Source organism: Perna viridis, chromosome 14 (assembly GCF_037379345.1).
Source record: "Perna viridis isolate PV_CMFRI_1.1 ecotype Kerala chromosome 14, ASM3737934v1, whole genome shotgun sequence".
Taxonomy (NCBI): domain Eukaryota; kingdom Metazoa; phylum Mollusca; class Bivalvia; order Mytilida; family Mytilidae; genus Perna; species Perna viridis.
In genome coordinates this window covers 25,574,670-25,646,758 of record NC_142458.1, presented here as the reverse complement: position 1 = coordinate 25,646,758, position 72,089 = coordinate 25,574,670, and the positions used below count along the sequence as shown (strand labels likewise).

Genomic DNA, 72,089 nt, shown 5'->3' with positions numbered 1-72,089 from the left:
AGCTTGGACGATAGAGTTCGTAACTCATTCGTTGTGGAAAGTTTACGATTACAAACCAAAATAATATTAAAACCTGCAAAAATGGTGCAGGGTTTTGTCCTCTTTTTTATAGGTGGGGTAGAGATCTTTTTTTTTTTTTTGGGGGGGGGGGGTTGGGAGATAAAATGTTTCTACAATGTAAGCGGTTGGAATCCCGTTCCTACATACCCCAACCATTTTAGAAAATAGCTTGCTAGACAACCACTAGCACTGCTGGAGCAGGGGATCAAACAACGTTCGGTCACATTACAAGTTAAAACACATCAAACTTAATTATACTCAGAAATACTCCAGATGCTTCCTAAGTTGAATAGCTTATCCATCTGTTACAATACATTTTTCTATTTCAATAACCTTGTTCTGTAAGGGTTTGTGTATCGATTATGGTCTTGAATATCTGAGTCAATGATTGTACAGTTCAGCCGGACTAAACATTGACCTTTGATGCATGTCGAACTTTCAAGTCGAATGCATGAATCAGAAACTAGCACAACTCATACATTTCTAAGAAATACATGGTGTCAAATGTGAGAAATCTTTTGACTGAAAAAACTGGACGAACAACTGGAAAAACAGACAAGCACAAAGAACAAAGACATCCCCCGCCACACACACACACGCATTATGGCCCAATTTCATTAAACAGGAAGTAGAACCCTACAGGCCTGAAATCGGATCCCACGATATAGGACCGCACCTGATGCTGTATACCAAATATCAAGAGGCTGCGATTATTAGTTGATGAGAAAAGTATTACGTAAATACTTTTCCAGCCCGCGTTCCAATCACCATACTATAACCCGATTTCGGCCAAAAAGAGATATCTTTCATACTAATGAAACAAAATGAAGGTCTTTCTGGACCCAGTGCTTCAGCACTTTGATTGAACTGTACTCTGGGAACTTAAAAGACAATACATGTATATATTACAAATATTACAAATAAAATTTATCGATCAACTATACACTGTGATTTCTTTCCTTTTACTGTCAAAAAATATTATCGAGTTGAACTTTTTGAGATACATATATGTAAAAATACAATTTCAGATTTTGAAAAGTTGTATCTGTTAGAAAATCAAAATTTATAATTCGAACTCGGAACAGTACACTGTACCTTTGTCAAATACTCTTTAGAATTGAAATAAAGTCCTCTACAGTCAAAGAGTGAAAACTGATTAATTTCCACATTACACATGTCTTATTGTCTGTATTTTGTTGTGTATTTGTTTTTACTTGACCTGTAATGGGGTGGAATTTTCAAATACAGCTATTATGTGAATTCTTTTTATTTTGTTATTGTTTTGGAAATGCCGGGCGTCCGTTCATCCGTTCGTTTGTCCACCAGCGTTTTCCGCACTTTTTTGTTATACTTTTACCAAATAAATTTGTTTTTGGTATGTGGCCTTATTATGAAGAGTTACAGATTAAGTTCGACTTTGTTACGGTTGAATGATTTTTACGGAAGTTACGGTCCTTGGACTTAGAACATTTCAGTGAATTTCCAGTTTTCCGCATTTTTTGTAATGCTTTTACCAATTGATTTTATATTTTGTATGTAGTTAAATGAAAAATTACAGATTAAGATTGACTTTGGTTACGGTTGATTGATTTTATGGAAGTTATGGCTCTTGGACTTAGAAATTTTCAGTGAATTTAAAGTTTTCCGCATTTTTGTCCGCGCGGGACATAGGAACGCTGTTCTTTTATTGTCTTTGCTGGGCGGCTTGTTTTGTATAATTTTAACCATTTAATGTGCATTCTGAACACCTCTTACATTGGAGAAATATTTTTACTGAAAAGTACAAATAACTTTTGGAAAGTACATTTTAACTGAACATAAAAAGGGGGTAGTTGTGATCACCTTAAAGTACTTAAACTCCGCCGCATTTTTTTTTTTTGCGCCTGTCCCAAATCAGGAATGTATTCCCTCTGTATGTATCGTTTAGTTTTCACTTTCTGTTTACTTTTATGTTGTTGGAGTATATTTAACGCGTTTCACTGTCCGTGTACATGTATAGTGTTGTCTTGGTACCAACTACTGCTTGCCCTGTGATGTGAGGGTTTCCTTGCCGTTCAATGAGGACCCATGGCGCCTTGAGCTGACATTTTTCATCCCGGTGGAGTTGTCTCTTTGATATATTCAGTATAACAATTTTCGTGATGTAAAATGGTAAAAAAAATCTGTTAATATAACTCCACCTTAAAGTGTAAAGAAAAGATGTAAAAATATATTTCAGCAATGCGAAGTGAATTTTTCAAATAGTGTTTTTAGTGTTTCGTCCAACCTGCTTAATTGTTATTTACATGGATTTGTATTTATTTATACATTATATACATTATAATTAACTACCTAAAAAAGACTGATTGTAAGCTGTTGAGATGGTTGTATGACCAACCTGTGAATCTCTTTATTTTTATATTATAACTGATATATTCAAAAAAATGTAACAGCATGATCATTTCTACACATAAGAGTAATTTTCCATTTTACATAAACCAAATATGAAAATTACCATCATTGTAAAGTATTATAAAATTTCATAAAACAGAGGAACAGGTTACTAGGAGAAAGTATTACTAAATGATAACAGAGAAATTAAACAATTTTCATACATTACGAAGTGTAATGGTTTAGATACAACTTAAGGAAATTAACATTTTTGTACCAGAAGACATGCACTATCAGAATTCATTAACTCGACAAATTTCATGCCGTTTTGTTATACCGGTATAATATTTTGGTTCCAAAATTTCCTTTTCTCTTTTTGAAGATATTTGCAAGAAAATTGTATTCTAGTGTACAATATAGAATGCCGGTAGTAGTAGAATGCTACACATTATTTTATACTTGACTGTAAAGACTACTTACCACAAAGTCGTGTATGTATACGTGTGTGTGTGTGTGTGTGTTAGGAGTATTTTGAAGCTTGCTTCCACATTACATTTGTTGTCGGTCCTTTTGGAGCTTAAAGGTAAATTTAAGCCTGTTGAAACCTTTTGACGGTAACTGAAAGTATTTACTATTTTGTATTTAGGTTATATTTTGGTGTATTTGTTTTGTAAATCTTCATCAAATGGAGGAAATAAAGACAAACAATATAGTACACTTACCCAACCATTGCATATGGTTCATTGTTTCCATAGAATTGGTGGCCTATTGTTTTATGTGATTTGTTGCATGGATTTGTGTTGCATTGATTTTTTATGTCGTTATTTCTTTTATTGGTATTTGTCGTTTGACTCTGGAATCTCTGATTTTGCTTTTAGTGTGCTTGCCCTTGAACTGATCTTAATGTCATTATACATGTAGCATACCACACTGAGTAAGGGGTTTAAATAGCCCTTAAATGTTCAGAGAAGAGGTTAAGATACGATATGTTTAATGGCGTTTTAATCTCTTTAAAGGTTGATATTTTCCAAAGCAAAATTTACATGTATGATCCCCACTGTGACTTGTATAGCAATATGTACAAGTCCCAGATTGTACAATTATTCCTTTCTGAATGGCACGTTCCCAGGCTTTACCTACTGTCCTGAGGTATTCCCGATTCGATGTTGGGTCGACGTCGTCGATTACGACAATGTGATTGTCAGATGCTAGAAGTTGCATATTGCTTATGTCCTTATACGGCACTGTATCAAAATGTCCGCCGTCAATAGATATGAAGTCACATTTTTGGTTTGAGCGACGCTGGCTAAATTCTGGCACTTTTAAGGTAGAATCTCCTTTCACTATCTCTAATTTCAAATGTGGGAAAAGTTTCAAAATTTCATTCCGTCCAATTTCACAATTTCTACTTTTACACAAATCAAAAGATACAATACTTACGTTACCACCGAAAATACTGGAATACATTAGTGTAGAATGGCCTCCGTTAAATCCTATTTCACAAATTGTTTTGATTCTATTTTTATTGTTTTTAATATAGTAATAATAAGCACACAGCTGTGGCATGCGAAGAAACGTCTTTGAATTGAAGTTCCATATATGTCCTTCCAAAAAAGCGTTCGCATTCTTTTGCTTTGCGGTGAGACTTTCCATAAGAGGTACCACTCCGTGGAACCAATGATGAAAATCCGAAGTATCGATGTTTAAGTCTGCGCACAAGTTAGTTTGCTGTTTCGCAGTCACAGTTTCTTTGTCTAAAAAATCTCTCGCGAATGTTCCATCGTAATACTGGACACCAGCAAAACATAATATCAATGTAAATAAAATTCCAACTGCGTATGTTTTGATAGACGCCATCTTACCGAAACTGCTGCACTATTACCCCGTCTCAGAAGAAATGTAGTTTGCTGCGATTTCCTGTTGTAAAGTGATGTTTTCCTCTTATTCATATATTTTGGTTGTTACATCCCTGAAATAACACACAATTTGAATCAATAAACTATGTAAACCTGAGTAACTGACCCACCATTCGTCTGTACTTGTTCTACATCTGGTTAATAACAGTATCAGCGACGCATACATCAAATTTTCATTTAGCAGTGTAGGGGATGTGCAAATCGGCAAATTATATTGAGCGAAGAAACATCAACGTACCACTGGTATTGCTACATCCATATGAAATGTAAACGGAGTCATGCATGTGTATTATATTTATATACCGGTATCTGTGTGAGGATATGAGTTTCCTGGTTAAATTTTTTTGCTCTTTTCACACTATGAACAACGAATCAAGTCTGACATTATTCAATATATTGAATGATAGTCATTAAGAAGCACTCTATCTTATGACCACATATTTTTACTTCTTTAGAATTATTCTGAGTAACTTGATCATAAAATAATTTTATTTGTAGTGTTTGGAAACATTTTTAAGGGAGATAACTCTGATTTAGACAACACATTCTATTATAACTTATACCTCAAATATCTTTCCTAGAAATCTTCATACATGTATGTAATCATTATTCATTCTAAAATGAGATGTTTCAAGAAACATTACCGGTTCGGCACAAAAGATTTTAAAAGGGGTTCAAGGCTTTCATTTACTAATTTTGCAAAGATTGTGCAAGTAATTAACAAAATTATCCAATAATAGACACGCCAGAACTTTCCCTAGGATCGAACTGCCACTGCTCAGGTTACATTTAAAATAAAAATATGACATCTAGCTATTTCCGAATAATCATTCAATTCTTATTTTGCATGATTCTTAGATGGAACGCTTAATTCTTAAATATAGATATTGAGGAGGGATACATTCTGACACTGAACCAATTGCAGATCCAAGTGAAGGGTTTCTGGGTTGTAACACCCCCTTCTTTTTTTAATTTTTTTTTTTACAAATGAGCAAATGATAGAATCCCTTTCATAAATTATTGGGTTAAATGGACCACCTCACCACATACACTTTTTTTCCGACGCAGTCTGTATGGTTTCATTTTTACCCTTTGACCTTTAAGACGCTCTTCTATGGAAACGCAAGTCACCTGATCGCAAATCTGTTTCCCAATTGGCCAAATATTGATAACTAAGTGGCGTTCGAAAAAACTGGATCGAAAATTGAAATAGCGAGCCATGTGTTATTTTCTTGAATGAAATGTAGAAAACTTTAAGTAAAAAGATCAAAATTTTACTGCGTCGGCTATCTTTTTTTAATGATACATGTGGTACTTGTTATAACTTCCTGGACACATGCCTGCTTATATCCCGGGTTATATATCTAACATTTATAGCTCAGTTTTATTCAACACTTTTCGAATTTAAGAATAACAAAAAATTGATATCAACACAGTATAAACGTGTTCTTCGGCTAGTCGTTGCCGTGGCATCCTAGCTTTTGTAAGTTTCATTTTAGGAGTAATTTTTTGTAGGGATTCGGGCAAAACAGTCTTTTATAGCTGGTCTTTTGTAGGCCTTTATTGATTGAGACTGACACTTCAGTTCTTATGTTGGTAGTAGTTACATGATACAGGGACCATTAAAGAGATATAACGTACGATTTCTCTATTGTCCGATTTTAACACAACTATTTACAATGAAACCGCCTATAGACCCCAAGGCACGAGTATCCATTAAGTTCAACGTGCATTCAAAACGAACTCGTCTTTTCAAAAACTTGATTATACTTTTCAAATGTTGTATCATAATTAAGTGCTATCATTTCATATATACATATATCTTAGAGACTTTTCAAATTTTTAGAAAAGAGTGTAATGTTCATTTTTTTTTCTGGTTTATTTTTCGTTATTTATGATTTTTCTTTCCAGATTCGTCCCGTGCAGGTCCGGGTATCAAAAGAATAGACCTGCAGCAGCGCTAAGCTTGTCGTAAAAGGCGACTAAATAGTGCTTAGAAACCTAGCCGGGGGCTAGGCGCTCTGCTCACAGAGCAACTGGAATGTGTGCCCCTGGTGGTGGAATAGGGTACCCCTGGCGTGTCACATGCAGGGGTTGTCGGGCTATAATACGGAAAACCTGACTGCAATCCAAATAATTTTGGCATGGGAACTGAGTCCTTACTATTGCTGTACCGGTCTCTATTAAGGTCAATTCTAGACTACGGGTGTCAAGCATTTAATTCTGCCCTTCTAAATGTTAAAGAAAAACTAGACCGTATTCAATCTACGGGACTTAAAATTGTTCTAGGGGCAATCAAATCAACGCCTTTAGAAAAAGTTCTAGCAGAAGCAGGTGAACTCCCTTTACAGCTCAGAAGAGATCAAGTGAGTCTTAAATATTATGCTAGATGTAAACAAAATTCTTCAAATCCAACCAATAAGATAACCGAACAATGCTCGGAATATACTGAAAGATATTCACATAAGTGGGGGGAAAAATGATTGCTCATATGGTTTCAGAGTACGTCAATTTCTCTCAGAGAATGATTTAGACACAATAGATATCGTTCAAAACAAACAACCAAAACATGCCCCCTGGATAATTGGTACGGCTTACACATCCTAGTGTATTAAAAAACAGGTGGACAAAAAAGACAATCCGCATTTGATTAAATCAGCTGTTATGCAAATTATAGATGAAAAATATAGAAAGTTTTTAAAAATATATACAGATCGCTCCAAGGATCCTGCTTCTGGTAAAACATCAAATGCATTCTTTATCCCTGGTAAAAGAGAATCATTATCTACTCGGTTGGCTGATAATATTTCCGTTTATTCAACAGAAATGACTGCAATATCGCTTGCGTTAAAATGGATAATTGGTCAAAATTATCAAGACAAAAACATTGTCATCCTCACGGATTCTTTTAGTTCTCTTCAATCTATTAAAAATAATAAATCTAGCAGACCAGACTTGTAAAATTCTATTCAACTATACGCAACATTTCTCAAACAGAAATATATAAGTGTAATTATAGAATGGATTCCAGCACATGTCGGTATTCCGGGTAATGAAATAAGCGACAGACTGGCAAAACAAGCTCTACCAAACCCTCCTATTGGTGTCAAAATTGGGTTAAGTTCAAAAGAATTTATTTCTATTATTTCCAAAATCTTTAAACAAAAATGGCAGACAAGCTGGGAAAATTCGAATCACATTTGGCATAAACAGCTAAAACCCAATGTTAATGTAAAACCAGCATTTTACAGTGGCAAAAGGCATCACGCAAAAACAATTACTATACTCAGACTGGGCACAACCATGCTACCAGGTCAAACAGGAAAATATCTTAAAGATATATCGCCTTTATGCCAAAAATGTGGAGTTTCAGAGGACATTAAGCACGTCCTTATAGATTGTTTAGAACACCATCAAGCACGTTCGGAACTTAAAGAAAATATCCACAAATTGGGTCTCCACACTCTTTCGGAACTAAACCTTAACCCACCAAAATCAGTCCAGCAACAAGTCTGGTCAGCATTAGCGCAATTTATTTCAGTCATTGATTATCATAATAAAATATAGCATACTTTTGTTTAAACTACGGTAATTGTCATTAAGTAACTTAAAGCCCTATATATTTTTTTTCTTTTCATTTCAAGTTGGATAATCCACACCCTATATATCAAGTGTAGTTGCACTGATTTCAGCCGACCATTTTCAGGTGGTCGTGCGACACACTTATAAATATGTAGGGTCAATATCTAACGTAATAAAACCGTTATTCAGGCGCGTAGCTGAGGCCAAATTGAAGTGTATGCAAAATTACGGCAGGAAGCCCCTCCCCCAGGTCCGCGGAGATAGCGTTTTAGAGCATCATTTATGCCTCTCCTGGATGTATTTTATCTCTAAAAAAAAATGGCAAAATTAAGTGCAGGCAAAAGCTTTTTTGCCTAACGGCAGCTACGCGCCTGATAACCAACATATTCATACAGTACCATTTATTTCAAATAATATCATCTTTCATTTTTCAATAAAAAAAACCAAAACAATATACAATTGTATTAAAATAAATTTATACACATAGTCTCTCATTTTATTTTTTTAATTATTTACTATTATTATCTATTATTTTTTTGTTTACTTTTGTTAATCATGTACACATATGCTTATGAAACATATCTACCGCGCCGGTAGCTCCAGCCGTGTATAGTATAATGTCGAGTGCGTTCTTCTTAAAAAAAAAACTCCGGTTTATACATAGTCATAAAACTAAACTCCGAAATAAAAAAAATAAAAAAATATTTTTCTTATTTCATATCTTTTATCTTACTACTTTGGCTTATAAATACATTTTATTTGTTTCTTTGGCTAAACTTTTGGCTGTTCTTAAGTCCACGTGTAAACTTTGGATTTACATTTACACTTGTTAAATTCTAAAAGTTGACCAATCTAACCAATGATAAACAATCCAGTTTCAAACTTATTTAAAAAAAAATGGTCAACCCATTCACCAGAAGCATGAGCTGGAATGGTCTCGTAAGGCGTTAGTAAAACTGCGTACTATCGTCGTGTGCTAGCACGGTAAAATCCGGGAACTATGCCCGGCTAGAAAAGGCAGTCTAAATTTACATACATTTTTTGGCTCGGCATAAACTTTTCGGCATTCAAAAAAAGCATACAACTTTGGTAACTAAAACTCTAACATTATCGATTATTAAATTTGCACTTCACCTTTGAATATTCACCAAACCACACCCATTTGACTCTAAAACGCATACACTATTTGGCAAACTAAATCACACAGGTCTTCCGCCTTCTGGGTCCGACTGATTGTCCTTGGCTCTTCTCCATCCAATTTGGCATTTTCCTCCTTTATATGGTTCATTTTCAAATATCATTTTTACTATTTACTATTTAATTTCTAACATGTCAGCTATTCATAATTCTAGTATATTACCTTTTCCTTTTTTTTGAACTTTTTATTTAATTTTTGTTTAAAATACAATTTAAATAAATAGCAAAATTATTTAAAGCCCTCCAAATTGGGCCGTCCGTGCGAGACCCGACAGGGTAGTCAAGGACGTTAAAAACCCCCTTAGTTAGCAAAACATAGTGATGCACCATGTTGGGAAAGATGCCACGTTCCTCGCACGTTAAAGAACCCTGCTGTGGTACTCGATAGGAGTTGGAACCTTTGCGCTCCCCCACAGGAGGCTAAATTGCGCGACCCGATCCATCTCTCCCTTTTATCTTGTGGCAATCAAAATTTGTCGACCCTATTATACTTGTGTCCCATCCTTCTGTTTTCATTTCATCATCATCATTTCATGTTCATTTTATCATCACAATCATGTTCATCGCCTGAATATAGCTGAAATATTGCTGCTCGGGCGTTAAACCCCAACAATCAATCAATCAATCTTTCAAGATTCCATGCTCGCAGTGTCTTATTATTACAAATAAATTGCTCATTTTTTTTGCTGTTGTCTTTTGATTTGGTTTTTGTGTGGGGTGTTTTTCTTATTTATTGTCATTGACAAATTAGTATATACATGTATTATTGTTATTAGATTCCATATATCTAATTACATGTACTTCCTTTACAATTTGTTGGCGACAATAAAATGCTTTCATTAAATACACATATATGAAACAATGTCACATAATACGTATTTAATGAAAACATTTTTCATTATTCAAAACATGTTGTAGAAGATCTCATTACTAATTCTTTGCACTTCACAATTTCAAAATGAGAAATTTTTGCAGAATTCCTCATTTTCACATATTACATTTTGCGTTGTTTAATTACGCGAACGTTTTACTTGTAATCAGCACACAGATGCATGATTCAGCTTACTGGGCCCACGTGACTGGGCCCGAGATGTTACCACTCACAAATATTTTATCGTTTGACCATTTATTTATTGTTAGTGTTAACTCAAATATAGATACTTATAATGGATACACTAGTGTTTTGAATGAATTACTTGCTTAATTACAACAAAGGCATTCAATTCATCAGTAATTGCAAAAAATAATATCAATAATAATTTAATTACAAAAATTGTTATAAAAACGTAAACTAGACCCATAGTTGTTAAAATATTAGATTTCCTATGACTGGGTGGAGAAGAACAATATCGATTAGTCTGTGTTGTAGTAGTATTTCTTCGGTCATATTGTTATAGATTAATATGGAGAAACTTAAAATTTGGTTTCCATGGTAATGAAAACTAAGTTCGGAGCAATTGCAATCGATCAATATAGTTCCGCTAAATGTTATTTTTAAGTCGTCGGAATCAAAATTATTTGGGCTTCTTATTTCAATGTATTTGATTTGCATATCAAACCGGAGGATGATCAAACCAAACAGGATAAAAAAACATCCCATGTTTTATTGTCGAAATGTAAAAATTTGGTTGTAAAGTAACATTTCACTTTTGTTCTCCCCCCACCCTCCACCTTAATAAGAGAGTATGAGGTATGACATTTCCCGTTATCACTTACTAAGTTTTAAATGTCATTTTCGGAGGAAAACGCGACTTTCGTGTGTTCATCCCCGTCATTACTTACCGTCAACAGGTCAAGAGATCGCGAAAGGGAAACATTGGTGATCGTGAACCACTAATTATAGATGGGTCAAACGAAAGGTCAGTAATATTTTACTTATATTTGATTAGAATTTTTTTAAGAAGCAGGGTGCAGCTTGATACGACCGCAAAGGTAGAACCCTGAACAAGTATGGGCACACCATTCTAACTTTACACAGCTTTGAATTTTGGTTTCCCATTTATCCAACTTTTTGAAATTTCAAGTAATACAGGTAAAAAATAAAAGTTGGATAAATGAGACCAAAGGTAATTAAGAACAAAGTGTTCTTAATTAGAGCATGGGTTAAGTGACTAATGAAATATGACTACTCTAAAATAAAGCCTGGATATTTTTCAAGATAACTTTTTCTGTTCATAAAGTAACCATTGAGTGTGATTTTTTTCTTTTCTCAGATTTTTTTAGTATTTTTAAAACACGGGAGTACTAATTTTGTATGATGATATTAAACTGTTTTTATTTATATATTCCTTTTATGGTAAAGTTGTATTTTTTTCATTTGTTCAGGAAATTTTGACAGAGGGCCTATTCATACCACTGTTCCACAGGATGACACTTTGAGCACTTGAATATATTGGCTTGGATGCTTGTATGGCTTAATGCAATAATAAGGAAGTATAACGAAAGCTTAGATTTTTTATATGTGATTATTACACAGAATCATTAAAAATAATTGAAAGTCAACGTTTTTCACTTGAACTTTAATTTCAATAAAGATAATTAAGTTTAATTTGGCCCAATTCCTCATTTTATAATAAATTAGTTATCTGATTGACAATAACAACTAATTCATTGTTTATAAAATATTGTATAAATGTTTTATACTTTAATTTTCATAAAACACTTAGTTTTTATTCCATTTTTTTTTAAATCTCAAAAAGTTGAAAATTTTAATTAATTTTATTAAATTTATCAAATTCTTTTTTTATTACATATTATATAAATGTTTTATACTCCAATTTTCATAAAATATCTACTTTTTATTTCATTTTTTCTTTAAAAAAAAAACTCAAGAAGTTTGAAATTTTAATCAATTTTAGCATATTTTCATATTATGTTGGAATAACATACAAGAACTTATTTTTTTTTGTCGTTTTTATGAAGACACCTATTTAGTGCTAAACAAACATAACCCAAAACTAAACTTGGACAAATTGGAAGACACCGGATTTTGATTAGCACTACACATTTGACACATGATGAAAATTTCATTAGAATCGAAATGGTCAAATTTTAGCCCTTATTCCAGAATGGTTCAAGTCAAAACCTACAAATGCTAACCCAGACTTTCTGTGCGGATATGACTCCTTTTGGTACAATGTCAAAGCGATCCATTCCCTTTCACTCAAATCTGAAAATAAAATACTTGTTTCTGGCCCCTTTGTGGTTCCTTACTCTTACTTGGCTCAAGTCAACAATTAATCCTTGTCACTCTTTTGTGGTATGGCACCTCGTAGAAAATTGTGAGACCCTTTCACCTTTACTCAAGTTGTTATACAAATATAAGGAAAATGCATGTTTTTAGCCCCCTTTTTGCCCCTATTTTCTTAAAAGATCAAGTCTTTACCCCTAAAAGTTAAACAAGTCTTCCTTTGGTGGGATGGCACCTTATAATACAAAGAGATTCATTCACTAACAGTTAAGTTACTGTCTTGACACCTGGAAAATGCTTGTTTTTTTGCCCCTTTTTGGTTCCTAATTTATGGAAAGTTTAAGCTTTTATCTCTAAAGTCAATCCAAGTCGGACCATTGTGGTATAGAATATTGTGGAACAATATCACAGACATTCATATGTTTTTACTGGAGTTATATTTAAATTCTATTAAAAGCTTATTTTAAGCCAATTTTGGTCCCCTAATTCTAAACCGGTTTGGGCCCAAAGTCAATACCAGTCCCCCTTTGGTGGAATGGTACCCTGTAATACAATTTCCAAGATATTCATTCTCTAACAGTCAAGTATTTGTCTGGACATCAGGAAAATGCATGTATCTGGACCCCCTTTTGGCCCCTAATTTCTTGAAAAGTCGTCTTTACCCCAACGTCCATCCAAGTCATTGTTGTGTAGAAAATTGTGGAACAACAGCAAAGATATTCCTAGTTATATAGTTAAATTCTATGAAATGCTTGTTTTAGGCCCCCTTTTTAAAACGGTTTGGACCATAGACCTCAAAATCAAACTTTAACCTCCCTTAGATCAACCAACTAATATTTAAACGAATGAAAACCAGTGTCGGGCGACGACGACAGCGCCATACCAATATACGACCGGAAATACTAGTATTTTGCGGTCGTATAAAAAGATGAATGATGTTATGTGCACTTTTTTTACCTGTGATAACCAACGTTAGGTTACCAGTAATTTATATATTCATTCATGACTCTAATACTTCGGATTACAAGTTAGCAATGTTCATTCTATAAAGCCAATTTTCAGTAATAAAATGAAATAATGATCGTGGAGGAGGTGGCGAATAAAATTGTGCATCGTGAACATGACCTTGAACCCGTTTCAAAACATTTTAAGTACCCCAAGACACGTTTTGTTTATCTGCCTGCACTCATTTATGGAATTTAAGGATGGAAGACACAATGGAGAAACAAGAAAAAAAAAAAAAAAAAAAAAAAAAAAAATCCAACAAACAAACAAACAAACAATTTGAAATTTAACCCTAGCGAATGCTTATCCCATTAAGACTAGCAATCGCCAGACAGAGAATATGAAACAAAGCATCAACAATTCAATGACTCTGACACCGAAGTCCTGTTTGAAGTCTTGCCATCTGGCATTGCTGAAATGTTCGAAGCGGTTGAAGGGCGGTACTTCGCAGTACTGCATAATCTCCAACTTTTTTGTATGACACATCGTTCTGACCTCAACCCGACAAATTAATATCCAAATAGGAAAAGAGGAGGGTTGCAGAGTCAAAGGAAATTCGGATTATGATTGACTCAGTGGCTATAATGATACACCTTTGACAGAGAAAGGACAACAGTTTGTGTCAGCTATCACTTAAATTACGGATTTATATGACCGCTTAAAGAGCTTTGATAGTATAACAGTTCGCCAGCTTGAGGTGTCACTTGTCCTTGATTCCTTTTAAGTAGGACTCCAGCTAAGGATCATGCAAAATGTGATTCATGGGTAAAAAGCCTACATATTTTTATTTTTGATATTTTGTTTGAAATGTCATAGTAAAGAGAAATTAACATGTGGTTTTCCATATAACCCGTGCTCTTAGGAGATAAAAATTATATAGAATGCACTGTAGATTTTAAAATTAAGGGGGATAACTCTGTAAATGGCACTCAAAGACAATAGAATCTATTGGATTTTCAATGTTGATTATCTCCTAAGAGCAGGCAGATTTGAATGAATAATTACACATGTCATAGTATAGACACATAAAACAATTACAAAAATGAAAATATGTAGCCTTTTTTGGGGTGTATCACATTTTTCAGATTTTGCATGATTCTTACAAAGACTGCTACTTGATTTGTGTAAGCACAAATGAACAATACAGCAAAAGACATGTAACACGTGACAGCAAAATAAGTAACAGAAAGGAGGTGACAAAAGTGATAAACGAATATATCAAAAGTTAACTACTTTCATGGTTGAAGAGCTTTCTGACAAAAAAATAAATAAAACAAAACAAAAGAGGACGTCTCGACTATTTAAACGCCGACGTAACAGAGTTCTATTTTTTCTTATTTTTGTCATCCAACAAGGAATCAAATGGTCAACTTGTACAACCTTGGAAGATTTGGACTTTAACAAATGCTGATGATTCGGCTTTACTATCCTATACACACCAACATATTCACGAGAAAACCAACGAACTACAACATTATTCTGAACAAGTAGGATAAATGATTAATACAGAAAAGACAGAAATTATGGTTCTCAGTAGTACAAATACAAACCCTGTATAACTCAATGGAGATAATATAAAAAAAAAATCTGATACATTTACATACTTGGGAAGTACTGTTAAAACAGATTGAGGAGCCGAAACAGACATCAAACAAAGATTGGCCAAAAGTGGAACTGCCTTTAATAATCTTGATAGTCTGAAAATTTGGTCAATACACATGAAAAAAACAAGGGGTGCGAACCCCTTGCACCCCTTGGATCCGCCGGTGGTTTGTATTATATCTGTTTATATCTCATTGAATTTTGAGATGGACTTTATTTAACATAAAATATGAAGAAGTAAACTTGTGTCCAGAGATACTTAGAACCATTTGTGTGTATGTTTTTTGCGTTCTGTTAAGAAAAATACACCGTCTCAAAGCGCTTAAGATGGCTAGAAATGTGCTTGCAGGTGAACAAAAAAAAACATAAAGCATATCTGTATCCTTTACTTTAAAAACGATGCGTCATATTCATCTACGGCATTCTTGTCCTAAGGATAAATGTCACTTGGATACAGACATTCCCACATAACAAAACACGATATCCGTATTGCGAATCGATCGTTTGAATCTTGATTGAAAATGGGAAAAATTTACTTCCTCTACCTATGAGGTCTTTTTTTTTTTTAGGCGGAGACAAGACTTGTGACGATTTCCTGAGCGGAGACAAAGAAGTCTACTTCCGTGCAATGTAAAGTAAGGACACTGGTTATTTGCAATAAACGTCAAGCGCATATTTATTTGTGAATGGGTGCATTCTTTAGATACAAGAACGTAGTATTACAATATATAAATTTAAAAAAAAACAAAACAAAACAAAAAACAAAACAAAAAACAAAAAACAAAAACAAAGGAGTTCTAGTGTCAACCACGGAAAAGTACTAGTTCTCTGCCTAATAAAAATCACTTCATTTACAGAATTAGGAAATCGATAAAATCTTTATGGAAGCCTTGACGCACGTGGGGTCCGAAACCACTGCGGTGTCCACCTGGTGGTTATACGTAAGTCCAGCACCTTTAAAAACTTAGTCTTCCTGCCACCATCAGAAGTAAGTTCTGCTTCCTCCATATTACTAAGGACACATGTTCAGATGAATATGATAGAGGCACATTCCACAATGAAGAGTTAGGGAAATTTCAACTTTTGAATTTATACAAATTATTTGTAAATACCCGAAGGTTGTTGCCATGTTAACGAACGTCGATGAGTAAAAAACTAAATACTAGATATTCAAAAGTTAAAATAGAAAATCTCTCAAAATATGTACTTTTATTTGACGAGACACTCCGTCATATTTGTCAATCGAGAGAAATGATCGTGAACAGATCGATACGTAAACGTAACTAGTTCGTGAACACAAATTTTGTTAGTTTTCGACAATTTCAGAAAAACTGCAACTTTCACATACACACACATTTTGAAAAAATGATGTTTGTCAACATTGTAACGGATATTTAGTACCGGGTAATGTGTATTTTATTTTAATAAAACATCTTTCAGAAAATGCAAGTGTGACCGATTTTAAAGGTTATTGTATCTGTTCCGTTTTCCTTCTTTTTTTATCATATTCTTATAGGAATGAATAATATACATGCAGTTTCCATCTGGTTTACATCTAGATTATCTTTCCATGGAAACCAAGTAGTGTGTATTCTTCACCGTCTGCTACTGTTATGGGTTTGTTTTTGTTTCTATAGATATTCAAGGTTACACAATTAACAAACCATTTTGGTTTGTTTGTTGGGGTTTAACGTCCGAGCAGCAATATTTCAGCTATATTCAGACAATGAACATGAAATGAAAAAAAAGGGAAGGGTCACAAGGATAATAGGGTCGACAAATTTTGATTGCCACTGGAAAAAGGGGGATGGGTAAGGTCGGGCAATTTAGCCTCCTGTGGCGGAGCGCAAAGGTTCCTACTCCTATCGAATACCACAGCAGGGTTCTTTAACGTGCGAGGAACGTGGCATCTTTCCCAACACGGTGCACCACTATGGTTTGCGGTCAGGTTTTCCGTATTATAGCCTGACAACCCCAGCATGTAACACGCCAGGGGTACCCCATTCCACCACCTGGGGCACACATCCCAGTTGCTCTGTGGGCAGAGCGCCTAGCCCCCGGCTAGGTTTCTGAGCACTATTTAGTCGCCTTTTACGACAAGCTTAGCGCTGCTGCATGCCTATTCTTTTAACACCCGGACCTGCACGGGGCCAAACCAATTTGGTATATGAAGTCAAATGATAGAGATCAATTTTCAAAAAGATGATATTTATAATGCATTTAAACAAAGTATGATCAATGTTGCATTGCCTTTGGTGTCATTTTCAAAATATGAGTTGAAGTCGAAGTAAGATATAATATGCACGGTAATCATGGAAAACAAATTACATATACTAGTAATTTTTTTTTAAATTTCCGTCTTAACATCTCCGTGGCAACGGTTTATATCCGATCCTTTATCATCAAGGGCTGTCAGATAATGCTATAAATGGGTTTTTGATTCCTGTAAGGAAATTAGTCGTAATAGGCTTCAAACACTGTATCTTATACAAGGGGTTGCACGCAAAATCATCCGTATTCGTAGAAATACTCGACCAACTTAAAAACCATAACATAGAGCACCAAGCAAGGAAGTTGAGCTACGAACAATTCAGTTAACCCATGACCAGTGACAGATCCATAAATGCAGGAAGTGGAGATATAGACTTGGCTAACAGGGGAGAGATTTCTAGTGATTTTCTATATAAGCAACCAAAATTAACACACTGAGCAGTTGATCAGCCTCTGTTACCACACTGAAAGTTTGCATTAAATTACTACGGGCAATCAAAATTTATACATTTGATTTTTTTTGCATATCTTTATTCTAATGAATCAATTGATTTAAAGAACATAAACAATTGTCCTGTCATCGCTGATGATTTTAATTTCATTGGGAATTCACTCCTACGTAGGGTAGTTCGTCTTGGACCAATATTCAGAGAATCTATACACAACAACAAAACACAAGAGCATTTTATATGATTTGAAGCCTGTATTCAAATGTTCGGCATAGGCATTGATGTTATTTTTTTCATAGACAGAAAAAATAAAACCGTCTTTTTCTATAATTTAACTTAATGATTAAATAATTAAAAATCAAAGATTGAAGTCTTCAAAGTCGCTAATCGTCAAATATTCTCTGTGACAGTCACTGATTTTGGCTTACTTTCAACAACCGAAATGGCACGAATGCAATATGCTCTAAAATCGGTGACTTACGCTGACATTGTGTCATATGATTTCGTTATGGATATAAATAGTAGTGAGCTGAGCTTGGTGTTTTACCGTTAACTGTTGAATCTCTGTATTTTACATGTGCTTAACGTGTTTGAAAACGAGATTGAGTTGATAACACATGAGTAACAATCGTCGCAATGATTGGTCAATTCAGTAGGCATTTAGTATTTAAGCGAGTTCATCGGCGCGGTTTATCGGTACCGTCCGTGCAGGACCCGACAGTGTAGGCAAGGACGTTAAGAACCCCCTTAGTTAGCGGTTTATTGCTTCTTCTATATATAGCCATTCAGGTGTATAGCACACGGTCTCTACTCTGTAGGACTGTTACAGTCTGCGCGTTATTTCCTCTTAACTTATCTACGGTTATGCCATTTTCTCATAGGAATGTAACATTCCGAGAGAATACTTTGGTTTAGATTTATTCGGACCTTTCGGCTTCTTTATACGCTAATTTATCATGAAATTATTTATATTTCTGGTTTTCTGTCGAGCTACAATTATGGCGCAGTGAACAAACGTTCTGGGTGTTAGTCAGTCACTTCCAGTTGTATATTGTCATACCGGTTAATTTTGAAGTTATTAAGCGTTATGCATTTATAACTGATATGCACCATTGTTTTGTAGCAAAGTCTTTGTACTTGGTCAAATAAACTAAGTGTTTCTAAAAAGAGTTTTCATTTATAGTGTTACGGTTACAGACCCCAGTGCACGAACGTACCACACAACATGGTGTCTTAATAAGGTTATTTAGTCTGAATATAAGTAGTTGATAAAGACCCGTAAAATCTAGAAAGGCGAATACATTAGTGAATGTTCGAACATTTTCCATCATTTATTAAAAGAATAACACACTACTTATATGGTTAGATTGGTATTGCTATTTTCTAAGTCAGATTTCAAAGTGTTACATGTTTGTAACTGGCCATTATCACTGAGAAACTTGCACACACAGACTCCCGTTACACATGTAAACTTCCTGCTCTCATACAAGCAAGACACACACGTTAAAGTAAATACACGTGTTATTTAAGAGGTACATTTTTTTTATTTAGTATGAAGACGGAACTATGACGCTATGGCGGTAAACACGGCATAGATCTGCTGTATTACCTGGATTATAAATATATAATTATGCAAATTCATATGCGAATATAAGGTACTAAAATTATGAGTGCAAGAAGTCGCTTACAATATTAGTTACTTACAAAGTACTCAGTCTCATTACAAAATTTGGTGTATTTTGTGTTACTTCTGAAATCAAATTATAGAACATGGTCCAAAGCCATGGAATCACCAAGGTAAGAAAGTATGGCACCATGGTATTATGATGCCATAATGCTGTGTGGAGAACACTGATATTCTGGAGGTCATCAATGCTGTGTGGAGAACACTGATATCCTGGAGGTCATCAATGCTGTGTGGAGAACACCGATGTCCTGGAGATCATCAACCCTTTTGCACAGTATTAATTATAAGTAATGGATTCTGTTGTGAAATTATGTAAAAAAACATTTGTCTAATCTGAAATTACAGTTACTGTTGCATTTTTTTTTCACTTTTAATGTGCAAGAATTATTCTGTTATTCATATACATATTACATATGCAAATGTTATTAAAGACTTTGGTTTATTTTTATATTAATTGAGAGTCTCCAATAAAGATCAGACTTAATCTAAAACACATGTCGGATCCAACCATATAAAGAGAATGGATATGGTGAATATGTCAAAGAGACAATAACCCCACATGGATGTAAAATGTCAACTCAAGGTCACCTATGTTTGGTTACCAAAGGCATAAAATACAGAGCCAGATCAAGGGGAGGGGATCCATCTCCTCCTTTTCTTGGAAAACTGTGATTAGGTATTTTATACAGAATTTTAAAAAAGCAAGCAAATGATACTCTAGAACCCCCTTTTATACATCTCTTGATCTGCCCCTGTAAATATTGATAAAAATAACTTCATATAAAAGGATATAATTTTGTTTATTTTATCACACTCTAAAAACACATTCAATAAACTTTGGCACATACTCTACAATGATAACTCCCAAACATATTACATGAGTATAGAGTTTGATACAATGATAAATACGGCCATTCAAAATTAATTTCTTGCTTTTAGGACAAATTGCAGGTAAGCAAATTTGTCTCTACTGGTTGTTTCCTTCCCTCCAAACTGCCTATACTGATATCAGCTAAAATTTTGAAACTGTAGCAGCAATTTTCAATTTTTTTTCCATTCTTGAGATATTTAATAAGTGGGCTACCATTTATATAATTAAACTATAACCTCCTAAAATGATAAGTGGGAATGAGAATAGTAGTTTTCAAGAAATGTTACCCTTTTTTACAGAATTGGTTGAAAAAAAGTCAAAAATTTCGAATTGCCTAAAATACTGATTACAAAGAATACTTATTGGTTATTATTTCAACACATTCAGCTGACAGTGCTGACAAATTGACTGACTATACATGTGAATAAGCCTTTAATCATGACTTACCAAATACATAACAATAGTGAAACAGAAGTATTTTACTTTTACAGAGGCAGTAAAGGGATTTCAGGTTAAAACAATGAAAGGCAATGCATGAAATATTTTGGGGATAAAATTTGTCAAAGATCAAGATTTCATGTAAACTTCTTTTTCTTCATTTTATTGGTTGAGGTAGCCTAAGAATCCATGTCTGTTATACTTAGAAATGGCAATGCCTGAGATTCTAGTCTCCTTAAATAAACATTGTAAGTTTTTCGACTCTTCCTCATTTCCTGTCAGGATGCTTTATTAACCATTTAAATGACACTTTTTTCCTGTGACTGAGTTATGTAAAGCATCCCTGTAAATTTCTTGTTTCTTGGGACAATAAAAAGGTATACAGAAATTCCTCCTTCCCTCATTGCTTTTTATAAAAAATAGTATGAGAACCATGAAATTAACTTTGAATAGCCCATGATACCAGATATCATTTTAGATAAATTAGTAGTTATAATGTATAAAAGACACATGCACACACAAATGGCAAAACACACCAAAGGGACACTTTGTATCCTATAAATATTTCATTATTTGACATTTCTTCTTTTATAGAAAATGCTAATGATTTACAAAAAAATATGAAAAATGAAGAAAAATATACAATGAAACTTTGCTGTATCATCTGAGGACATATCAGTTTTAGGAAACCTTATTAAAATGAGACCTCTTCATTTTTCCATTCAGTCATAGCTGCATGAAGAATGTATCAACATGTCACTCTACTTTCTGTTTTGATTACCTTTTTCAGAATCATTGGATTTTCCTATTAAGTAGCAGTCTTCATGCATGTTAAAAACCCGCCAAATTTACTTTTATTTTTTGCTTAGAAACAACTGTATACCACACAACCAGTCTTAGTTTTTCATTTTGGTGTTGCACCTTTGAGATAAAATTTATAAAGATTGTACATGAAATTGGCACTTTGCAGGAGTTATTTGTTCTTGGTTTGGTTTGGTTTGGTTTGGTTGATTTTAGTGGGAGATTAAAGAGTAGTTTTCTCAAAAGTACAGATCTAAATACAGAAAAGACAATTGTCATATAAAAATATAGCATTCGTAGACAAAAAAGCTTTGTTTAATCCGTAGGGTTTTCAACACTATGAATTGCCTTACTATAGGCAGTGTCTGAATTGTATATGGATTGGTACTTAAATGATTTCACAAAACTGAAAGCTTTAATCTAATTGAATGATTACGACAGGTCATCCAAACAGAAAGTAGAATGGAGTGTTGTAAAATCCTACAAGCAGTTATTGAATGAAACAGTTGAACTTTAGACTGCAATTTTAGAACTCAATAAAATATTAGCATTTAGAGATTTCATGACGGATATGACTAAAATGGTTTCACTTAATGCTTGTGTGAATACAGAAAAAGCAAATATTCTGGAATCTGTGATGATCTAAAGCTTGTATTGTCAATGAAGTTATATACCTGCACATGAAAACATGAATACATTGTCACAGTCTAATTTGAATCAGTAAAATATGAAATGAAAATGCCAATAATAATGAGTAATTAACATAACGAAAAACAAACAATGATTAGCACTTTGTAAAAGTTTGAACATGTCACAAATTGATAAATATATTTGTATGTAAAGGCAAATTCAGGTTTCATCTCTTCTCCTATCTGTTCAAATACAAAATAATAATGAGTTCATAAAGACAACAAAAGTTTCTTATGCACCAAATACAACTTTATTCCAACTAATCTATTCTTAAATTTCAGTGAATTTTAAATCAAGGAAAAAATATTGACATTTAATTTATCAAAAATATTGATGTAAAAAAATTAATTGTCTTTTTGTCACATGGATTGTGGATTCAAAAAATAAAACGAAGTACCTTAGCTTTTATGATCTGAAATAACCTGTTTTTTTTCATCTGACATAACACAACAATAGACACAATTACATGATATGTAAAATGGATTGCTTATAACTAAACAGAATAAACCATATTTTGCATATAAAAGGAAGTTGAACAACAAACTCATTAAGTTCTTGCTGTATATAAGTTACAACCAACATGGCACTTAACACATTTATAAACCTGTAGGATTGATATAATAGGTGCAGTAAAAAATAACTTATGGCCTTATTGTTGGTATTGTGTTGAAGTAAAACATGTTTGCTGAGGTTTTATTGGCTATATAAATACCAAACTGGGATATTAAGACCATTATTGGTATTTATAGAATGTCATGGTTTATAATAGAATGGTTCAGTTGTATGCATGAAACATTGGGTTCAGATGCATGTACATGAAGTCCATGATTACTAATGCAAAAAAAAAAAATCAACATTGCAAGGACAATGAGATATTTCAGAAATACCCTCATTAATGTTTTAAGTATCACTAGTTTCATACTAAGAATAGTTTTTCAAAGCTTATTTCACATAATTATTCTCTGAAATTCCATAGCACCTAATTAACAAGCCATAAATTTTACTGCACATGATAAATTTATGATGAACGCTCATGGAGAATAATCCTAGGCTTTATCTTCCAGTATTCCTTATCAATCCAGGAAAGTCCGACCTATTTGTTAGGTTTGATAATTCCATACTCCTCTGCCTTTTTCAGACCCTCTTCACAAAGTTTCTTAGCCTGCTGTCTCTCAGGTTCTGTTAGGATGGACACTGCCATCAAAATCTCTAATAACTGTCCTTCCAACAATTTCTCGGCTATTTCTTTACTAGAGTTGATCATGTTACATATGATAAAGCAGCCTCGGTGCTGAAGTTCTGGGTTCTCGTTTACTAACAATGACTGCAGAATTTCCATATGGGGCCTGACCTAAAGTGAGAACCAAAGTAAAACACATTAATTTTTTTGTATTTATAATACATATGCCTGTATACAATTGTTACAATTTATTCAGGCAATTACCTTTTCAAGTATCTGGCAAAAATTATCTTGTTTCAAGCACTGCTCCCTTGATGCCCATTTATAAAAAAAATACATAAAAGTTTCATCAAATTCTGTTCAGTGATTGGAGAGGAGTTGAAGATAAGAAGAAGGGAAAGACAGTATGATCAAGCGGGAAATATAACAAAATGTAAATTTATATCATTTTTTTTTTAGACTTTCACAATGGTTATATACTCCCAAAGGAGAATAAATGGTTGCATCATCAACTGGGTCCACCATACTTATGTCCATAAATAGTATCAATATCCAAATGGCAATATCATTTAGGAGCTTTAAAATAGCATCATGGCAACTCTATTTCTGTATAATGTTAGGGATTACTGAAAATGTGATTGAGAACCAAACCAGTGGTCCTTTTCACAAAAATTCGTAAGAGTAAAATTAGTCGTAAGTTATGACATCATAGTATTGTGACGTCATAACTTACGACTAATTTTACCCTTACAATTTTTTGTGAAAAGGGCCACAGTCCTGGAAACATTCCCTAGCTTTGATTATTAAATACAAATTGAATTATACTTTTTTCCCAAGATAGGGATAGCCAAACAGTCAACATTATGTTTAAGAAAATTACGTTATCAGTCTTACCCATAATTTCTTACAAATGCTTGAAAATTAGGCCCACAGACATTTTGAACCATGAAAATTATTGGAGCAATTTTAACCATAATGGAAAGTTAAAAAAATAATATAATAGTGCTGACGATATAAAAGGCATTTTGAATTTGTTATTTCAAGAACATTTCAGGTTTCACCCATGTATAATTTTTTGTAACTGGAAATTCATTTTTTTACCTATCCCCCTTAATCATTCCTCTATTTTTTTCATAACATCCATACCTCTGTTATCTTTTGACAGATTTTCTCACTGTGTGATAGCATGGCGAGGGCACCAGCTGCAGCCCTAGCGACTAATGGATCATCATCCTCGTCACTAATTCCACTGTAGAGCGTCAATAACTTTACTCTATCATTTTCTCCTTCAAACATTGGTATCACCTGATTGAATTAAATATCAATTGCTTAGTTAATTTCTGTTTACCATACACATGTGGATCTGATTCAGTCAATGGTCACACTTAGTGCCTCCCAGGCACATGTAAATTGTTTTTCCTAATGTTTTAGTAGTTTTTTTAAAATTTTGATGAGAGATCAATGAACTCTCCTCGCCATCATTGATGTCTTCACAATAAAGTCATAGAATTCAAAAACACAACATAAAACACATAACTACATGAAATGCAGCTTTTCATATACTGAAAATAAATGTATAACTATTCACCTTTAACTTCAAAATAATAAAGTCATAACAAATTGTAATTGTATTCCTGAAGGATGATCACTGCCTATGTTCAACAATTTTTGTCATATTTTCAGACTCCTCTGGTTCTATTCATTTTATTTTAGAGCATTAATATTTTTTGCCTAGTGACCCCCACTTTTCTTTTCATAATTTCATTAAGCACACCTTAAAATGTTTTTCATGAAATTCTTACTATTTTTTCAGGGTTTCTAAAAGTTAAAACCTACTAAGACAAAACCTATGGAAAATCCAGAGAATCCTTTTCTTGCCAAAATCTTAAATACCTATACCTAAAAAACGACCAACCAACCCATCATTTTTTTTCCTTTCATATTGTTATAGCATGAAAGATTTTGAAAAATTTCAGAATCCTTTGAAATCATTGTTATTTTTAACAAACAGCTAACATCCTAAAGATCATTTCAGGAGTGGCAAGTTGACTTAGATCTCACCATCGTTTGCCTTGCAATAAATTCTTAATATAAGTTTTCTTTTGATGATGCATTTAAGGTTATACGATGGTGCATTTGTGGCATTTCACCATATCTGTTCCTATTGTACATAAGTATGACATTGACTATGTAATTTTAATTACAATTTTTCAGCCTGGTGTATTTTAAGGCCTTTTGTTTTCATCTTGCAGCTTCAAGCCAAATCCACCACACTGACACATGTGATATAATTACTTGTAAATATTTCATTTAGTAATTCTGCAAAATACTAACACAGACGACCTTAACCTTAAAATCACATCTTACATTCCAAACCTAAGGTATTTCTTGACAATGGAGTAACCTTTGACCTACCTTTTCACACTTGACCAGTTTGCACGTACACTCTGTCAGTGCTATCTTTAAAATAGCACGGTCTTAAAAAAACCTTTAACCTTTAAAAGTAACTTTTGACCTACCTCTTCACACATGACCAGATTGCACATACACTCTGTAGATGCTCTTTTCAACATCTCATGATCTTCAAACATGTAATGCTCAATCTTAGAAAATCCTTGCTCAGCTAAAACCTTCTTCCTGCAAGTGAAAATAATTTTCTTCTTACTATCTTACTCACTGATATAGTTTGCTTGTCACTTCCATCACTTACAAATCATCGTTAGAAACAATGACTTTTTTTTAACTTGTTTAATAACTTTTACTTTTCCACAAGGGTCAAGCTTTGCACAGTTAAACAGTTAAGTTGTGTTAGTTTAGGACTACAGACAATTAAAGACAATCACGAAATTGCTGAATGTGATTACAATGAATCCACCAAGATAGTGATGTCCTACTTTTTTTGGAAGAGGGCCATGGCTTATGGAACTGAGAAAAGAGCTTTAAAATTGAAACCGTGAGAAGTAATCTGTACACATGAGAGGAAGGATTTTAAAAATAATTTTTAATTCAAATTCTTCACGAGGACTATTAATTTTCCATTGTTTTAAAGTTCATGAAGTGACCTCTGGATGACATGAAATGACTTCTGGATGACAAATTCAATATAGTAGAGTGGAGTGAAATACTTGGTCTTCCTTTTAAATCATATTTTACATATATAAACAGAAACTGAACTTTTATCTGGGCCATTCCTTTTTTTCAAGCATTAATTTACCTTGCTTTACTATGAAATTCCATAAAATTCCATCTACATGTAGATACTTTTACAAGGAACATGTATGTCGACTAACAGCTAAGACTAACAGACATGTTTGGTAGTGTAAACATACTTATTTCGGGGCATTCAGGGGTTTGTTTTTTGTGACTAACACTCTCTCAAGCATTCACAGCAATTTCGTTGTAGGGTGTTTCCTTACTCTCAAAATTCACCAAAATCAATCATTAAACAGAATAAAAGAGGAACTACATTAAATTTAACACATTTGATCCTAAATGCGGTATCCAACTTCTTAGTACCCACCTTACTGAATCACTGATTGATGTCAAGTTTGTCAAAGCCAACAAGGCTTCGAAGTTCTGTAGAGCTGTACAGTCAATGTGTAGCAAGTTTAGCACAGGTCTAACTAACTCATACATCTATGAATAAAATAAAATATACATCTTTTAATAAAAAGAAAATAAAAAATCTTCCTTTTATTTGTTTATTTCTGTATGTTGACAAATTTTAAGTTTTAATATAAAACTATGGGGTCTAATGGGACATTAAATGATACCCTGTCTAATATTGCATCACACTTACATACTTCTTCAATATCCAAAGAAAGATAACTCTAATTCATCAAGAGAATTGGGGAGTAAAACAGCTACTAAGGCCATAACTTTTGTGAAAAACAGCCTGTTCAAACTGAAGTTCTATCTTTATCTGTATTTCATGATATTAGATAAATATGCAAAGTTTGAAAAAGATCCTTCCATATATTCTAGAATTATCATCTGGAAACAGTTGGGTCAAGGACAGACGGACAGACATTTAACTTTTTCAAAGGATATCACTTCATCTGGCAGGGTATAAACTAAACTGTACTTCAGTTAAATTTGAGATCCTCATGCTTTTGTCAAGTAAAATGTAAAATATTAATACATGTAAATCAAAGCCTTCTCTTTATTTTATTGAAACAGCGCTTTTCCTCAAACCATGAATAATGCAAAGTTATAACAGAGCTTCTGAGTCTTTTGAGTGTTAAATGCACAAAATATCATGTGCAAGGCATAAAAAAAAATTCTGTTGTTTCTTAATGGAAATGCTTCATTTCACTTGAAAGTTAAGACATGAAAATAAACTTGCTGGAAGTTCAATCATCTAAATAGAAAATTAAACTGTGATCTAAAATTTCAATGAAAAAATCGTTGCAAATTTCCAGATTAGAGTGACTGGATGCCACATCATGTATCTCTGAGTACTCTATGACTTACCCTTTGCCCTGGGAAGGTTGTCTGTGGGTTCATAGTAATTGACAATTTAGCCAAGGCATGGGAAGCTATCACTAGTCCAGGCTCGGTGTTGTTCTCAATGGCTAATTTCAGCAAGGCCTGAAAACAAAGCTAATAGTCATTATACTGTACATTGGCAAATTTGTGTGTGTATGTGTGTAATTTTATTTTTATTCAGAGTAGGCAAGAGTGGGTAAATGAAAACCTTCTCAATCACCATCTTCATTAAAAACAAAAGATTTTATAAGTGAAATAAAAATGAACAATACACACTGTGAAAATTTAACCACAAATTTTGAGACAAAAACTCATGTAAAATAACCACAAAATAAGTATCATCTTTTGAGTTTGTTTATTCTTTACCTTTTCTCACTGAAAAAACAAGAAAATTCCTACTTTAAGCTGTGCAAAATTTCCTTATCTCACCCACAGGGGGAGACAGAACATGTGTGCATAAAGAGTTAATGAAAAATCATATCCTACCAATATTGAATATGTGTTTAAAAATTCTTTTAGACTACATGTTGTAATTTTATTGAGAATAACCAGTGATAGATAATTTCTTGCAGTTTGTTTATACTACTGTGAAGTGACCTTGTTGTGGTGTATCACTGGCCTGATATGTCATGATCAGCTGTTTGATGCAGGTAATTCCAATTCAAACATTATATTGGAAAACTAACTCGAAGTGAGAAAAGAATTAAACACCCACTTTTCTCAAGCAAGATTTGGAAATCTCAGACATCTTAAGGAAAGATGTCTGATTAGAGAACAATCACATCTTAGCTTTGAGAGACTTATATTTCCCTATCTTGCACTAGCACAGGTGTTTAGATTCTTAATATCCAGTAAACAACAGTAATTCTATCATAAATATCAAACCCAAACTTCAAGTACTGATAAAGCTTTGGGCCATAATAAAAACGTTTCCAGATTCCCATCAAAATTTGCTCATAATTTTGGACAGAAGGGTGAATTTTGATTTTTTTATTATTTATCAGTGTAAGAGAAAAATGCTGTCAATTTTAAAGAAATTGATATGAATTGGTAAAAAATCAAAATAAGATTTCTTGAGGTGTTGAAAAAACCAGGTCGAGAGGGGATCAGAATCTAGGATATTTTTTTTTATTTTAGCTTACCACCATTTTTTCAGTTAGTAGATACATGTAACTGCTTAAATAGAAGGTATTAGATTAAGTATTCATTAAATATGGAAGTCCTCTCCCAAGGTAGTGTATAAAATTTATCCCAAATTATCCTACACACCTTGGCAGCCCCTTGTTGAACAATCAGTCCTCTCAGATTTTCCTCTGTGGCAATGGCAAGATATACTCTGTAATACAATTATATAGAAGAGTGAAATCTTGTAACTACACATTGTAGGTTCAAGTGAGTCTACAGTTTTAGAAATATTGTTAAATTGTGAAATAAAACAAATGTTTGGCTAAACTGCTTTTATGTATACAACCTGTTGCTTAACAAATTCACACAGGCAAAATCAATGCCTATGTCTTATTACACAAATTCACCTATATTGATCAAATACCTATTTTGACAGATTTCACAAGAAATTTAACACAAATTTTACATATGTACATGTGAATTTCACGTGAAGCTCAATACATATGATTTTCCCATGAACATTATATGCCAGTCTGTACTAAGGTTCACTGACCTACTGATAAGTTCCCTACTAGCTTTACTATCTGTGTTGCACAGAGCCACTAAAGCACTACACACTCCTGCCTCAGCTACTTTGTTAACTCTCCTTTTAACAGGCTCTGGTTTATCCTAAAACAGATCGATAAAATTCACGATAAATTTATCTTTATACAAATTGTACGAGTATCAAACTGTTATTGATTTTATTTTCCTGGTTAAGAATTCCAGAATGTCTTGTCCCTGTTTATCGTTTTCTCCTGATTATAGAACTCTCAGTCAACTTATTTCTCTTTAATACATTGTATATTGCATGAATTTTTAATAAACTTACAAAGCTACTTAACCTATTTGAAAATAAAAACTTAAAAACCTACAAATCTCTGGAATAGTCACTTATCACAAAACAGGAGAACTTGAAATATTTCATCTTTGCACAACAACACTGACTTCAATACATTATAACTTATGGATCAAAGACTGAAGTGGCCAGGTAGCTGTTAAGTTGAAAAATACAGTCAGTAAACAGGAAGTATAAGTGCTACAGACCTGAAATTGCATCCCACAATATGGGACCCCATACTGAAGTTGCAGACCAAATATCTAATGAGTGTGATTTATAGTTGCTAAGAGAATATTATGAAAAAATTATCCCTGCCAATCTGATTTTCACTATTCTATAAGCCAATTTGCACAAGTGCAACCCAGTCAAAAATCCTTTGCTAGCACTTAAGGTGGTGCCTTTCTCAAATTAGAGTCATATACATGTGTTCCTAGCTAGAAGGTAATATGACCTACCGGAGTAGTCTTCAAAGAAAAAAAGAACATAATTTCACTTCAAAACCTTGTGCAAGATAAAAGAATATAGATTCATAAGCAACTCATTGCCATATGAGTCCCATAATTCTTGTAAAATCTGTTGAATCCAAATGGTGCAATTTGATCAACTACAAATGGTGGCTAATAATCCTACAAAAATTGAACAAGATCTGTCAAGCGGTTTCCGAGGACTTTCATCCACAAGTATGACTGAACAGACACTAGTATTTTGGTGTCCCCTCCCACATAGCGGTGGGAGACAAAACAGCAAGGCATAAAGGTGAAATGAATATACAAACTAGATCATGTGTTTCTGGAACATGTTGTTTGGCAAACTTGGCTAATTCTACCATCTCCGGTTCTACCTCTTTAACATCATAACTATTTGTAAGATTGACAAACACTGTTGCTGCTGGGTACAACACATTCTTGTCTGATGCCTGTGTAGAAGTACAAACCAAAATTAATGAAAAGTACAGTCCTGATAAAGATCTAAAAATCATTAAAACATGCTAGAACATTCTGACATGTACGGCAGAGTAACATTATAGGATTAAACAGCTATTTTCGGTCGTTCATACATGTATGAATACATGTTCATACATGTATGAACAACCGAAAATAGCTGTTCAATCCTTATAATTCTATCAGACAGTCAAAGTTAGTCTCTGAGAGCCCCAGTCGGTTATATTGATACACTGTGTTTATGTTTACTCTTCAATACACACACATTCCTTTGCACACATATGGGAGCGCAGACGAATATTTACACATAATTGGCTGCACAACGACATTGAAGGCAGCATGGACAAAGTGATAGTTGGCATTCAAAAATACGAGATGTAAACAATTCAACAGGAATATAATTATTAAGGAAGAAGAAAAATTACAACGAGGTGTTTTTAAGTGTTCAGTCATAAGTTTCTTTCCCCGAGCTAAAAATTACTCTCTGTAAACTAACTTGACCGATAAAATCAATGTGCATGTAATAAACTATTCTTATGGCTATATTATGCTGTTCAGTTCGTTGCCACACTCTTTCAAACTACACGGCTGCCATATTGGTTTCAAGTTGACTGGCGTTCATGCATGTATGAACTTTCTGGCAACGACGTTCTCAACCAATCAAAAACGGCTATAGGCATGAAGAATCTCACGATTAGAATTATTATGGGATAATTCACTGGGAAAGGTGAGTAACCAAAACAATAAGGAATCATAGATTTAAAGAAATGAGAAACTTTTTTTTCACAGCTGATGTTGTCATGATTCTGGTAAAACAACACAGTTTTAGTTGGGGTTATCTAAAATTATGACTGTTCCATTTTAACACTTCATTCTTATATGAAACATGAATATGCAGCATCATCAGTGACATCAAGAAAACCAACAGAAAATACTTCCCCCCCCCTTTTTTTTCTTCATAAAACTGTCATAGAGAGGGAATATATTGATTGCATATTTCAAACCAATGATATATTTTTCTGTAGATTGATACGGAGATTTTTCCAAACATTTTTGGTTTTAACTGAAGCATTCTGTAAGTTAAGTATGAAGAAATCTAATATAAACTAAGGGTACAGAAATTTGACACACACCCTAATTACAGGAAATTTTGACCACATCTTTTTTTCAGTTTCTGGAATTGATCTACATTTTCAGTTAAAAATTTGTGATTGTTCCTCTGTTTATGTTAATTTGTTCTTCAAAGAAAATGTTTAAGACAGTTGAATTTTTAAGTCATTGAGCCAACCATGAAAAATAGGGAAAATAAAACTGTCTCAAAAATATCAGTGTTGACAGTACCACTTTGCTTTCAAACATGGGGTATTATAATGTTCGAGAATATTTACGGTAGTGACATCAATCAGTGACTTGAGAGCAGGGGTATCATCCACTAACTCCTCCTTGATTTCAGCATCTAATGTCAGGTAAGCCAAACCTTCTGTGGCCCAGCGTCTTAACTCAATATCTTTACTGGAATTTGTCAAAAACCTGAAGAAAAATTGGAAAATATCTATGACATTTTATATGTACGAGATACATATGAATTTGAACAACTAATTCAGTAACTTTTAGAGCATTGTGGTCTGTTTAATCATTGACAGTAAATAATGACTATCAATGGTTTTTGTCATCAATTACAGTAAATTTACATTAGTATTTATGTCTTCGTTTATTTTTGCCAATAGGGAGGTGGTTCTACAACAGGAATGGCTTATAATTGTTCTGTCTGACATGATATAAGTAATTTGGAAGTAATTGTTAGAATTTTTAATGCTGTTGCAGAATAAGTGTTCTAAAATGTCTCATATTCTCATTGGTCAAGATACCAGTATCCTCCACAACAACATGATTTTGCATCATAAACAAAGTGGATTTGTTTAGTACAAACAATTCTGTCCCCCTTAAACAAAGCCTAATATCATACATGTATTTTTGAATATAGGTGGAAGTAGACATAAAATATGCCATGTTAAAAGGTAAACCATCTCATTTTTTCAAGTCAACATCCCTAGTTTCTACTTACTTTCTGCAAACTTTGGCAAGAGTAGAAGTTGATCCATCAGCCATAGGTTTATCACTGGCATCACATCCTCCAGCTGACCCTAGTTTACATAGTCCCTGAAAGGAATAAATAAATATAATACTCAATGAACCAAGATACTTTATTATATTAATCTTTATGACCTGCGACAAAAATCTCCTGATAGGCCAAGAAAAAAATATGGCTGTTTAATGTTTCATTTGGTGAAAAAAATAAGAGAAGGTAGGTAGGTAAAATCTTTATATTTTTGTAAGCTTTTATATATTGACACTTAGGAGGGATTTCTGAACTAGAATAGTGCTCAACTAAAACTAATAGTTGAATTATTTCTTAGGAAAAATACCAGTGAAATTTGCTAGGATAGGTAGGGTAACCTTACACAGACAATTTTTTTTCTCTGGCCTTATGTTCATTGAAGTATGTATACCCTTTCTAAATAATATAATAACAAAAAAAAGACAAACGACAATGTATTAAAAGATCACAAAACTCATTAGTTGTAGAACAATGCATAAAGAGCAATTGTGCAAGAAATTAAGGACCATCAAGATACATAAGAACTACAAAGGTGAAAATCAATCAATAATCAAAGCAAAAATTATTAATTTGACCTTGAGATCAAAGTTCAAGATCAAGGTCACCAACCACTTGTGAGCTCAAAAGTAACAGCCCAAACAACAATCTGTCATGCTTAAATCATTCATTTGGCCTTTAGATCAAATGTTAAGGACAAAGGTCTCCATCCATGGTATGCCTGAGCTGATATTCTCTCATGCCAAATATCATAAGCCTTCACCAAAAGACAACAAAGTTACAGCCCAGACATGAAATTTTTACTAAGGAACCTACAGACTGATAACTGAGGGTGGGACACAAATACTAGTAACATAACTTACCACTAAGGCACGAACTTTGACCTGGTCATCCCCGTCTTTGACTAGATTCTGCAGTAATGGTACAGCTTTCTTTAACAAACCCATACATTTGTCTTTCTTGGATGCTGAGTGTACAATAGCTTCTACTGCTACTTGCTGAAATTCAAATCTTATTATAGAATGACAAGTTCTTTCATGGGCTCATAATCATCAAAGTAATGTTTTACACATTTATCAAGATAACTCTTTGAAATAACAAAATTTAATTTACAACCCCAGAAATTTGGAGATACACCCACGATGCTAAATTTAAAATTTAAAAATGAGCTTATATATGTCAGATTTTTTTTCATTTTCAACTCGCTTACTTGTTCATAAAACTTTTTTTCATTGAAAACAGTAATTACATGTATATTATATAGTGATGAATACATTTTTTTAATCGAAAACAGTCATTACATGTATATTGTATAGTGATGAAAATAATCTTTTAATTGTTCAGTACAACACATCAGTGAGATGGTGTTACATCAACAATGATCTTACATAAGTCATGGTCATATAAAAATGTCAGGAATGGAAGGGTCTAGCAAAAACATCTGAAAAATCACTAACATTTTATAAATTACAGTGAAATATGTATCACCTTAACCCCTTTAAAGACAGAAACATATGTGGATGGGGGTTGGATAATACTGGCATAAAATGTAACTAAATTGATTTGAAAGGACCCTAGAAATTGTCAGGTTTATACAAGTTTTTTCAAGTTTATTCAGAGTTTACTTTAAACAGGTGTAAGAGTAATCAAGGGAACCAAGATTCTAACAGAAACAAAAGAATGGACAGGGGACAAAGACCAGACATGGAAAACACACACACACAACAAAAAAACACAAAATAACTATTAAAATAATACATACAAAGTAACAAAAGCAAATGAGCAACTAAACTCTACTAAAAACTGGGAGCATGGACCAGGTGCACCGGTAGGGTAAGCGTCCTCTGATTTTAAAGAAACACATGCTGAATTTCTCATAAAAAGAAAAATCCAGATCAGACGAAAGACGAAAGGAAAAACTATGACACGTTGAACAAATCAGTTTTCATGGTGCAGATAGATACACCGTAACAATCTGCAAGTTCATCATGACAACCATAAAACTTCTTTAACAAAGACAGGCTAATAAACTGTACAGAATCAGTTTTTAAGTAGCTGTCTTTGTAAGAATCATGCAAAATCTGAAAAATGTGATACACCCAAAAAAGGCTACATATACTATGAAATGTGTAATTATTCAATCCAGTTTGTCTGTTCTTAGGAGATAATCAATAATGAAAATCCAATAGATTCTATTGTATTTGAGTGTCATTTACAGAGTTATCTCCCTTAATTTTGAAATCTACAGTGCATTCTATACAATTTTTATCTCCTAAGAACATGGTTTTTATGAAAAACCAAATATTAATTTCTGTTGACTATGGCAATTCAATCAAAATACCAAAAATAAAAATATGTAGGCCTTTCACCCATGAATCACATTTTGCATGATTCTTAGCTAGAGTGCTACTTAACCTCTTGACAGAACAGAACATCTTGACAGATATCACTGTAATATTTTCAGTCTCGTCAAAAATTAATGTTATTATGTATGGACACTTCTAGTTACCTACCTGATGTAAGGAGTTTCTGCTCTCTGCTAAGTGTAACATAATGTCTGTCACTCCCTCAAAACTTAGTATCACATTACCAACTTCATATGGACCCTAGAAAAAGAATAATAAAAGAATTAATCATATAAAACAATGATGAGTATTTCATAAATAAGAGAAATTCTGAGAAAGTTTTGAGGGGTTGAAGTTCCACCTGTGAAAGGAACATACATGTATAATAACATGGACAAGTGTTGGCAACATAAAAATTATACATAGTGAATTATTATTCATTTTAGTAAATTATGGGCTCTGGGTATCATAGAATACTTGTTACTTAAAGTGTAATATTTGGTTTATATGTTTCTATTCAATACATTTAATTTGACATCAACATATATATTGATATATAATATAATTTCAGAAATAACACGCTTTCTGATTGGATAAAATTTTTTGTTTATCATCTCATAGACCAAATTTTGTAATGTGACTATCATACCATAAACCTTTTTTTTAATAATTTACTCATTAAATTTTGATACTAATATTAATAATAATGAATGACAGTTTTATTTTTTCAGTCTATTTGAAATAACTTAAATGCCCATAATGCAGACTTGAAAATAAATTGCTACGCACCACTTGATCGAGGTTATTTCTTCATAGACCGAAAAAATATAACTGCCATTCCTTAAATATCAATTCAGCTTGATTAAACAGGGATATATATTCCCCGAAATCTAACTTTTTTTATTCTTATTTAACATACTAGATACACGTGTAGATATTACAAATAGTGTTATTTTAACTCTTGTATACTTTTTGAAATTATGTGTTTACCAATAGTGTACAGCTTGAATACTAATGATGAAGTAGTGTGAAATTTAATTTTGTTTGAATTAGGTAATATATAAAGTGACAAAATGAAAATATCATTCTCAAATCAAGTGAATACCCTTATTTATTATTTATTCTTTTTTTTCAAATTCTTGTTAATTTACTGCATCTCATTCAAAGTTTTATTTAATGCTAAGAAAGATAACTCCAATATACAACTCTTCCTTTTGGTGATAAAATATTGTTGTTAACAACTTTTCATATTAAACATGATTATTTATAGATAAAACGAATAATTTTAGCCTAAAAAAATTACAGTTAGAAAACGTATATTTTGTAACTGCAATACAATGCATCATAAACCTATATTATGGCTGGTTGGTAAAAAATATATTTAGTGCAATGACTGTCTATGAATGTGATGTAATGTTTATATATGCCAAGCTGCATTTAAAAATAAAAAATATCATTATAAGGTAAAAAATTCATGTAACAAAAAATATAGAAAAAGAATTGAGTCAATCTATACATTACTATTTCCCTATAAAACAACAGCTGTTGCTTATTCAGTATTTTATGAACTATCAAACTGTTACCGTACATTGATTTTTCTATTGATGAATTAGAGCCAAAATAAGGCTGTTTTCCAATGCCGAAAGGGTGATTATTTCCCCCCTACAATTCTCAAATTCTGCTATTGGTTCTTTTCAATAAGTCTTGTCAAGTCAGGGCTTACCAAATAAGGTGAAAATTTTTCTATTTTAAACTCCAGCTGTAACCAGCTGTATGATGAAATATAATTATCTTACAAAATCCTCAGTTGGTTATACATGTATATATTTTGATAATTTTTTTTCCAAAACTTTATCAATCCATGCCCTGTTTGTCATTTCATTGTAAGGAATGGGTTTTTTTAATTTTCCAGCTATTTTTCTGATACATGAAATTCTAATAGTATTCAGAAAATAAGAACTGATACGGTGAATATGTTAAAGAGATAACAACTCCATTCAGATGAAAAATGTCAGTCACACATAAACCTTCACTAAATGACAGGGTAACCACTGTGCAGTCTGCAGCTGACCTAAAAAATAACATTATACACAGGTACAGCAAAATAGCTTCCTCTATATACTCAGGCAACACGTAAACTGAAATCAAGAATGAAACATGACATGCAGAGGCCAGAAATGCCTGACAAGGGACAGGCACAAAAATATGGGAGGATTAAAGTACTTAGGCCTGATCACAACCCTCCCCCTTTTAAAACTGGCCATTGTGGAACTTTACCTGTAATAACGTAGAGACTGCTTTAATGGCTTCCACTTTGGATTCATATAACTGATCACTAAACAGATCTCTGAAAGAGAAGGAACAAATCATAAATACTGAAACTATAAAGTAAGAAAAATAGAGAAAAGTAATATATGTAGATCTTCAAGGGGTAATATACAATGTCATTGGGGTAATATACAATGTCATTGTCATAACACCTTTACCAAAAATTGTCTATATTTAACAGAACACTGTAGATATTTTCCATAACAGATTGCAAATAAAATGTAAAAGAAAATATTAAGTGGGTTGAATTTTTTCAATTGTTTCCCTATGGATTTTTAAAACACAATACAGCTCTTACTTGAAGAAGTTGTTACATTTGTCCTTAAACAAATCTCTTTCCTTGTCGCTGCGTAGATCATCATAGATTTTGGACATACAGACAGAAGAATGCATCTTGGAAGAATCAGTAATTGGTAAAGTACAGGTCTCATGCTGCTTAATGGCAGAGGCTACAGCCAATAAACCTTCTAATCCTGTAATAGGTCAAATCATAATCTACTTATAATCAGACCTACCAATTGTTCCATTCAGTCACAGCCAATAGGATCTAAAAACACTCCATTCAACTTTCTGTTCAGCCAATCAGATTTCATCTGTTATGATTTTGAAATGAAAAACCTGATGGCACTGAAAAGGTCTAAGTTCTGTTCATCAGAGCAAATACAGTACTTTATATCGTATAGCATTTCTATTATCTACGTGTATCAACTATTCATCTTAATTTGGACATCACATCAAAATTGCAAATCACTTTACTAGGGGCTGGTATAATGAAATCAACTTGTCAGTCAGTTCATCATTCCAACCGTCTGAATTACATCACAATTATACACAACCCCAAAGGATGGGTTGATTTCAAATTCTGTTTGAGGTTTTACTGAAAGAGTAATCAAGGGAACCAAGGTTATAGCGGTAATCAAAAGAATGTAATCCAGGGACAAAGACCAGACATAGAAAATAGACATACACAACAAAGAACATAAAGTAACTAAAATCATACATACAAAGTAACAAAAGTAAATGAGCAACTTGGACTCCACTAAAAACTGGGAGCATGGACCAGGTGCACCGGTACGGTAAGCGTCCTCTGCTTTTCTAGAAACATCCGCCGAGTTGCTCATAAAAAGTCAAGTCCGGCGTAGACAAACGAAGTTTGAAATTGGGCATAATCCTAAGTAATTAGGTTGCTTTCTGATATCAAATTCCTATTTTGTGGGAGCGTACCAAACACCACAACAGATGTACATGAAATTACATGTGATTTTCATATCTAAAGCACTATTTTTTTTTAAAAAGCCAGGTTGTAAAGGTGTTTTCTGCAATTTTATTTCTTCGTCATTTAATCACCCTTACCTTCAGTCTCCAAAAACTGTTTTGTCCAGTGCAGTCCTGTCTCCCTGACAACATATTTGATCAGTAGCTCAATCACATTGTCCCTGCCACATGCAGAAACTTTAGCATTCTCTATCATCCGTACCAACATTGTTAAAGCCATGTCTGTCAACTGTTGTTGATCTTCATCTTAAATATTGAATAAAGTATTCATATATTGTAAAGTTTGTGTGTTCATGAATGAGTAAATTGAGTATCAGTCTTTGTATGTATCAGCCAAAATGTTAAAAATGTGAAATATGGATGTTAAAAATTAATCAATGGTGGGTAGAAATAATGACCAAAGAAGACATCGAAACACGCATTTCCCCCTTTTTTGACTTCTGGTCTTTTCTGGTCTTTATTTCTACCCACAGAAAGTTGCTATGGGCAAAGTCTCTTTTGATGAGAAGAATGTGCGAGACTTTCTTCTGAGAAAACTTAATACATCTCTGCAGAACCCATAATTTCCAAATTTTTATAACACAAATAAATAAATAAAAAATAGTATCAATCGACATATCAAAAGACAAAACAGCACCTCCGCACATGTGCAATCGTCTTCTTCAGTGTCAGCAAAATTCGACTTCTGTTTAGTTTTCAGTTATATACTAGACAAAAAAAAGGATATCAGATTTGAAGGTTACAAGAACATTAATGGTTATGTGGAAATATGTCTCCAAACATTAAAATATCTTAAATGCTTCTATAATATATGTATCATTTAAAAATTCCTGCCAGTAATTGAAATCAAGTTTCTGTTCCCTGGTCTCCCATTAAAATGCAACCTGATCTTATGCCTGCTGACCACAATTGACTTAGATATAATTGAAGAACTTTTCCAGTGAAAGTCATCTATTATATTTGGACAGCTGTGAGACATAATTTTCTTAGGTTAAATGTGACATCAGTGCATTTACTTCATTTGATAACTCAACAAGATACTGAGAGGCATTTTTTAGGACTAAGCTAGAGAAAATGTACATGTACCTGTATTTCCTACAGCATTATTTAAGTTATGGCAGGTGGCAAAGTTATATATTTTACCAACATATCTACCCAAACAAACTTTAACCCATCCTGTTCTTTGCACCTGTCCCAAGTCAGGATTTTATGGCCATGTATGTCTTGTTCCATTTTCACCATAAGTTTATATTTATGTTACTTCAGTATATAGGGGCAACTCTTTTGCTTTACCTGTGTATGATGATGTTTTGGGGCCAGCTGCAGCATGCCCTATAGTAGAAGGGTTTGCTCATTGTTCACTGAAGACCAATGGGTGGCCTAGGGCTGACATTTTCATCCCAGCAGGGTTGTTGTCTCTTTGACATATACACCACGCCATTTCTCCTTATAAAGTAAGCACTTACTGATTCTAAACAGAAAACTGTACCGAAAATGATTTGAAAATCTGGTTTTAAAATATCTTTAATTGTGTCCTTATATAATATTCAAGAATAAGTAACAAAAACTAAATAAAAATGATATGGAACAGGAAACACCATGTTTTGTTTGTTTTTGAAGTACAACAATTGATCACCATACCTAATTCAAACTTAGGATATCTGCATGGGTTCATTGCTTTCCTTTCATCTTTATAATGTTGAAGTTGTGATCTGTAGTTTTCTAAATCTGTTAAGGTCACCAGTATTTTCTCAAACAGAAATGAAGCTGATGTAGAGACTGGTTCACTGCTTACTGATATCAGTATACCCATTTTCTTCATTTCTACTGTATCAAGTACCAGTTTACTCTACAATTTAGATTTAAGTAATAGAGAAATATCATATTATTGCTGTATTGAAGTGGTTTTCAAGTATGATTTGCAATGATAGACTTACATTAAGCCTCTCCACTTCACTGTTGTATTACTAAATTGTATGCATTCAATCTAAAAAAAAACAAACTTGCATTCACATACAGCCATGACCTGTAGAAGTTTGATTGTTCATTGCTTAACTTTTGTTGGATGACTGTCTCATTGGCAATCATACCAAATCTACTATTTTTATAGTCAGTAGAGAAAATTTTGAAGTGTTATTAGCATTATAAATGAAGCATAAGTAATATTTGTTATCGTTTTCATTTTTTTTCACTGAAATATCACAAACAAAGATAATGACTAAAAAAAAGTTTAATATTCCACTAAACTAGCAGTCTTTATAAAAATCCGATAGACAGTGATTCATGCGTATCAAAAACCCATGGTATTCAGTTTTATTTCTTGTTCAGAAACCATTTCTGATCACATAACCAGTCTAATTTTTCATTTTGGTGTTGCACCTTTGAGATAAAACTGACACTTTACTAGAGTTATCGTTCTTGATTTGGTTGATTTTAGTGATAGATAAAAGTATGATTTTCTAAAAAGTGCAGAAATGATTTTTGTTAAGTGAAAGTATAACATATATATAGACTGAAAAAGCATCATTTGTTTGGTGTGTTTTTCTACACCATGAATCACTTTACCACTGACAGTGTCTGAATTTTATGTGGACTGGTACTTAATACTTCAAGGAAGATACTCACCCTTGTTTTCGACCCTTGACTCAGGTTAGCAAGTGCCCTAAGGGATGCCTGTATAATCTCTGGGTCTTTCTCATCAAGCATCTGTTTTAGTTTAGTTACACCATTCTGTTCACAGATGAACTTGGCCCCTGCCTCCTCCCTGGCTAATACAACCAGGTTGTTGGCTGCCTGTAACAAAATAGTATTTGAACTTAAAGACAATCAAAAATAATATTTGACATTTTTGCCCAATCTGATCAAAATTAAATGTTATGTAATGCTCCCCATGAATTTCAGCTCCCAAATCTAATATTATTCTATTTGAGGTTGGGTCGGGGGTTAATGCCATCATACCATAAATTGGGATATTTTTGTGTCTGGTTACTTTGGCAGTTTTCTGTTTAATTTTGATGCATTCAGAATGAAGTGTTTAAATTATTTTCTCTCAGTGAAAACAAAGTATTCTTTGTTATCCTTTCATAAACATAATGTTTGCTCATCTGCCTGTCTTTGTTGATAAATTACTCTGAGATAGAAATCAATTAACAACAAAGATACATGTACTTAGTAAAAGTTTTGTTTTTTTCCAAAAAAGTTGTAAAACAATTAAAGACATGTAGCCTGCTAGTTTCTGAACTTCATCACTATTGCTGTCAGTAATTGTTTGTTGGTAAAAAAATCCTTAGAACTGTTAGTTTTCACATTACTTGCTTTCGTCCACACCATCTAGTACATCAATATATATTGGCTGTCAAAATTTCCCCTTATGTTATATTTTGGAGTATTGAATTTTGACACTTTTCAGAGAGGCACCAAATAAACCAGAATAAAACTAACACCAAAATATGCCAATTTACAGTATTTGAACTGAACTAACTTATCGCATGGTCAACATTCTTCCTGAAGATGGTTCATGTATCTAGTTTGTAAATAGAGTTAAAAACATAATTTCGCAATAAGAGAAAAAATAAATTGTGGAAATTATTACAGGAAAACATACAAGGCTGATAACTTTTAAGAAATTCATTGAAAATAGATAAGATTTTGCATGCAGGTAAATCTTGCTATTAAGAACAACACAACCATATGGCATACATGTCAGTTCTCTATACATGTACTTTCATCTACAAGTATGATGTGTACAATGACATGACTTATTTTATCTAGGACAGCAATCAATATATTTTCACATTCCATACTTTTTTACCTATAAGACAATGTGGAGTATAAGCTGACTTTTGACTGAAATCAATGCAAAAAAACATAGATCTCTTTTGAGTTTAGTCGTCGGTTTGCTGAAAAAAAGTTTACTTACAGTCCGAAAAATACAGTAATTTTACTTCATAGTTTTACCCACCTGTAGTCTTTTCTCCTTATCACAACCAGGGTCAAAGGTATAGTTAAACATCTGTGCCACCTTTGAACTTGTGCTGTTTTGTTCTTTCACCTAAAATAAACATGGTAAATAAAAAAGTCAGAAAATTAAGACATACTTTGTAATACTTGTACATTTATCACCTGTATTTTTAAAATGAGACTATCTAATATTATTATATGACCTTGACTTATTTATCTATAAAACCACTGAATATGATTTTTTTTATTACTGGAATAATCTTCAAATGAAGTCTGGGCTTAGTGCAATGAAACTGTTTAAAATAATTACATACATATTGTACGTCTGAAATATTTTTTGACTGTTTGTTATGACATATAATATCAAGGCTTTGATTGGAGTTACCATGGAAGTTTGGAAGACTAAAGAATTGAGACAGATTTTATATTGCCATGGCAGCCATAATCAAATACCTTTTCTTGAATAACAGGATTAAGTCTTTTAAGTATTGGTTGTACTGCAGAATTTTTAGGGTCAGCTTTAACCAGAGCTGCAGCATCCTTATATGCCTCTTCAGCTTTGTTTAACTTTTCATAAGCCTGACATCTCCTGTATAAGGCCTTAGGATCATCTGGTACTAATTCTAAGGCTGAGTTGATAAAAATAAAGAAATATCAAATATTGGTTACAAACTTGAAATTTTTAGTAAGCATACTTTCTTCATGTAGTAAGTAAAGATGTCATTGCCAATGCTTTACAGTTTGTTTTGAAATATGGTAAAGAAAGGTACATGTTACTCAGTTTAAATAAACCATATAAGTTTTCGCTTTCAAAATGTCAAGTTTGTTTTTAAAGTTCACATTTTAATATAAAACACACATTGGGATCAGTGAATCGTGTAAATAATTACTCTGGAATTTTAGAAATGTACGGCTTTCCACAATAAACTTTGTCATGAATGTTAACTTTCCCAAAAGAGAAACAATGCAATAATTAATGTTACTTCATCTGGAATGGTAAGGCCTAGACAAAATATAGTCCTGTTCCCTGCTACCACCAAGAAACAAAAAAATTGGGTAAGTACGTATGTAAGGAAATAATTTCACTTTTTAAAATATTTTACATTGAGAGAGTAATCAAGGGAACAAAGGTTCTAGCTGTAATCAAAAGAAAGCAATCCAGGGACAAAGACCAGACATGGAAAACAGACATACACAACAAAGAACATAAAGTAACTAAAATAATACATACAAAGTTTCATTAATGGGGAAACAATCCAGATTTCAGTGCTTGAGCCAATATGGCCATAAAATGTTTAGGGTAGGCACCAAAAAATAGGGTAATGGGATACATACATGTACTTACATGTATTTTGGGCAAGAATAAATGGGAATTCTAGAAACTGGATAGTCAAACAAAAACAAATATAAAAAGATTCTAAAAAACTTACAAGCAGTTGCATCTTGTACAGCATTAGAAAACTTTTCTTTTTTCAGATGGCATGCAGCTCTGTTTTTATAAATGATGGCCTTATCTGCATCTTTCAAATCTCCCAAATCCAAAGCTTTTGTGTAGCAAGTTATAGCACTGTCTATATCTCCTGCTTTAAAATGTTGGTTTCCTTCTTCTCTTAAACACTGTGCATCAGCCATCTGTCAATATTCAAAAATTGAATACCTACATATATATACATATATAATGTGGCACTTAAGGCAAAGAGTTTCATACAAGTTTGAAAATATAACATGTAAATACATATGTATATAAACAAATTAGGGAACTTGAGTTATTCTTTGAATCATAATTTATATTCTCTCACTCAAAAACAACCATAACATTTTTTTAAAAATAATTTAGTTTTCAAAGAATATCTCCTACCATTTAATGTCGATTTAAAAATTATTTTAATTTTTTATCAGATAAAAATAACTATTTCCTATACCACTAGCCTGTCCAGAATTATACGGCCCTACTGGAAGAAAACTGGTACCAAAATATACATATGTACATACTTGAACAAAACTTTAGTTTGAAACGTCATTAATCTTCTGTAATTCATACAAATAATCATTGCTAAATCTTCTGTTTATAGAAAGTATAAGCATTAATGGGCTTTAGAAATTAATTATCTACTTTATATATATAACAATGATTTCCATTGACTGCTAAAAGTTGCTTCCTTTAGAGTTAAAAATATATGAAAAATAGTTTATTGATTTCATATTTCCAGCTTATCTATTACAAATCGTAAAAATGAAGATATAGGTTAATTTTATTTTATTTAATGTGGAGTATTACACGTGTCCACATACAAGTCAACAAGTAACATAAGCTTTTAAGGACTATTTAACGGACACATTTTTTTTAACCGCTTGGCTGAAATGGTCACCAGGCTTGTGGGGGAGTAAAGTCCCATTTTCAAAGCAGGAAAAATAGCAAAACCCCTTGGCTAGGGTAGGTTCCTGGAAACCTGGACATATGTGCCACTAAAATCCACAGCAGTGATAACCTTGTGCTTACAAGAAGAATACCAACCACTCTGCCATCCTACTACTACTACTTGTGGCCAGAGTTAATAGTGACATTAATAACAGGGATGTAAAACTACATAGATTTCTGTGACAAATATGAAGCAGAAGAAAAATGCTTTATTTGCAATTTGCACCCCCACCATATTGGAGCTGAACATCAAACAACAGATCAAGTTACATCAAGAGAAAAAAAAAGAGGAGAATTATTCAAGGCATTAAGTATCAGTAGTTGTAGTGACTGAGTATACATGAAATAAATGTTTTAAAGTAATGACACATAATATGAGGAATGTGAAACCGTAAACGCTTCCTAAGAAACATGTGAATTAAAACACCTAAGTCCTTTTGTAAATTTGTGTCAGCCCTATTATCATGAACTTCCATAATGGTAATACAGTTAACGTGTTTATTGTCTATAAGCGTTCTCTTATTGTCATGGTGTCTTTGGGTCAAATTGGTCTGTTTTAATAAGCTGATTACGTCAATTTTGTAAACATTTGGGTGCCAAGTTCTGACCATCCCAATCTTGGATTAAGTTAAGATTTGATTTCCTTTGATCATCAAAGCTAGCTTTTATTTCCTAGACTGGTGTGGTCTTCAATTGCATTTACCAGATATTAAAGAATGAAGCTGCCATGATGCTATTTTTAAGCTGAATGTTTTACATACACAATCTGGATACTGATGGTTTTTCTGGCCACGAGTATGTATACTAACCCAGTTGATAATACAACCATTGACACTCCCTTTTTATATAGAACTACATAAAAAAATACTAGAATACAATATCTAAAAATGATATGCCACAGCAAGGGATCTAAAATTATCAATAGTTTAATTTGACAAGTTAATTTTCTCCTCAATTAACTAATTTCTGACAGTACTGGCTCCCATTTTAAACGTATATGAATATAACAATCGTTTACAAACTAATTTACCTCTTTTACTGTAAAACGGTTTGCATTAATTTACGTCAATTCAGCTGTAAACATTGAATCTAAAAGATGTAGCAATTTTCATGCGACTTTCAGTTTTACAGGAAGTATATACGTTATCTAACTCCGCATTAAAGAGCGCACTTTATAATATCTTTAAAATTTTCGTTTTAACGTTAAAGGGCTTATAATTGAATACCATCTTACCTCCAGCTTCATCGTTTTACTCCCTGTGTTATTTTTTAATCATCTACAAGCGTCTCCTTCATATGAAACATGGATTTGTGGATGTCTATGGTCCGCCGTCCATATAAGGAAATGTCATTTGAGATGCTCTCCTGGAAACTTCTGGATCACAGCTGGTTCTTGATCCTTCTGAGAGCGATAAAACTGTTCAGATGCTGTGATCAGCTGAGTTTACAATGTTTGTTGAAAGACTAACTAGATACAGAGAAAAAAAACTGCACTTACGATTTGTTGGTTTTTGTTGTTTTTTTTTTTCAAATAAAAGTACTACGTATCGCGAAAGCACGGAGTAGTCTACTGACTCTAAAATGAAATAATATTTTATTTGTCCTAATTAACGGGCCATTCAAGCAAAATACATGCACAAATATTGACCACATTAAACAAACATTTTTTTTTTATTACTGAACACAATTATATTTTAATTTTAATTTTAAATACGCACAATTAAAATTAGTACAACTACAATTTTTATCATTGCAATTGTTTGTTTCAAAGAACTGTTAGTAGTAGACTGGCTTAATTTTTATTATAGAAATATATTTATGTTTATTTATAAATTCGATCACATAAAATAAATGCATACATTTTATTGTGTGTTAATTGTGCTCATAATTATCTATACAGAATTAGGATGATGATTACATTGTACTACTTATATGATAAAAAATATGTTGATGGTGACACTCTAATATATATATATATATACGTCTCAGAATGTGACGACTCTATTCGCTGCACTGCTCCATCGGATCAAATTGATACAGGGAATTTTGGTCGTTCCCTCCGCGGGACTCGAACTCGTACCGCTGTGACATCTCTGGCAACACCGCCGGCACTAAGTCCAGCGCCCTAAACCACTCGGCCAGCTAGGCTATATAAAAATATAGCTTTTGCTGGCCGGGTCATACCTCCTCGTAGGATTAATCTAGGACTTTAACTTAGTACACGATGTATGGTAGTACGGGACAGTTCATTTTAGATGTAATTATTAAGGAGAGAGGATCAAATTAATGATGCATGTCACAACAAATCAATATTATACAAACGTCTCAGAATGTAACGACTGGATCGAATTCAGGATGGGGTTATGGGGGGGGAGTGTAAACATAACAAGATGTTCAACGATACATCGTGCTAAGACCATTTCAGTCATCGTGCTGCAGCAATACACAATGCCTATGGATCAATAATCGGGAAGTAGATGAGCGACGAACCTGAACAGGAAGAGACAGTACAAGTCATAATGAGAAAGCAATATACCAAATATCTAATTATAAGTATTCCTTCCAGTAGAAACTGAGAAATATGTAACAAAAAAGTGTACAACAGACGGACAATGTGATAGCCACATAGCTCCTATTCCAATGAGGGTATAATTAGATACCGATCGAAGCGATGCAAAAATGGGGTCGAATTTGTAAAAAGTCTAGATACCATGCAAAATAAAATATTTCCCAATTTTAGAAGTACGAATGTACTAGTACTGCACAAGACATACCCGGGACATTTATTTTCCTTTTAAACGCTTAAAATAAGGATACATAAATACTGTCCATATCGTCGATCTTCAAAAGGTGCAGATACATGTAAACTATACGCAACCGCTGAATATTAAAAATGCAGATTTATCCTGATAAACGAACAGACGTAATATTAAATCACACAGAGGAAATATCTCCCTAGAGGTTGATAGTTTTGGTGTGATATAAGAGTACTGAATACTATGATTACTATAGTATAATAGTGACCCGTACCAATCAAACATTTTACATGTTTAAAATGTATTTAAACGTACGTTACAGGGCAAATTGGAATTTTCAGGACGATCCGGAATCCTCCTAGGGCAAATCAGAATTCCAATTTCTACTATGACATACTGAGATATCCCGATTTGCACTAGGAGGATACCGGATAGTCCTGAATAAAATGCGTGTAGATTTAATAAAAAGTTATACATGTAACACATGCAAATAAAGTAAAATAACTGACAGTGTATTGTGTTATATAATGAAATAATAATTGTCTAATCATCTTTTATTTAAAAAACTATAAAAGTAAAATTCTTGATATTAAAGTTGTCAGCGATTCTACTTCTGTTTATAAAATATTTTATTTTGTATTTTGAAAAAAATACTTTTCTGAAGATGATCTTATGGATTTAAGGACAGTATGTTTTTCCGGATTAAATGATGTTAATCCAACTGAACTTGCCGAATCTCACATTCTAGTATCAAAGAAATTGCTCAGTTAACAATGACGGTCACATTTCATCCACATGCAATTGTAACGGCAAATGGAACACTTTGAGATGTCGGAAAGCAAAGACAGTACGTTCAACTAAATGCCAAAAACAGGCATCGAATTCGCAAAAAATCGTAAGAGTAAAGTTGATCGTAAGTAATGACGTCACAACCTAAAATATTATTGTGACGTCATAATTTACGATCAATTTCACACTTACGACTTTTCTGCCCCATGCAGGTCCGGGTGTCAAAAGAACAGGCATGCAGCAGCGCTAAGCTTGTCGTAAAAGGCGACTAAATAGTGCTCAGAAACCTAGCCGGGGGCTAGGCGCTCTGCCCACAGAGCAAATGGGATGTGTGCCCCAGGTGGTGGAATGGGGTACCCCTGGCGTTTTACATGCTGGGGTTGTCAGGCTATAATACGGAAAACCTGACCGCAAACCATAGTAGTGCACCGTGTTGGGAAAGATGCCACGTTCCTCGCACGTTAAAGAACCCTGTTGTGGTATTCGATAGGAGTAGGAACCATAGCGCTCCGCCACAGGAGGCTAAATTGCCCAACCCTACCAATCCCCCCTTTTTCTAGTGGCAATCTAAATTTATCGACCTTGTTGCCCTTGTGTCCCATCCCTTTTTCATTTCATGTCCATTTTATCATCCATTTCATTTTCATCGCCTGAATATAGCTGAAATATTGCTGCTCGGGCGTTAAACCCCAACAATCAATCCCACAATCAATCAACGACTTTTTGTGAATTCGACAAATCTTAATTAGTGTCTCAATAAGTAAAGTGCTCATTAAGAAAAATTTGAAAATTGTTCAAAATATTGAAAAAGTTTTTACTGTTTTTTTTTTTACTTTTGATCACATATTGTAGCTCGATTGAATTAAATATTATTGAATATAGTTTGAATTCAGTGTTAAAACAAATTTTATAATTTAAAATGCCAGGACGATCCATGCAAAATCCTACTAACTTCAATTTCTAGTACGATACTAGATCCTACTAGAAATTCTGTAGGATCCGGTATCTCCCTAGTACAATTCGGGATATTCTAGTAGAAATTGGAATTCTGATTTGTACTGGATATAAACCAGTGCAAATCAGAATTCCAATTTCTACTAAGACAAATTTGAATTCCGATTTGCCCTAGGAGGATTCCCGATCCTACTGGATTCCAATTTGCCCTGTAACATGTTCTAGTATTCATTAACATAAAAAAAACTGTTTTTATATACATCAAAGACCCTAAATAAACATTTAAAAACACATATTTTTTACAGGATTTTCTTCCATAAAACATATTGCACAAAACATTTGCTAAAAGTGGTTGAAGCTTTTCATTTGACATACTAGAAATTAAGAATCAAGCACCCGCTTTACTTGCACAGGGACTTTTTACAATTTATTATCCATGACCATACACTAAAAAAATGTATATATGTACATGGTCATGGAAAGTAAAATATAAATTAATAGTTTAAGCACATTTTAGTACAATGTTTGCCCATCTAATAGATCAAATTCGTGATCTCAAGTCCCAGTGTTTTCTCGTGCAAGATTTTGAAATCTCTCGAAACCCGTGAGTAAGAGTTAGTCATTCAGTAACGAGGCCCTGCCAAGCTAGAGAACTATTACATGTTACTCAAGCTAGAGTGCCTGACATTTTCCAGTCTTGCACGAGAAAAACGGTTGCTTGATTTTTGTTCTAACTTTGAGTTCGTTTGAATAAAATGTTTGAATATATATGTTAATAGAGCACTACAAAACAATGTTGTAGCGGTGGGGAGGACGGAGGTGAAAATAACACTCGCTAACCTCATTAAATTATATAGTATGTGTATGCGTGCTGACTACCAATTAAAAGTCTCTCAATTTTTTGTCTAGCATTGGCTACGAGAGAGAATAATTCTGAAAAGTTCAATCTATTTATTAACAAACACATTTCATTGAACTACTATAGTTTGTATAGATCATAAATTATATGACAAAATGATCTGGCTATATGAGATAAGAATTGAACTCTTTAAAATTAAGTGAGTTCTGAATTAAAAGTAATATATTTCAAAGTCTATTTTGGCCCATAATTAAATATCCAGATACGATAGTATGATCAATATCACGTAGAGCAAACGATAATGCATATAGAGTAAGGTTATCTGAGATTAATAAAAAAAATCGCCAAAGCCTAATTTCGAACTACACTCAGGTGCCAAAAGTTTGTCAACTTTTTTTCAAGATGGCGTTATTGTAAACAACAAACGTCACAATAAAAATTAAAAATCATACCTTTATTTATGACATAAAACTTCAATATTTTGTAATAAATCCTTTAGACATTAACATTTGTCGGCAACGTTTCGGCAATGTTCCGTATAGGCTCTGTAGGTATGTTACACTGATCTTATTCCAGGCCTTCCGAAGTTCGCGTTTTAGGTCCCCCGTGTCTTTAATGTGAAAAATGTTTCTTTTTATGTGATTTTTCAAGACAAGCCAAACATTCTCAATCGGATTTAAGTCCGGGCTCTGTGGTGGCCAGAAAAACGGTTGAATTCCATTTCGCTGCTTCCAAGCTTCGGTTTCTCGGGACCTGTGCACGGGACAGTTATCATCCATAAACTGAAAGTCATTATTCGGAAAGTGTTTAATGATAACAGGCCATAAAAAGTCATCTAAAGTCTTGATATATTTCTCCGAATTCATATTTCCGTCAACGAATGCAAGCAGTCCTCGTCCAAAGTAAGTAATAGTACCCCAAACCATAAGCTTCAGACTACGAGTCGGGCCCTGATTCAGATATCCAAGACAATAACCACGCCATTTTTCGTTTTGTTTTCTCCATACCTTCACTTTACCATCCGGTTTTATAACAATAGTCATCTCATCACTGAAAATAACTCTCTTCCAGTTACGGTTAGCTGTCCAATGTAGTTTTCCACGACAGAATTGTAGGCGTTTCTTCCTGTTAACCTCGCGTACTCCAAGTTTTTTCGCTACTGTCCTCCTATTATACCCAAGCCTCTTCAATTCACGTTGAACTGTTCTACGAGACAGTTTCACAGGTGTATCACTATTAAGTTCCGCTGTTATGTCGTTCAAAGTTTTCCGGCGGCCTTTCTTTACAATCCCTGTCAATGCGTTTTCTCCGCGAACTGTCAAAAGTTTGGGATGTCCTTTCCTTGGTGCGTTTTCGTTGTTTCCACGTTCTCTATACCTCTTCAAAACTTTGGAAACTGTAGACTTATGTATCTCCAAGATTTCTGCCACTTTAGACGACTTAAGTCCACTCCTAACCATAGATAGAATGGTTTCTTTGGTTTGAACATCAAGATCTTTACTTCTCTTCCCCATGTTTACAAACACGCGAATAATGACGTAACAAAGAAAATGACGTCATTTTTGACCCAGTCACCGTAAAAGTTACTTATTTTACTATTTTTAAACCAACAATTACAAAGTTGACATGCATTGACATTGTCACTATCGGTATCGGAAAATTTAAAAGGGGGCGTGGCCGGACTAGCGTACATGTGAAAGTTGACAAACTTTTGGCACCTGAGTGTAGTTAAAAATGCACTTAACTATGGAACACGCTAGTTAAAGAAATCAACAAACACATAGCCATACTGATTACTTGTATTTAGTTTATTAGATACCTTATTAGAAATACAGATTTTTATCGGAAATGTACAGGTTTCCATTATTTCTAATAAATAAATCTGTGCCAAGAACCACTTTATGGGAATATTTAAATGACTGTGAACCGCTAACCTCAGTTAAGATCACAGGCCCCTTATACATTTATAGAAATAGTGAACCGCTAAGCTCAGATAAGATCACAATCCCCTTAATTTCTCAGATATACCACTACAAATAATAATAAAAAAAACAATAACACAATGATGTTGCGGTCTGATGTTTGAAAATGCTTTCAATATGAAATATTAAAAATGTCTGAATGATGACTTCTGATAAATCCTCAAAGGTTTTAAATTAACAATTTATTTATTTTGCTATCTCAAATACTTTAAAATCCTTCGAAAATGATAAATTTCCTTTTAAAATTTATTATCAAAATGATTAAATAATAAGAATAAGAGTATAAGGCCAAACATTTCTTACTTTGTTAAACTACAAAAGCGTTGTGACACCTTTCAAGAAAAAGACCTAAAAGTGACGTCATTTCAACGTTGACGTTTGTTTTTATACTCGGACATCGTACAAATGCACAATTGTGCAGTTGTGCGGTACACGAGAAATCCACCAATCAGAGCGTCGCCATAAAATGGAAAAATCCCCGTTTGTGCACTTTAGTGCTAATTCTAAAAATAAATATACATACATAGTTAAAAGATAAACATACATGATTACACATAACAAATTGTACATTTATCATATCAATTTGCAAGAAATATTTAACAGTTCGACGAACAGTTTTTACTAAAACTATCCGATAATGAACTATTCCGCAGCAAATCATTATTTACAAAATATGGCGGCTAACGATAATCATCCGGTAGTGTGGACAAGTCTATAATTGTATTCATGAAAATAATTCAAAAATGTAAACAATGAACAGTTAATTCCAGGTATCTATTATATGTAAGGTAGGTGTTTGTAAGCCGAAAATTATTGCGAATTACGATTTTCACCCAAAACATCGAAAAATGATTTATAAACACACACTAAAATACTCAACAGAGTAACCAACATTGAGGTTTTCCTATTCAGTCAATGATAAAAACAGTGAGAACTAACGTAATTTTTTTAAACTGGAAAAACTACATGTCATTCAGTGCTGGCAATAATATTAGCAATTTTTAATCTAAAAAAATAAAATAACTGGCTGATCTTCCCCTACAATATAAACAAATTGCAAAAAATAATCTATAGCTGTTTTTTTTGTATGAAGAATATAGATACATCCCAACTTAAAGCAAAACTTAAATAAATGAAGTCATGTTGTGTAACGTAACCCATTTGGTTGTCACAGCTTCATACTTTACCCTGCGAGTTACATACTGATGATGTATAGTCACAGGACTCAGTTTTAGCATTTGACATACACCTTCACACAACATATAACTTCAATTATTGTACAAGTTCCACTTAAAATTAGCTATATCCAAACTTCTCCATACATCAGCATATATTTATGCAAAACAAAAACTATTTCTAGTTTCTAATCAGAATATGATCCATATGATATGGAAATCCCCAAGAACATTTCATAAAACATTTCACATGTTGTCCTGAAATTAAAAGCATAATAAATAGGACACAAATTTCACGCCAATTTTTAATTACCGACCTTGCTAGACATATAGGTAGATGGCGACTACTTTCCCAAGTTAGTGCTCTTTTAGCGCAACATCATTTCAGACTTAATGATTGGTTAAGGAAATTATCACATAATTATAAGAACTATCAGAACTAATTTGAAAGAATAGAAAATTATTGTTCTGCTAAACAAAAGGTGCTGTAAATTTTTGCACACCATGAAAAATAAATTTCCAAAAATATTTATGTTTCAGATGAGAACAAATTTAAGCGTTTTGATACTGTCAAATGTTTTCAAGTGGGAATAAGATAGTGCCATTATACCTAAGATGACGCGACACGACAAAATATAGATATAAAATTTCTCCATACATCAGCATCTATTTATTCAAAACAAAGAATATTTCTAGTTTCTAATCTGAATATGATCCATATGATAAGAAAATCCCTAAGAACATTTCATATAATATGTCACATGCACACCCTTCATATCTTCATATCTTTGAAACTTGTGAGTAGCTAGAGGCTTAACAGAATAATACATTGATAGACAGACAGAATGGGTTGAAAGCGTGTAAACTGAAATTTTGATAGAGCGCATAAAACTAAAAGAAACTTTAGAAAAAATAAGTAAATGTAACAAAATGTAAACAAGATCTGTAACTCATCAAGGAAGCTTCACAAACCAAAAATCAGCTCAATATCTGCAAGTGTTTAAAAAAACTTTCATTTCAGTAAATTCAAGGGTCGTAACTCAGACAAAAATCAGCAAAGCGGAACATAACTAAGACTTGATCTGTAACTCATTAGGGTAGTATCCAATATCAAAATAAAGTTTTGAGAAAAAAATGTGGAAATCTTAAATTTCCATAATGTTTCAAAGTTCAAGGGTCATAATGCAAACAAGAATCAGCGGAGTAGAATAAAATATGAACTTGATCTGTTACGTATGTAGGTAGACTCACATACCAAAAATCAGCTCAATATCTGCAAGTGTTTAGAAATTAGGATGCTCTCATAGGCCTGAATTGCTAACCTAGCAAAACATGCCCTTTTAACCAAGTAAGCAAAGGTGTAATGCTTTGTTACCATGTCTGACAAAAAAAGCCAAATTTTAAACAATCAGTTTCTGCATGATACCCTATGGAACAATTATGCCAAGTTTCATTCCAATTGCTCCTGCAATTTTTAGGCAAAGATATTTGAAAAAAAAACAAAAGACTATGGATGACAGACACAAAGTGATGACAACAGCTCAAATGGCCTTTGTTAACTGAAATTCTGGTAGATTCAAGGGCAATTACTCAGAAAAAATCTGCAAAGCAGACCAAAATCTAGACTTGATCTGTAATTTATCCCGGTAGACTCACATATCAAACATCAGGTCAATATCTGGAAGTGTTTAGAAAAAAAGTGTGGAAAACTAACATTTCGTAAAGTTCAAGGGCCATAAATCTGACAAGAATTAGTGAAGCTTAATGAAAGGTAAATTTAATCTGTAGATCAAGGTAGACTCACATACCAAAAATCATGTCAGTATCTACCAGTGTTTAGAAGAAAAAAGTGCAGAAAACTTTATTTTTTTTTTGATTGACAGACAGAAATCCAAAATCCGCCAGACTTAAAAAAATAGATGTACAAAAGAATGATGAAATATTATCAAACCACTCCGTATAGACAGCTGGGAAAACTCATCATGGCTCGTTCTAGAGTCTTCTACTGACTTATGGTTATCATAGGCCTACAAAATATGATATGATCAATTTATCATGGTCGTGTGTAGTTCTGATACCAATACTTATATACACTACACTCTGAGTGGAATGGTTCCCTGAGTGAAACTTGGTGTTACACTGACATATTGAGTGTTTAACACCCATATTTCACCTAGCCAACGCCGACCATTTGTATATTATAATAGTCATAAAATTAAATGAGGCATAACAGGAAATTCATTATAAGATCCGATGTATAATCTGTTTCTGTTTCTCAGGTCATTTGGAACACTCCAGTGAAGATAAAAAATTAGTATTGTCATTAAAAATTCGGCATTATCTAATAATTTTTTTTCATTTTGTACATGTTTATCATTTGTTGGTGTGTTATTTTTTATTTACAGTTCTACGTCCAATGAGTGGGAGATATGTAGAAATATTACTTCGTATTTTTATTTAAGAATTGGCTATGATAAAAATTGTGTCTATTGAAAAATAACATAAATTTTCCATGTGCATATTGTTTATTGCGTGAAGTGCGATAAACAAAATCTGCACATGGAAAATTTATGTTAATTTTCAATGAATAGACAAAATTTTTATCATAGCAAATTCTTATAAATTAATTTTAAAACATATTTTTATCTTTAAACATGAGAAAAGTAGCTCAGAATTTAACCGAATAGGGATGTGTCAATATTTTTTATCCATTAAGATATAACAAAATTATTTTAACCAATCATATTACAGCATTTATCTCAATTAACTTATTAAGTAATAATGCAATCTTTTGATATTTAATTTTGCACTTCATATTTGATCATTGCTAATAAAAATTATAAATAAAACACTTTGAAAGTATTGATTGTTGTAATTTAAATCGAGTGACGGGCAATCTGGTCACACTTTTAGTTTCTGATAGTTTTGATAATTAAACGGCTTTTCCTGAAATAAAAAAAAAAAAACTAATGGTAATTCCCAAGACATCTATATAATGTGTACACAAAAATTGTAAAGGAGGGCTGCGAACATTGTCAGTAATAGTACATGTAAGTTACAATACGGAGTACAAACAAGGACGAGACAGCGACCTTAGCAGGTCATTTTTAACCGCTAAAAATGCTTCACGTTAACTCTTATTGTATGCTAAATCATAATGATAACTTGCTGTTTGCTTGATTATTGTATGCTAAATCATAATGATAACTTGCTGTTTGCTTGATTATTGTATGCTAAATCATAATGATAACTTGCTGTTTGCTAGCCTATTGTATGCTAAATCATAATGATAACTTTGTTTCCTTGCCTATTGTATGCTAAATCATAATGATAACTTGATGTTTCCTTGCCTATTGTATGCTAAATCATAATGATAACTTGATGTTTCCTTGCCTATTGTATGCTAAATCATAATGATAACTAGCTGCTTGCTTGCCTATTGTATGCTAAATCATAATGATAACTTGCTGTTTGCTTACCTATTGTATGCTAAATCATAATGATAACTTGCTGTTTGCTTGCCTATTGTATGCTAAATCATAATGATAACTTGCTGTTTGCTTACCTATTGTATGCTAAATCATAATGATAACTTGATGTTTGCTTACTTATTGTATGCTAAATCATAATGATAACTTGATGTTTGCTTGCCCATTGTATGCTAAGTTATAATAACTTGGTGTTTGCTTGCTTATTGTATGTTATATAATATTAAAAACTTACCTGTTTCCTTTCCAATTTAGGGCTGATGTTACCAGTAGTACCCAGTGAATTATTAGTATTGTTGTTATACTGAGCATTGAGCTCATCATCTTGTCTGTCTTACTGTACCCACATCAATGAAGCCTCAGCAGCTTTTGATACATCTTTTGCCACTTGAATGACTGTATCCACATTTATTTTTATTGTTTGCCAACTTCAGCATATTTTGTTGAAATTTAAATTCTACAAACTTCATATCTCTCCCATGTGTGTAGTCTGGCTTAACACATATAATGAGATTATTTGAGCCATTGCAGTCACTTAGCGTCAGTCATTGTTAACAACTTTTCAAAACTCTTGGGCTCTGATACTACTGGACCAATAAGAACCAAACTTAACCTCTAATAAATGCTTAAATTCTGAAAAATAAATAGAGAAGTTTGACATAAACAATGTAATTAATTTTGTCAGTCAAAATTATTTATTTATTGTGTTTATTTTCAATAAGGATTCCCTGACAGAAAATTAAATTTTGCTACAATGTTGCTGCATCCATTGTCATGTATTTGCAGCAACATTACACCAATTAAATTTGTTTGCAAAAATTGTTAACCAGAGCCTTGCAGGTTGTTGCAGCTAGCTGCAAACAGATCCTGGAATCTTATTGTGGCAAAACTGTCGCAGGAAACTAATTAGTGAAGAGAAGAAATTCAATGAGTAAGTTCACAAAGTGAATACATGTACCTGCTGCTTCAAATGGACCAAAACGTAACATCCTTAATTTGGATTTATCTCCTATGGCTTTGGAGTTATCCAACAGCATGTGATAGCCATTATCTTCTTATAAAATACATCAGAATTCCTTGGATTGTCTCCCTTTGATGTCCTGACTTGTATTATGTTCCTTCATGTACATCTATGTATCATACACAACCTCCATATTAATTTTATCCTAATACTAGTACCATTAGCTGTTTAGGAAGATTTGTGCTTACAAAAAAGACTGGGTGATTCCTATATACCCTCAAATGTTTGTGGGTATAATAAAGGTGTCATACCACTATTTCTGGTCTCCATTACTTCATTTGTTAAATTTAGCTTCGATTAAAGCTCAATTTTTTTTACATCAGTACAGGTGGTGGTATAGAGGGGTATCATTATGATGCACCCTTTACCTTACTTCTCATAAAAAATACCAACATACATTACATGCTTTCAAGAAAGAACGGTAAAGTGAAAGTAGACAGGTGCAGAAATCACTACTTTCCTTTTTGAAATTTAGCCATATCAAGGGGCCAAGAGTTTTTGTTCAGAATTGTTTTATCCTACACTGAATATAGAAAAGGAAGATCTTAGAGTATTGCTGATTCATTTAGCTTTCAAATGACACCAAGTTTGTATACATGTACCTCTACTAAACAATGAGAATGATAGGGTGCAATATTGGGACTTCATGTCATTAAGGACTACTTTCTCGTATATGTGCAGGAGACTGGTTTCTGAAACAGGTCTTAAATTCTCTTTAATTGGTTGTTTCTGAGTTGTTTACCAATCTAATTAAAAGTGGATCTTAATTGCTCCCATTTTTTTTTCTATGTTGCATAATTGTAATTAGAATGAGTGCTTAAATGAAGTAAATATTGTAACAGGGATTGGAGCCCTATTTAAGTATATACAGATACATATTTGAATACTCTTTTTAATTTGTTTTTAAATTCCACAATTACATGTATACATAATTACAAGTTACTAACTTGTAAGCTAAAAAACATGTTATTGTATTTGCAGCAACACTGCAGCAAATATTTGGAAGAAGGCTTATTTTTCCATAGGGGTTTATATTCCATAAATTTCTATCATACTTGATTTCATACGTTCACATGTATATTTGAAGTTTAGCATCAGTACTCTGTCATTAAATTAAATGCTAACCCACAGTATATTCATCAAATTATTCTCATGAAGAATTGCCAAGTTTTATGCAAACCTAGTGCAGTAAAAAAATATTACTACATGAATGTATTTAAAAGTTGATTGACTTTCACTCTGATGGAAAGTTTACACAAAATACAAGCCATCAATGATGATGCTGCAAATGAAACTTCAAATAGCTACAAAGGGTTGCTGCATGCATAATGCAACAAAATGTACTCTGTCACAGTGATATTGTAGTACTAGTCAGATTAACATTCAGGTTTGTTGTTGATACACATAATACACCTATGAATGAACAAATGAATGTCCTGAACAGTTGAACTACAAGCTACTGCTTTCTAACTGTTACTGTTTACAGAAAACATTTTGAAGCAGTTTCAAATTTGCTATTTTCACAGTAACACCCGGTAATACCACAAAGATTTAACTGTTAAATATTTCCTGTACAGAACATTTTACAGTCTGGGGAAAGATGGAGAATTCAAACTACACTAAAGCAGAACTTAATTACAGAGACCAAGAAAAAAATCAATGAAATTTTCCTGTTTATAAAAGCTATTTCCAGTTTCAATACACGTGTTTTCGAGTAGAAAAAAGTTTGCCCCAGTTCTATGAAATGAGGAATGAGGAAAAGATAATGAAAGTTCTATTTAGATACTAATAGAATTGAGCTTCCAAAAGCAACAAGGGAGCAAATTTTTACTCTGTGAAATACAAAGTGCTAAAGCAGGGCTACATTGTACAAGTACTTACAGTAGAATCTATACTGTGCTACCTATATACGAAGGTTTATGAGATTCAGTTGAGAAATTATAAAAGAGTAACGATAAAACTCTGCCTCACATAGTTTAAAAAACGCACATGTGGCATACATTGTACAATGTTGATGTACATGTAGAGAACAAAATAAAACGGATAAAATTTTCTAGGTAATATGCACAACTACAGTCCCTAGCTGAAGAACTCAGTGTTCTAGGATTTTTTTCAAAATTTTTGGTTTCCACAAGAAAACTCTAAAGGAAGATTAACTTAATCTCACACTTAAAGTTGGCATTCAAAACTTAATAAATTCTTTGAAAACTTCAAGCCTTTTACTGACCAAAGGGAAAGTGGGGTATAAAAATCAGCTTTTTTTATTGATGCATCGGTACTTTTATTATGCATTTGGAAAATATATGACATAAAATAGACTCCAGTTGGAATATTTGTTCCATAATGAATTGTCTTTGGAATAAATATTATGGCGGAACCTTTATTCGTGACAGTGTTAGTCAAACTACCAAACACGGAAAATCGTTTTGGTAAGGGGATGACCATTAGATTTTTAAGGGGGGCTGGCAGATTTAGAAAATAAATAATCTGTCTCTGATGATTATTTAGGAAATAAATAATCCAGCCTCATCATACCAGAAAATAATTAGTCTGAATCATAAATACGCTAGGGGTTTTGACATGGTAAAATTAAGCGATTTTTCAATGGGGTAGGTGTTCATTTTCCTCATTTTACCCCAAAACCACAACTTTCGTGGTATCATTGTAAACCTGAGACATTGGGCTACATGATGATACATATATTATATATATGTCAGTTTTTTTTTCATTTTGTTGAAAGAAAAGGTTTGAACAATAAAAAATAGATTTTTGCCTTAACGAGATATAAAAATAAGCAAAAAATATAAAAATGCTTCAGTTTACTTTTTGGCGACAAAAAGATTCATTAATGAGAGGTACCATTATACCTCAAAATCATATTTAGGTTGATGAAGGGGGTGTGCATGGGGGCTATCTCAGCCCATATACTACAGTTGAATATTGCAGTTGTAGATATCATTCATATACATATACATATAATATGCGAATATATCCCCTTAAAAGTCACTTGTAACATTTCCCACTAAATCTGAGGCATATTGCAGGTCAAGGAATGCCACTTGTCAGATACTGTAGAGACTATGCCTCATCAGATACTGTAGAGACTATGCCTCATCAGATACAGTAGAGACTATGCCTCATATTATAAAGAATGGAGTTCATTTATTAATGTCTTTTATAATAAACATAAAAAGTAACACATACTTTGATAAAGAACCCAAACCACATATTTTAGTAACCCGGATATGCCATTTAAATTGCCATAGAAGAGTATCCCCAATCAATCTCGATAATAGAGATTCAGGAGCTGGTTGTTTGAGTTGTAGATTGGTTCAATTAAGCTGCAATCTAATACATTACTGGCTCATTACTTGGTTACGTGTTGAATTCTCCCAGGTTCTACATTAAATCGCGCTACTTAAAACTTTTTACGCCAAGAAAGACAAATCAATGGAACTTTTTGGAACCATAATGGAAAAAAAATCACGAGAACAAAATATGTCTCAATCACGAAGAACGAACATAAAACTCCAATGAAAACAATTCACGAACAATGCTTTCATCACAAATCACGAAAAATAAATCTGTAGAAAAACGGATCACGATAGCGGAAATGCGCCGATTATAAGAACGAAAATAACCCATCAGGCCCCTCGTAGAAAAAAAGTAGACTCTTTATGAATAGTGAAAATAAATAATCTAGCCAAGGTTATGATGAAAATAAATAATTTGACTTTCACCAGTCTGGAAATAAAACGTCTGACCTGAAAAAAAATTGTCACGCCCCCTAAGAATGTAATGATCGTCCCCAAACAAAATCATGGCCGATTTGACATTGTAAACATTGTGATCTGGATTGGAAATGAAAGATATCAAGTTTGTCTAGATTGGAAAGATAAGCTGAACTGTATGAAGACAAAGACCAATAAATACTGTACCTGGTACCTATGGCCATTGTGCTGGTACCGCGAGACATAATCACCAATTTTCCAGCCTAACCAGGATTAAGGTCAAACTAAACCAAAGATCACTACAATTAATATATGTGTTTTTTATCAATGATTATTTGGGGGCGGGTAGACATCTGTTTCCATCCATGGCCAGGTCATGAGACAATACATTGTGACACGGCCTAGCCGTGGAAAGTTTGTCTACATTGGAAGGTATGGTGAAAAACATGAAGACAAAGTCGACAATTATAAAATAATACTGTACCGGGCACCTCCACCAGTCTGCTGGTACCTCAAATAATGATAGCAATTTTGAAAATATAAAAACTGATGCTAATGCGCTAATTTTATTCCGAATACAATTTTGCCGAAATATATATTTTGATAATTTTAATTCTTGTACCTTTTCCAAGGATGCTCCCATATATCATCCATATTATTTAATAATTAAATTGACAGGAGACTTGTTGACATTAATATAACTAATTTATTAAGATTTCATATAGGAAAGTACTTTCTGTGGTCTGCTGATTTAATCACGTGTGTATAACATAGCGAATAGAAGTGTTCAACATCGGTGTCATCAAGAAGAAATTCTGTTTTCTATCCAAGAAGCACACAATCAAAACTTTCAATGTCATAGGGCTCAGTTCAGCATATAGATTTAAATCGAAGTCTTCAATCAGGATATCATGGAATATATACCACAGGGATTAAGTATTAGTACATTCAGACGACGAGTGAATAAAAACGTCCTTAAACCTTTTGTTGCAGCTCGAGTTCACCAAGTTTGGTGTCATTGTCGGGTATGATAATGATAAGTTAAACGCTCCTAACAGTTGCGCTTGAGATGAAAGATATATCCAAATATTTGCCAGTGTCACATCTTGAGGAATTTGACGAAAACGATAAACGTCAGAGTCTGTAGAAATACGCCTTAAGCAGAGATCTTGTTATTTCTGGTTGATTGCATAGATCACAGTCTTTTTCCAGAGTGTTTCATGTACATGGGAGATGGGTTTAACGTCACATCCGAAGGACACATAAATAGATAACAATACATTGACATACATTATATTATTTTCTCCCTGCAAATATAATTTAACACTTTCTGATTACATATAAATTTTACAGAAGTCAATGAGACCATGTGGTTTCTTGTTCTTCAACTTTAGCTATTATTCTCCAAGCTCTATAAACCTAGTTGTGGTTTTTACAGACCTCCTTTCTGAAGCAACGTCAGTTTGTGTTCCAACACCACAAGTCTGTGTTTTTTTTTCTGCACACACAGACACTCCCAGTGTTAAATACAACAACCTGATCACGCTCCGATAAACTTAAGATCAGTTTTTTCAGAGGAGCTCTCACTGGTTCGGGACTGTATCTTTTTCTTATTGTTCTCCCAGATTCAAGATCATCGTGATTAGCATGAGATTCATTCCTCTTGTCATTTTCATATCCTGCATGATATGCAGTGGTAGACACGCATGACTTTTCAATTGAGTCACCAAGTATATCCTCTGTGTCTTGCCCAATTAATTCACCTGGGTCATGTCTCTCTATAAATCATCACTGCCATCATCTGAAACGTCATTTCTGTTGTCATCATTACATGTATCTTCTGTAACCTCAATAACTTTAGTTTGTGACGTGCTAGCTTCCTGTACATGCACACGTTTCATATGCCGTCTCCAGTATATTTTCTTCCTGAAGGCATTCCCACAAATAGAACAGACGCTATCTGTTTTATCTTTTGTACATTTTAACAAATGAGATTTCAACTGTTCTGTTTAAAGTCTTCCTGATATAATGGACAAGGCGTCCATACCACTACTTCAACCGTCTTCCTAGGGGTGAATTTCGTCAGAACCATTTTCTTCCTGAAAATGATAAAACATGAACTAGACACAAAACAACAATGGTAAGTAATTCGGTATTACTACAGCACATTATACAACAAAATCGTTGAATTGAGCAGGCAGCTTGATAACTCTCTTGGGCCTAACTGATTCTAAAATTAGTTCATCAACTTCCTTTAAGGAAGCTTCAACGTTATCAGCATCCTCAGAAATCCCAACTTCATTGGACATTGACCTACCCCGTAAAGTTTGACTTAACTTTCTTCTAATTCTGTCACAATGTACCACAACTTTTCCCACGACGTCCGACGGTCATGATATGTCTTTCGTCGTAAAGTTCCTCCCCTCAGTTTTTTTCGGACCAACGTATGAGCATCCTCTATACGTTCTCGAAGCTCCCATTCCCATAAAATGGATGGTATGGCTTTGATTGAGGTTGGCATACTGTATATAATGTCTAAAGGTGTAGAGGCCCCATGTCCCAACATAAGTAAATTTGGACTCATACCTGTAGTTTCATGTTCTGTGGAACAGTAAACCATCATCGTACGGTTATTGTTGGTCCGACACGGTGATTGTCGGCCATATATGCGCTCAGCATATTTTCTAATGTTGATTAAATCGCTCAACCATGCCATCTGAATTCGGATGGTAGTGCGAAGTTCTGGTTTTTGTGACACCTAGAAGCAAATATATCTCTTGAAAAAGTCAATTGCACTGATTCGAATATATAACATGGGGAACACCAAATACTGTTACAACCTCTTCAACTAAAATCCTGGCAACAGTTACATCGTTCCAGCTTCCTTATGTCCATGTAGTAAAATAATTGACAATGACTAAGCTTGTCGTAAAAGGCGACTAAATAGTGCTCAGAACCCTAGCCAGGGGCTAGGGCGCTCTGCCCACAGAGCAACTGGGATGTGTGCCCAAGGTGGTGGAATGGGGTACCCCTGGCGTGTTACATGCTGGGGTTGTCAGGCTATAATACGGAAAACCTGACCGCAAACCATAGTCGTGCACCGTGTTGGGAAAGGTGTCACGTTCCTCGCACGTTAAAGAACCCTACTGTGGTATTCTCCCGGAGTAGGAACCATAGGGCTCCGCCACAGGAGGCTAAATTCTCCGACCCTGCCCACCTCTCCCTATTTCCAGTGGCAATCAAATTTTATCGACCCCATTATCCTTGTGTCCCATCCCTTTTTCATTTCATCATCATTTCGTCATCAATTTCATGTTCATCGTCTGAATATGGCTGAAATATTGCTGCTCGGACGTTAAACCCCAACAAACAAACAAAACAAACAAACTTTGCCAACAATTTTCACACCCTGCAATGTAGCTACGGACGTTGTTTTGCATATCCGGCCAGTAATAATGTTGTCGAACTTGGCTAAGGGTCTTCTTCACCCCTAAACCAGACGCCCTAATATCATGACTAAAATGCAGAACTTCACGTCTGAATGTCAATGGTACAACAGCTTGGAAAATATTCACATTTGTACCAGAAACAAAGTCCTACACAGCAATATATCATGAATATCCAGCCTCGACCACTGACTGGCCAAAGACGTAATTTTCTCCGATAATTTGGTCATTTGATGGTTTACAATTTATTTCAATCCACCCCTTAACTTTTTGAATATCAGGGTCAGTAAGCTGTGCATTCAAAATGCTACATTGCTTTCAAGTGGTTTGTAAGACTCTGTTCTCGAAACAGTAAAAATTGCCTGTGTTGCAGTTTGCTTTGAACGGCTGACAAGGTAAGTGACTGTTAGCGTCAGCATTTGTGTGTTTTCGACCGGCTCGATGTTGTATCGCCATATCGAATGAAAACAACACTTCAAGCCATCTTGCCATTTGCCCCTCCTTATTTTTTATATTTAAAAACTATTTCAAAGGACTGTGGTCTATCCTTACGACCGATTTTCTGCCTGATAAATAGTTTTTGAAATGTTTGACATAGTGAACAACAGCCAAGAAGTTCTTTTCGAATTACAAAATACTGTTTTTCAGTTTTTGATAATGTTCGGGTCGCAAAAAACAATAACTTTTCTTGGCCATTTTGTTATTCTGAATTCACTGAACCTATACTATGTGTACTCGCATCCGTGTCCATACTACGTCAATTTTCTTTGGAAATACCGCATTCAGATACTATGTGGCCAAGATACTCGACCTGCTTGGCAAACAGGTCATATTTTTTGGGAGATAGCTTTAGACCAGCATCAGCTAACCTTTTAAGAACAAGAATCAAGTTTTCTAGCATTCTATCGAACGTCTGACTGTAGATGATAACATCATTTAGATATAACAGATACATGTTCTATATTGTAGTCCTCAGACAGCCGATTCAGCGAACCATCTATCCGCGGTAGAGGATATCATCTTTTAAAGGAAATATATTTAATTTCCTGTAGTCTATGCAAATACAAGTCGAACCGTACTTTTTCTTTACTAATACAACCTCTGATACCCACGGACTCGTGGACGGTTCAATTTCATGTTAAGTAAACATTTTATCTAAAGCTCGGATGATTGATTGAATGATTATTGGGGTTTAACGCCCGAGCAGCAATATTTCAGCTATATTCAGGCGTTTAATATGAAAATGAATATGAATGATGACATGAAACAAGGGATGGGACACAAGGATAATAGGGTCGACAAATTTAGATTGCCACTAGAAAAAGGGGGATGGGTAGGGTCGGGCAATGTAGCCTCTTGTGACGGAGTGCAAAGGTTCCTACTCCTGTCGAATATCACAGCAGGGTTCTTTAACGTGCGAGGAACGTGGCATCTTTCCCATTACGGTGGACCACTATGGTTTGCGGTCAGGTTTTCCGTATTATAGCCTGACAACCCCAGCATGTAACATACCAGGGGTACCCCATTCCACCACCTTGGGCACACATCCCAGTTGCTCTGTGAGCAGAGCGCCTAGCCCCCGGCTAGGTTCCTAAGCACTAATTAGTCGCCTTATACGACAAGCTTAGCGCTGCTGCAGGCCTATTCTTTTAACACCCGGACCTGCACGGGGCAGGTGGTTAGGGTCGGGCAATTTAGCCTTCTGTGGGAGAGCCCTATGGTTCCACGCATGTAACACGCCTGGGGTACCCCATTCAACCACCTAGAGCACACATCCCAGTTGCTCTGTGGGCAGAGCACCCTAGCCGGGGGTAGGGTTCTGAGCACTATTTAGTCGCCTTTTACGATAAGCTTAACGCTGCTGCAGGCCTATTCGTTTGACACCCGGACCTGCACGGGTCTCGAAATTGAAGTAGAAAGAGCTGAAGAGAGTTATTTTAGTAAGGAATCACTATTTGTATATTCATTCAGAAAAATTATATATAGATTATGACATTCAAATAACACTCAATCTTTTGATCTATCGACAGATGTTAACACTAGCTGCAGTCCCTTTGTTTATCGTGACCTTTATCACTGAAAATTTTTAAAAAGTGATTTTACAGTATAATGAATATTTCTGAATTTTTTTCCTGCCTGTGGTTAATGTTGTGCAAGATGAGACTTAAGGTATTTTAGTGGTGTTGGTGTCCACATAAGGATTTATGTCGAGTTTTCTGATTAGGTCATTTGATTGATTGATTGCTGGGGTTTGACGTCCGAGCAGCAACATTTCAGCTATATTCAGACGATGAACATGAAATGATGATGAACTTTTTTTAGCCCCGTGCACGTCCGGGTGTTAAAAGAATAGGCCTGTAGCAGCGCTAAACTTGTCATAAAAGGCGACTAAATAGTGCTCAGAACCCTAGCCGGGGGCTAGGCGCTTTGCCCACAGAGCAACTGGGATGTGTGCCCCAGGTGGTGGAATGGGATACCCCTGGCGTGTTAAATGCTGGGGTTGTCAAGCTATAATACGGAAAACCTGACCGCAAACCATAGTGGTGCAGCGTGTTGGGAAAGATGTCACGCTCGTCGCACATTAATGAACCCTGCTGTGGTATTCGATAGGAGTAGGAACCTTTGCGCTCCGCCACAGGAGGCTAAATTGCCCGACCTTACCCATCCCCCCTTTTCCACTGGCAATCAAAATTTGTCGACCCTATTATCCTTGTGACCCATCCTTTTTTTTCATTTCATCATCCATTTCATGTTCATTGTCTGAATATAGCTGAAATATTGCAGCTCGGACGTTAAACCCCAACAAACAAACAAACAAAAACTGAATATACCTGAAATATTGCTCCTCGGACGTTAAACCCCAACAAACAATCAAACAATCTTTAATGATTTTATAATTAAAAATCCTTTCATAAATTATTAGACAGAATTTTTAATTTTGATAAACTATATCGTCATTTACAGAAACCGAAGTAAATTAATTAGCGTGTTAAGTAAGGTGATTCAGGCTCTATAGAGCCTCTTGTTTGTAAGTTCAAAGTGATGTATTCATGGTAAAGTCAATTGACTGAACGATAAAATAATGATGCATATCTATATCTTTTTTTTAGATCCACTAATGTTCAGTGTTAGTAGTTTAGGGACCAGATTAATGGGACTTAATCCAGTACCAATGTAAGTATGTTACGAAATATGTCTTAAGGTACATTTGTAGCATTGTAAATTATTATTGTAAAAACTGCAATGATGCACCTATATCACAAACAGTACCACTATTGCAATATTGTGGACAAAGACGATATTTATCACTATATGTATTTGTTTGTTGGGATTTGACGTCCGAGCAGCAACATTTCAGCTATATTCAGACGATGAACATGAAAAAGGGATGGGACACAAGGACAATAGGGTCGACAAATTTTGATTGCCACTGGAAAAAGGGAGAGGTGGGTAGGGTCGGACAATTTAGCCTTCTGTGGCGGAGCCCTATGGTTCCTACTCTGGGAGAATACCACAGTGGGGTTCTTGAACGTGCGAGGATCGTGGCGTCTTTCCCAACACGGTGCACCACTATGGTTTGCGGTCAGGTTTTCCGTATTATAGCCTGACAAACCCAGTATGTAACACGCCAGGGGTACCCCATTCAACCACCTGCGACAGACATCCCAGTTGCTCTGTGGGCAAAGCGCCCTTGCCCCCAGATAGGGTTCTGAGCACTATTTAGTCGCCTTTTACGACAAGCTTAGCGCTGCTGCAGGCCTATTCGTTTGACACCCGGACCTGCACGGGTCTCGAAATTGAAGTTTGTTTGTTGGGGTTTAACGTCCGAGCAGCAACATTTCAGCTATATTCAGACAATGAAAATGAAATGAAAATAAAAGGATGGGTCACAAGGAAAATAGGGTCGACAAATTTTGATTCCCACTGGAAAAAGAGGGATGGGTAAGGTCGGGCAATTTAGCCTCCTGTGGCGGAGCGCAAAGGTTCCTACTCCTATCAAATACCACATCAGGGTTCTTTAACGTGTGAGGAACGTAGCATTTTTCCCAACACGGTGCACCACTATGGTTTGCGGTCAGGTTTTCCGTATTACAGCCTACCCCCAGCATGTAACACGCCAGGGTACCCCATTCCACCACCTGGTGCACACATCCCAGTTGCTCTGTGGGCAGAGCGCCTAGCCCCCGGCTAGGTTTCTGAGCACTATTTAGTCGTCTTTACGACAAGCTTAGCGCTGCTGCAGGCCTATTCGTTTGTTTGTTGGGGTTTAACGTCCGAGCAGCAATATTTCAGCTATATTCAGACAATGAACATGAAATGGATGATAAAATGAACATGAAATGAAAAAAAGAAAGGATGGGTCACAAGGATAATAGGGTCGACAAATTTTGATTACCACTGGAAAAAGGGGGAGATGGGTAAGGTCGGGCAATTTAGCCTCCTGTGGCGGAGCGCAAAGGTTCCTACTCCTATCAAATACCACATCAGGGTTCTTTAACGTGTGAGGAACGTAGCATTTTTCCCAACACGGTGCACCACTATGGTTTGCGGTCAGGTTTTCCGTATTACAGCCTACCCCCAGCATGTAACACGCCAGGGTACCCCATTCCACCACCTGGTGCACACATCCCAGTTGCTCTGTGGGCAGAGCGCCTAGCCCCCGGCTAGGTTTCTGAGCACTATTTAGTCGTCTTTACGACAAGCTTAGCGCTGCTGCAGGCCTATTCGTTTGTTTGTTTGTTTGTTGGGGTTTAACGTCCGAGCTGCAATATTTCAGCTATATTCAGACAATGAACATGAAATGGATGATAAAATGAACATGAAATGAAAAAAAGAAAGGATGGGTCACAAGGATAATAGGGTCGACAAATTTTGATTACCACTGGAAAAAGGGGGAGATGGGTAAGGTCGGGCAATTTAGCCTCCTGTGGCGGAGCGCAAAGGTTCCTACTCCTATCGAATACCACAGCAGGGTTCTTTAACGTGTGAGGAACGTGGCTTCTTTCCCAACACGGTGCACCACTATGGTTTGCGGTCAGGTTTTCCGTATTATAGCCTGACAACCCCAGCATGTAACACGCCAGGGGTACCCCATTCCACCACCTGGGGCACACATCCCAGTTGCTCTGTGGGCAGAGCGCCTAGCCCCCGGCTAGGTTTCTGAGCACTATTTAGTCGCCTTATACGACAAGCTTAGCGCTGCTGCAGGCCTATTCGTTTGACACCCGGACCTGCACGGGTCTCGAAATTGAAGTAGAAAGAGCTGAAGAGAGATATTTTAGTAAGTAATCCTATTTGTATATTCATTCAGGAAAATTATACATAGATTATCGTATAGCGGGTTATTTTCGCGGTGCGACGGAAATCGCGAAAATAAATCCCGCGAAAATATCCATCTATCGGAATACATATTTTCAACTAAATAGCAATGGGACTTTCCATATTTCCTAACGGTAGACGGATCAATATGTATTTAAATTGTTTGTTGGGGTTTAACGTCCGAGCAGCAATATTTCAGCTATATTCAGACAATGAACATGAAATGGATGATAAAATGAACATGAAATGAAAAAACAAAGGATGGGTCACAAGGATAATAGGGTCGACAAACCTTGACTGCCACTGGAAAAAGGGGGGATGGGTAAGGTCGGGCAATTTAGCCTCCTATGACGGAGCGCAAAGGTTCCTACTCCGGGAGAATACCACAGCAGGGTTCTTTAACGTGCGAGGAACGTGGCTTCTTTCCCAACACGGTGCACCACTATGGTTTGCGGTCAGGTTTTCCGTATTATAGCCTGACAACCCCAGCATGTAAGACGCCAGGGGTACCCCATTCCACCACCTGGGGCACACATCCCAGTTGCTCTGTGGGCAGAGCGCCTAGCCCCCGGCTAGGTTTCTGAGCACTATTTAGTCGCCTTATACGACAAGCTTAGCGCTGCTGCAGGCCTATTCTTTTAACACCCGGACCTGCACGGGGTGCGACATGGATTGATTGATTGATTGTTACCTTTTAATGCCGTTTCGGCGACTAGGGCCATATCACGGCAAGAATATTGAATGAAATGGAAATATTAAAAGCAAGATCAAAGTCTCTTCATAAAAAAATGAAATTAAAACAAGCAGCTATTTACATATAAAAAGGTACATAAAAGGTGAACCTAAGACATAAAATACATATAGAAACATAAATTCGATAAAACATTTAAAATATTGAAAAACTAAGGAAGGTATCCAATTTAGATTTTATTAAATAAACCGATGTCCCGCAAGAAATCGATAATGTTTTTAGATGAAACGGTCTTGAACAAATCAAACATATTGGCGCAGTCAAAATAATTTTGCCTGGTGTTGGCAAAATCCACACAATCTAGAAGAACATGTTTGATAGAGAAAGGGCAATCGCATGGGATACACTCAGGTGGAGGATCACCAACAAGCAAATGGCCATGTGTAAATCTAGAATGTCCAATGCGGCATCTAGTCATGACCACTTGCTCTTTGCGATTGCCCGACCCGGATTGATGAAAGCCTAGATCGGGTTTTATGGAATTGAGTTTTTTGTGTTCAAGACCGTCCCAACGGTCCTGCCACATCTTTAAAATATATTTCCTTATTAAAGGTTTAAAATCAGTGTATGGCAAACTAACGTCCTTTATTATTTCATTTAATGCCTTTTTGGCAACCCTGTCTACAACTGAA

General features: G+C 34.3%; 1 protein-coding gene and 1 pseudogene across 2 annotated transcripts; both read right to left on the bottom strand.

Annotated features, from left to right (window-relative positions):
* Positions 1–20,110: 20,110 nt before the first annotated feature.
* LOC148598768 (protein unc-45 homolog B-like) lies at positions 20,111–46,559 on the bottom strand. 2 transcript variants are annotated; one of them, XM_088560670.1, is made up of 21 exons: positions 46,421–46,559; positions 44,198–44,399; positions 43,221–43,396; positions 42,769–42,858; positions 41,433–41,600; positions 40,449–40,656; positions 38,886–39,053; positions 37,831–38,005; positions 37,482–37,551; positions 35,373–35,465; positions 33,723–33,857; positions 32,809–32,903; positions 32,132–32,273; positions 30,578–30,718; positions 29,476–29,591; positions 29,067–29,133; positions 27,783–27,899; positions 26,830–26,945; positions 25,829–25,946; positions 24,456–24,614; positions 20,111–23,480 (listed from the first exon to the last, which is right to left on the bottom strand). In XM_088560670.1, the coding sequence occupies exons 1-21, from the start codon at positions 46,430–46,432 to the stop codon at positions 23,223–23,225; spliced, it is 2,826 nt and encodes a 941-aa protein (XP_088416796.1). In that variant the 5' UTR covers positions 46,433–46,559; the 3' UTR covers positions 20,111–23,222. The 2 variants fall into 2 exon arrangements, with proteins under 2 accessions (XP_088416796.1, XP_088416797.1); XM_088560671.1 differs by lacking the exon at positions 46,421–46,559 and adding an exon at positions 46,217–46,327.
* Positions 46,560–63,297: 16,738 nt separating this feature from the next.
* Positions 63,298–64,212, bottom strand: LOC148598767 (uncharacterized; annotated as a pseudogene).
* Between the last annotated feature and the right edge of the window lie 7,877 nt (positions 64,213–72,089).

What these genes read in the sequence shown, in the direction of transcription:
- LOC148598768 (XM_088560670.1), bottom strand. An exon ending in CTTGCCAAAGTTTGCAGAAA is followed by an intron (nt 32,274 to 32,808) that starts GTAAGTAGAAAC and finishes ATTTTTCTTCAG; the next exon opens with GTTTTTGACAAATTCCAGTA. An exon ending in AGTAGGGAACTTATCAGTAG is followed by an intron (nt 29,134 to 29,475) that starts GTCAGTGAACCT and finishes ATTGTATTACAG; the next exon opens with AGTATATCTTGCCATTGCCA.